Here is a 72,089-nt window from a genome sequence, read left to right on the forward strand (position 1 = left end):
CATCCAGCATCTTAGGGAGGTGGAGTCTCACTGCTGGGGTAATCCTGGGTTTTCATGTGCTATGGAGGCCTTTCCACATAGCGGGGTTAACCCTATCCCGTCAATCAGAAGCCTCACTACCAAAGATGTAAATAAAGCACTCTAAATTTCTAGGTTTTGTGTGTTTCCTCTCTGGTTAGAAACCCTTTTCAGAGCTCATTCACTAATTAAAGTAGTATTTGCTGAGTGCTGCCTTCCAGCCAACTACTAGAAATACACTGCACTAAACAAAGGAGGCAATGTGTCCATTCATACAGGGGCTCCATCCAAACTCTGGTAGGTATTGGATTTCCACTCTCTTCAACAGAGGCAGAATATACATCCTCTGTGGGTGGAAATCAGACTTTTCTTGTTTATCTCTTTTAATAAGGAAATCAGGAGATACAGTAAGTGTTGGAAATACAAACCAAAGCCAAATAATAAAATTCAATGCAAGGTTTAATAAAGAGTGTTTCATTTGTTTGTTTTGCACAAATCAAATAAGATAAAGATATAGTCCAGGATTTCAAAATCAGGCAAAATCATAGTCTTCATTGATCGTTTTTAATCCTCTCATCTCACTTGCCTTTTTAGGGTATTTTTTGTTTTAAGATCACACTTCATTTTATTTTCCATCCTGGTACATCTTTTCTTCCTTCATTCGACCAATTTTAGTTCATTTTTAGAGAGCTGTTTTCTCCACGGATCCAGCTGTTCCCATTTTTATTAAAATTTATATCAGAAGAATAAGCACAGGTCTCAAATCACAGCCTATTCTTACGGAGCCCGCAGATCTCAGGCACTGGGGAGCGGGGCTGGGCGCTGGGGAGCGGGGCTGGGCGGCTGGGCTGGGCCGGGGCCCTCTGCCACCCGCCACCCCCCCACGCTCCTTCTTCCTGCAAACCTGCAAACTGCTGGTTCTCTGCACATGCCCATGACTCAGGGAGAAACGGGTTGTTTTCTGGAGTTCACTGACAGCTACTAAATTATTCTTAAAAGAATCCACTGAATTCAGCTTAATTGTCTCCAATACAAAGAGGTCAGGGCAGGGTATCTACTAAGAGCCATTAAGTCGTCAACCATAAATGTCCAAATGAGTAAGGGTGAATAATTGGTCTGTTTTCCTGTTGTATTCAATACAATCCGAGATAATGGAACAGATGGGGAGGCAGGGATAAGAAAATGTAGACTATTTGGTACTGAGAGTTGGGTCCCTGTTTGAGCACGATTAAGCCCAGGGTTTGCTCTAACAAGTGGCCTGAAATAGCAGGATGCAGCGCTTCTGGCCGCCCGCAGCTGCTCTGAGTGACAAGGCGGTGCCCCAGGGCGGTACCGGGCCCTGGCTCCGGTGGGTGCGGACACACTGAGGGGCGCTCAGGTAAGTTCAGACCTCGCCCAGGAGAAGGAGGGATTTGGCACCAGAGGGAAGGACTGTCAAGACACAGAGGGCGACAGTGGTCTCCGGCCGGAGGTGGGACAGCAGTTCCCGTGGGCGGGAGACAACGCAGCCCTGACGGCAGAGTCCGACAGTGGCCACGCATCCCGGGCGGTGTCCGGTGTCCAGCGGGGTGTGGTGGCCGGAATCCGAAGAGCAGCCCCAGCTAAGGTCGGGGGAAGGGGGTCTGCGCAGGGCTCGTGTCCATGCCGAGCTGCGGCTCCCTCCAAGGAAGGGGCGCCCCTGAAGCTGGCAGGGAGGGCCGGGCCTGGTCAGGCCCCGGGGTGCCCTAGAAGGAGCCAGAGGCCACGTGCAGGCTGCTGCGGGGACAGGCCGGGGCTGCCTTCAGGCTCCTTCTCTGCCACCGGCTGGTGGAGTGGGAGAAGCCAGAGGAGGAGAGGAGTGCTGGTCTGGAGGGCCCCAGGAGACCTGGGAACAGAGGACAGGCAGGTGACACCTACACAGGTGCGACAGGGGACGGATCCGGTGACTCTAGGACACATGCTTTGTTTACATCCTAAAGGTCAAACTCTAACAAGAACCTTGAGGGGGCACCAAACTGTGGGTTCCGGAGAGAGGGGATCACTCGTTTACAAAGCTGAACCTCTGTTTCTTGGTTGAAGGACCTGACAACCTGCGTTACGATCCGCTAAAGGACAGTCGCACCCGGCCATCCCTGGGCCTAAGGTAACACAGAGCTCTATTTCAGACCTAGTAACACAATTTGGAAACAAGTCCAGTAAGTTGAACTTGAGGCTTGAGATGAAGTGCCCAGGAGGGTGAGTGGCAGAGCAGAGCCCTCTCACTGGTTCAACTGGAAAGGATATTTGGTTTTCTATTTCTATTTGATTTTTTTTTTTTTTTAAATCTTATCACAAAACAAAACTGTGCATCCTTCACTAACTTCCTGAGGAGGGGCCACAGCCTTGGGGGGACAGTCCCTGTGGGGCCTTCCTGCCTCTGTGCACAGCTGATCCGCCCACATAGCATGAGCCACAGTAGCCACATTGGGTTTCCTTAAAGGAGATGGAAACTGCTCATTCCCAGGAGCCGGGAAGACAGCTGGCTGGGTGTGTGGCTGTACTGAACTGACAGTGCTTTTAGAGTATGCGTGAAGAAAGGAAATTTTTTGGAGACAAAAGAAAATGCATCAGTCAACTTTCCCCATAGAAATTAATGAAGATTATATTAATCATCATTTAAATGTGTGTTTTGCATGTGCACACGTGTGTGTGTGTGTGTGTGTGCGTGTGTGCAGGCAGTCTATTGTTTCTTTTTCTACCTTCTGAAATATGTTTCACAAAAGACACAATAAATCAAATTAAAAATTCAGTGTATAACATTACCAATAAATTAGACTACTTTGAAGACAGATTTTCAGGCCCTGAAGACAAAGTATATAAGCTAGCCTCAGCAACATTAAAGAAAAGATGTTAAGAGACAATGATCAAAATACTCAAGAAATCTGGGATAACAATAAGAAATAAAATGTAAGAATCACTGGTCTAGACAAAGACTCTGAAATATGAATTAAAGAGATGCACAACATTTTCAATGAAACAATTTCAGAATTTCCAAACCTTAGGAATGAGATGAAATCCAAATACAAGATGCATGTAAACCCCACATGAGCCAAGATAAAAAAATATCTACTCTAAAGCACATTAAAATGAAAATGCCTAACATCTAGAATAAGGATAGAATTTTTAGAAGCTCCAAGGATTTCAACTGATTTCCCAACTCAGACTTTAAAAGCTACAAGGACTTAGAATAATATATACCCAGCCATGAAGAAAATAGGTGCCAACCAAGATGTTTATGTCCAGAAAAACTAACCTTCAGAATTGTGTATGAAATAAAGGCCTTCTGTGATAAGCAAAAACTAAAAGAATTCATGACCACTAAGCTTGCACCACAAAACATAATAAATAAAATGTTTCCAGTAGAAGAAATAAAAAGCAAAAATAAAAACCAGCAAATGGGTAATTTTGCATCAAAAGAATTGTCAACTAATTGTCAACCAAGACCAAAATCATACTGAATTAAGCATTAAAAATCTGAATTAAGCATTAAAAATAATCAATGTCATGAAATGAAAATGATCTCTATAATAACATCAAATATAAATGACCTAAATTCTCCAATCAATAGACAGATTCACTGATTTGGTTTAAAAACAAGGAGACCCAATTATATGTTGTTCACAAGAGACTCATGAGATGTGCAATGTTCTCCACAGACTGAAGGTGTAAGGATGGGAAACAATACACCGTGCAAATGGAAGTCACAAGCAAGCAGAGGTAGCTACTCTCATGTCAGAAAGTAGACTTCAAGCCAAATCAGAAGAGACAAAGAAAGTCATTTCATACTGGTTAATGGAACCATCCAACAACAAATACAATGTAAATATTTATGTCCCAAACAATGGTGCACCTATGCACATAAAGCAAAACCCTTGTCAATATAAAAAATAAAATAGAGCCAGGTGTGGTGGTGCATGCCAGTAATCCCAATGGCTAGAGAGGCTGAAGCAGGAGGACCACAAGTTCAAAGCTAGCCTCAGCAACTTAGTGAGGCCTTGTTAGCAAACTAAAAATTTTTTAAAAAATGGGCTGGGGATGAGGCTTAGTGAAATCCAAATACAAGATGCATGTAGAAATTCAGTGTATAACATTACCAATAAATTAGACCACAATAAGTGGTCTAATGGGTTAAAGTGTCCCTGGGTTAAAGACCACAATATAGTAATACGAGAAGATTTCAACACGTCTCTCTCAGCATTAGATAGGGCCCCTGGAAATAAACTAAGTAAAAACTCTTCAGATCTAAAAAGCATTATTAATCAAATGAACCTAACACATATCTATAGAATATTTCCTTCAATGACATCTAAATTCTTCTCGCTAGCAGTACATGGAGCTTTCTCTGAAATATGTGTGTGTGTATTTTTTTTTTTTTTGCATAAAGGAAATCTTAGTAAATACAAGAAAAAAAAGATAATTCTTTGCATCTTGTAAGATTATAATGAAATGAAATTAGGAATCAATAACAAGATAAAAAACAGAAAACATTTTAATACTTGGAGATTAAATAATACTTTTCAATGAGGAATGGATCACAGGAGCAATCAAAGAAGCAATGAAAATTCTTACAAGCAAATGAGAACAATGATACAACATATCAAAATCTTTAGGACAGTATGAAAGCAGTTCTACAAGAGAAGTTTACAGCACTGAGTTGCTACATTAAAAAAAAAAAAAAAGAAAGTTACCCATAAATAATCTAACACTACATCTCATGGACCTAGAAAAAGAACAAACTAATTCTAAAATCAGTAGAAGATAGGAAATAATTAAAGTCAGAGCTGAAATTAATAAAATTGAGAATAAAAAAATACAAAGGATCAATGAAACAGAGCTGGTTCTTTGAAAAGATAAACAGATAAAGTTGTAAGCCAAACAATGAAAATAAAGAGAAGACCCAAATTAACAAATTAGAGATGATATCTAGAAAATCAATAACAAGCAAAGAGATTGAAGCAGCAGATAAAAGCCTACTAACAAAGAAAAACCCAGGTCCAGATGGATTCTCATTAGGGTTCTACCAGAACTTTAAAGAAGAAATAATGTCAATCCTCCTCAATTTATTCCATGAAACAGAATAGGAGGAAACACTTCCAAATTCATTCTATAAATCTAGCATCGTCGTCTTCATACCCAAACCAGACAGACACATCAAGGAAAGAAAACTTCAGACTAATATCTATCATGAACAAAGACACAAAAACGTTAGCAAATCCCATTCAAAAACACATTGAGAAGATAGTACCCTATGATCAGGTAGGTTTTACCCCAGATACGAGATTGGCTCTATATATGCAAATCAGTAAATGTGACTCACCACATAGAGTTCAGGACAAGAACCACATGATTATCTCAATAGATGCAGAAAAGGGACTGGACACAGTCCAGCACCCACTTATGTTAAAAACATCAGAGAAACTAGGGATAGAAGTAATTTATCTTGACATGGTAAAGGTTATATATGACAAACCAAGACCAAAATCATACTGAATGAAAAAAACAATGAAAGGATTTCCTTAAAAATTAGGAACAAGACAAGAGTGTCCACTCTCACCACTTCTAGTCAATATGGTTCTCGAAACTTTGGCCAGAGCAATCAGGCAAGAGAAGGAAATTCAAGGGGTGAAAATAGAAAAAGAAGTCAATTTATGTGGGTCTGCTGATGACATGATTTTATATTTAGAAGATCCCTACTCCCCCCAAAAAAATTTCCACTAGAAGACTTCTAGAGCTGCTGAATTAATTCAGTCAAGTAGCAGGGTACAAAATCAACATTCATAAATCAATTGCTTTCCTATACTCCAAGAGTGATTCTGCAGAAAAATAAATCAGAAAAACTATCCCAATCACAATAACATAAAAAATAAAATAAAGTAAAATAATAAAACAACATATTTAGGAATTAATCTGACCAAGGAGGTCTCTACAATGAAAACTATAGGACACCACAGAAAAAATTCAAAGAAGACCTTAGAAGATGGAAATACCTCCCATTGTTCGAATAGGCAAGATTAATATTATCAAAATGTCCATACTACCAAAAGCAGGATACACATTCAGTGCAATCCCCATAAAATTAACAATGATATTTTTCATAGAACTAGAAAAAGTTTTAAAATCCATTTGGAAGAATAGGAGGCCCAGAATGGCCAAAGTAGTCCTGAGTAAGAAGAACAATGCTGGTGGTATCACAATATAGAACCTCAAATGAAACTACAGAGCCATAGTAACAAAAACAGCATGGTATTAGCATCAAAACAGAAATGAATGCCAATGAAATATAAGACACAGAAATAAGTCCACATAGATACAGTCACCTGCTACTCAACAAAAGTGCCAAAAATATATTTTGGAGAATAGGTAGCTTCAAACAAATGGTGCTAGAAAAACTGTATATCCATGTGTAGAACAATGAAACTAGATATCCTTCTCTCTCTTTCCCTCTTTCTCCCTCTCTCTGCACAAAAGTTAACTCAAAATGGATCAAAGACCTATGGATTAGATCAGAAACTCCATAACCACTAGAAGAAAACATAGGGCCAACACTCCAACATATTAGCATTGGCACTGTCTGCCTTAACAAGACTCTTAAAGCTTACAAAAGAAAACCAAGACTCAATAAGCTTCTGCTCAGAGCAGAGCCAACAGAAGGGGAGATTTTGCCACTTACTCCTTAGACAGGGGACTAATAGCCAGAATGTATAAAGAACTCAAAAACTGAACAATCAAATGAACAAGAAATCCTCAAATAATCCCAATAATAAACGGGCAAAAGAACTAAACAGAGACTTCTCAAAAGAAGAAATACAAATGACCAGCATTCAGGGAAATGCAAATCATAGAACTACATTGAGATTTCTTCTCACTCCAGTAAGAAAGGCAATTATCAAGAATACAAATAATAGTAAGTGCTGGTGAGGATGTGGGGGAAAGGCACACATTGTTGGTTGGACTGAAAATTAATATAAGCACTCTGGAAAGCAGTATGGAGAGTCTTCAAAAGACTAGGGATGGAACCACTATATGACCCAGCTGTGCCACTCCTCAGTATTTATCCAAAGGAATTAAAATCAGCATACTGCAGTGATATAGCCACATCAATGTTTACAGTAGCACAATTCCTGGGTGCTTGTCAACAGATGAATAGATTAAGAAAATGTGGTATATATACCCAATGGAGTTTTACTCAGCCATTAAGATGAATAAAATTAAGGCTTAGCTGGTAAATGGATGAACTGCAGAATATCATGCTAAATGAAAGAAGCCAGACTCAGAAAGCCAAAGGTCAAATGTTTTCTCTCATATGCAGAAGTTAGACCAAAATAAGGGGAGACTCCATGAAAACAGATCTGTAAAGTAGAGGAAGGGGCTTTACGGGGAGGGACAAGGAATGGGAAAATGGAGGAATAGTGGAATGGACCAAATTATGCAATGTACACATATGAATATACCAGAGTGAATTCCACCCTTTATGTGTATCTATAAAGCACTAATTTTTAAAAAACTACAAATAAATAAAAGGAACACCAGTAGAGTAGAGGAAAGGGAACAGAGTGGTGGAAAGATGGAGAGGAAAGGGTTAAGAACTGGGGGCTGAATTGGAACAAATTTTATTCCATGTATGATTATATCAAAATGAACCCCAATATTATGTATGGCTTTAATGTACTAATGAACTCTTCTATGTACACTGCCCATTTGTGTTTAGATGTTCTGTTTTTAAACACATTTGGATTAAGATTTTTATTAACCAAACAAGTTTATATAGAATGCAATTACAGGAATCATTGCAGAACACTAGAATTATAAAATTACTAAATAGAAAATGACGTTAGCCTTTTTTGAAGCCTTTCTTTTGAGGGCTACAAGATCTGTACAATCTGAAAAACTACACTGAGATTTCCTCTCATTCCAGTCAGAAAGGCAATTATCAAGCATACACATAATATGAAGTGTTGGTGAGGATGTGGGGAAAAGGTACTCTCACACACACAGGTGGAAATGTATACTTCCAGGAAGTGCAGACGGGTACGTTTGTGTCCTGGTAGGGGCAATAGGCTGGAACTCAAATTCTCCGAGTGACGAGCACGTAGATCCTATTTGTAAAATGGTCATTTTTGCAAAAAAACTTAAAAACTCTTCAGCGTAAGGTTGTTGTGATATTCTAACAACCAAGGAGTGCATGTGTACACAATTTATTTGACTATTGCAGTTCTCGAAGGTATCACATTTGACATGGTGAGATATAATGTCTCAGTGCGGGGAGGGGAAAGAAGAGTAAATTGTTATAGAAGCTCTGGGACAATATAAAGGTTAAATCTTTTTGTTTTTCTCTCTTTGGACAGTGTCCATTTCATTTTTTCTTTGAAAATATTCCCAAATTAATTCACTCAACATTTTAAAATATTAACTTTAAACAACTAAGGGTTCTTTTTATTACAATTACATTGTGGGTATTCTACTAGTTCAATAACAAAATTAAAACAAGATCTCTTCTGTAATGCAAATATATTTATTATGCACTTTCATATACATAGGGATTTTTGCATAATATAATACAAGGAATAAAATAAAACTTTTACAATGTGAAATTCAATGTACATTTTAGGCTATTTACATACCCCAAACCAAGGGAAAAATAAAAAGAAAGCATTTGTCTGCAACTACATCTGCAGAAAGTGTCAATGGAGGACGTCCAGCAGAATGAACACCTGCACAGCCAAAACACGGAGAGGCTCTGACTTCTGCTGTCAAAGGAGTGGTTTTTGGTGAGGATTCTGGTGGGGTTCGGACGAGACACTGGCTGTGCATTGTAGTAGACACTGATTTCTGGTCAATTTTCCTCCCCAAACCTTTCCTAGAAACATTAGGTTTTCATTTTTCTCACTTCCTGTACCATCACTCTGGCTTCAGGGATGGTGTGATGAAATGCAATAAAAATGTTTTAAGCACATGGCATCCTAAGTCATGGAGTAGCAACAGCTGATTTACAAAATTTAAACTTTTTAATTTCAAAAATAGCTATTTAGGACCTTCATATTTGCAGGACTGTTCCTACTTCTTAATGGAGCAGAGGCCATTTTTCACTTATGGTCTGAACTCCCCCACAGAAACAGATAAGCGAAGCAGGGCGCCTCCGGCACCCTTATCATTCTTACACCACTGAGTCCCTTTCATTCTATTCCAAAACATCATTTATATAAAAAAACATCCAGAGGAATTCTTAGGAAAATCACATTTTTCCAACTGGCTCCCTTCCTACCAACTGTTCCAAATGTATAAAGGATGGATGTGAAGACATTTAGCTCTTTGAAAAATCCCTAACACAATGAGCCATCTCTTTGCCCTTTGGCCACAAGGTGCAATTTTGTAAAAACAATAATATTAAATAAATACAATTTCAATAATTCAAGGTTAATAGAAAAACTGGCAGCTTTCAAGGTTCTCTTTCTGAAGAAAAATACACATAATAAGAAATGAGAGCTTTGTACTTTAAAGTGATGCAAATGTACTATATGAGACATGAGGAAAGTCGGTTCCAATAACAGCATGTTGGCATTAATAGCATCATTGACACTTTTAAGGCTACTTTGCAAGAGTCCTATTAAGTGTATTTAATATATGTCCCATAGGGACAAGAGTCTGATACTTGAAACATTCACATTCGAGTTATCAATATTGCCATGTCACCTTAATTTCGATTGAACTTCTCTTCTCCTTGCTCTGATTATGATTTATGAATGACACAGGCCAATGGGTCATACTGACTTTAAAAAGCAAGAAAGCCTTGCACAGAGATTCAAGTGGGAAACATTCATCGTCTGTTGTACATTTCTGTTCCCATGAACAAAGCATTACATGTGTCCTTCATCTACGATGACACCACTGATCTCTGTGATTCAAATGTTTGAAAGATTTTTTTCTTCAGTAGTAGCAATGGTTTTGTGCTGTCTCCAAATTCTCTTTCCTCATTCCTCTTTATCAAGAGAACAGAATTTCTGGGGTCTGTAGGACTAACAGGACTCACCCAGAGATCCAATCCACATCTGTGGTTGCCAAATCATTATGCTGACCTTCCCAGACAGCTGCACGGTCCCTCCACTTTGGCCCCACTGGTGTTGAGGGCCTCCAGGAGGCTAGGGCTGTGGGTCACATGCTCATCGGCACCAAATTTATTTTCCTTAGTCACAGACTTCTCCCTTCATCTTGCCACCTGGCCATCCTGAATGCAACTGCCCAAAGAACATAGGAAAGAGCACATGGATAGGAAAGTGCAGATCCAACAGTTCTGTTAAATAATAAGAAATATGCATGTGCTATGACAAGGTTACAGGCATCATCCATGAAGGAATGACAGAACACACCACAATCATCACCATCCAACTGAGCCAGGGCATGGACCCACTTGATTCTGAGAGGGGCTGTTGTGGTCATGCAGTGATTTAAAAGTAGAGAAGCTGAGAGAGAAGCCACATAAACCTTCACACGATAAATTACATTTTGTTTTGCTTCAAAGAAGAGATGAGGGTAGTCAATGAATTGTTCAGGGATCAAAAATTCTACCCTCAGAAGAGAGACAGGTGCACCTCCCTCTGTGCACACATGCGACTGAGGCATGGCTTTGTCCCTGAGAATTTTCATGCCTTGGGAATGAGTCTGTGGTCTTGGAGGTGGAAGGACAGCGAGCGGGAGGCAAACAGCATCCTGGAAGGAAATGGAACTCTGTTCTGCCGACTTGTTTGCTCGTTTGGACACTTTGGGCTAGACATAGGGAGCATCCTACTGGGACAATCCAGATTTAAACTACATGGAGCAGCTCCCTAAACTACTAGAAATTATATACTGTTTGAGAATCTGTCAAAAAAAATTTTTTTCACCTAGACGTGGCATTCATACAGAAACTCATTTTAGCCAATGCTGAAGGGGCAGTGAACATAAAACAGTTGCAAGATTCATTTTATTGAGTGACATTTTAAAAAATACAGGAAACAGGCCACGCACTACAATGCGAATGTGACCAGAACACTGCGCATAAGGTTCTTTTGCCACAAAAAAGAAAACAAATACAAAAAACACTGCCTTTCATATATATTTGACCATGGCACATGCACATTTATCAAATCTTAACTTAAAATACTTTATTCAAAATTGTTTTCAGCTTTATCAGGGAACTGTAGTATACATCTGCATCTTTTAAAAAAGTGCTTATTCTGTGTAGTGAATACAAAGCACACAAAATGAAAGTTCTTAAGCACAGAGGGTTACACTGAGAAGGCAGCCTTACTATTTAGGCACATTACAGTAATTAAGGTAACTGTACTGCAGATAGCACATTCTTCGTTCTCTCTCAGCACACCATTGGCGGTTTATGTTCTTATCCCGGAAGGTGAAGAGCCACTCCAACCACAAAGCCTCTGACTCTCAGAGCAGGAACTAGGCAAACATTAAATAAGAAAGAGTGAATGTCCACATTTACCATGAAACTACATATAGTTTTAAGACTCTACACAAGAATATGCACATCAATCTAACTATAACTATTTATCACATAAAGTACAAGTTTAATAATCTAAAGATTCATTATTTAATTTAAAAGGCTCCATAATACATCTACCTTAGTTCATGTGGTTTACTGTATTTAATATATGTTTATACTTGTGCCTTTACAAAAGACGTGAATGACAGCTGGAGGGCTGTACCTATTTTTAAAATAAGCTACAGTGGAGAATGAATTATCTATTTTATACAGATTATTTTTGAGTGACATTTGCCTGGTCGTCCATAAATTCAAACTGAAGGATGTTTATTATTGAAAGATAGTCCCAAAGACAAAAGAAGCAAGAAAGAGACTGCAATTTGCTAGAGTATAATTTTGCTAAAGGAAGAAAATCAGTTAAGCAAAGTAGGACCAATGTAGCTTAATATGAACCAGAAAAGATTCCTAATGAAATCTTCAGATTTATCTCCAACATGGGAAATAGGATTCTGAAAAAAATATCTGTAACATAAAAACTGTAGACCTATTTTCCCACCAACTTCCCCTATATAATCAGCAAAGTACCTTTTGTGGGAAGGGGAAAGGTTTTTACAATTAAAAAGTACTGTTCTACCTGAATACAACGGGCTCCACACACCCACCCTGCCAACCATCCACTTCCCGACTCTCAATTCTTTGCTCAGTATGTGAAAATATGACTTTGGGAGATTCTCAAGAGATCTGTCATAATAACAAACTACCTTTTACTGAGTAAACTTCTTTCTGAGTGAGGAACAGAGTTAGTATTGGCCAACTATCTACTACGCATTACAAACACTCTTCTTCCAAGCAGCAGGATGAATATACAGAACAGCCTCACCTATCAGCATCTCCCAAGAGGGAGATGAACACGCAGGGCATGTCCACTTCCTCCTGGAAACTAGACTGTTCAGGCACTACTCCAGGGACATAAGATAGCAGTGGGCAGAGCACTAACCCTCCCAGAGCCTACAATTCAGGTGGGGACACCAACCGAGAACACAGTGGGAGAATGAATGTGGCTGTACCAGGCCTATGTGCTGCGGGTCACCTGCAGGGAGAGGGGGCGGGGTGACATGTGGGGAGGACACCACTCCAGGGGGCAGGGCAGGTCTGGCTGGGAGACTGGAAGGTGGAGTGGCCCTGGGGAGGCAGGGGAGCACCCAGCCAAGGGAGCTAACTTTGGGGTGCAGATACTTTAGGCCGACCAGGTCCCACCTTTCACAACGGCGTTTCCTTCTTGTAGTTGAAGCTGGGGTCGGCACCCTCGATCTGAAGCTTCAGGGCTTGCTTAAGGCTGAGTTCCGTCTCCGAGGAGGGATAGCCCTCCAACACCTCGGGGTGCCCGCGGTCCTGCATTGTCCGTGGGACTGGCACCCTACCAAGAAACACCTGGTTGCTCTGGAGGTGGTAGTTGGGGTTGGTCAGGATCCCGTTTCTCCTCTTCTGCTCCCCACTCTGCTGGTGGAGCAGGAGCTGCTGCTGGGCGGAGGGCACCAGGCTTTTGCACTGGGCGTCCGCTGGTGTCTGTTTAGGGGGCACACTCGTCCCAGACTTGGCCGCGGGTCCTCTCTTATCAAACTGGGTCATTTCGTACTCTAAGACCTTTGGCTGTGAAGAATTGCTCTGCTTCGCCTTTTTCCCAGCTGACCCGGATTTGCTGGAATTTTCCGATTTCCCCCCCTTATTTGCCTTGGTGGACTTCAGGCTGGGCTTCACTTGACTCCACTCGAACTCACTGCTCGGGGAATTGTGACTCTGTCCCAGGGACTGCGTGGTGGAGGACGGGGACACGATGGACTGGCGGCTGCGGCTGCGCGGCAGCGAGTGCTGCTGGATCTGCTCCGTGAAGGACAGGCTGTGGAAGCTGTCCATCGGCACCGTCTGCGCCGTCGCCGTGGAGGAAGTCGTTCTCAAAGAGGAGTTTTTTGAGCTCTTCAGGGAATTGTTGGACAGGGAGGACTTCTGCCGGTCCACGGTGGAGTCGGGAGACTCCGACGGCGAGCTGAAGGCGTGTGCCGGCCCGTTGGGCAGGCCGCGCAGGGACGGCTGCGCATCCCCGCCGCCGGTGCTGCTGGAGCTGTTGGACTTGATTGTGAGCGACTGCATTTTCGAAGACACCGACTGGAGAGGTTTCTGCTCCATTGTGTGAACAGGAGATGGGGAACAGCCGTTCAGACTAGAGGCACCATATTTTTCTAATAATTTAATGATTTGAGAATGTCCGTTTTTGGCTGCCACACGCATAGCTGTGCGTCCAAACTGGTCGGCGTGGTTAGGATCAGCACCGTGCTCTAGTAAGACCTGGACCACATGGACGTGCCCCTCCTGCGCGGCGATGCAGAGAGCAGTGGCACCCTGGTTGCAGGTGTGGTCCACCACGGCCCCGTGCTCGATCAGCAGCTGCACGACTTTGACGTGGCCCTGCCAGGCTGCCGACTGCAGAGCCGAGCGCTTCTCGTTGTCCGCAGCGTTGACGTCGGCGTGGGAAGCAATGAGCACCTGCACCATTTCCATGTGGCCCTGCCAGCAGGAAACGTGGAGCGCTGTCCTGCCCTCAGCATCGCTCGCCTCCACGTTTGCACCATTTTCTAAAAAATACTCGGCCATCGTCAGTTGGTTTTCTAAGGCCAGGATATAAAGCGTGGGCCTGCCATCTGCGTCTTTGTAGTTCACATCAGCGCCGTGGCTGAACAGCAACTCGACAATGTCCCTGTGTCCCTCTAAGGCAGCGACCCGCAGTGCATTTCTTCCATCGTAACCTCTCTGATCAATGTTGGATTTATTCTCCAATAATATCTGAACACAGTCATAGTGACCCTCTTGTGAAGCCAGGATGAAGGGGATCCGGCCGTCGTTGTCGATCTCGTTTGTTCTAGCACCTTGTTCAATGAGCGCCTCACATATTAACCTGTGACCTTCAAAGGCTGCCATGTGCAAAGGGGTCCAGCCGGCATCGTCTCTGTGATTCTCATCCAGCCCTCTGTCCAGCAGAGTGCGTACCACCTCAACATTTCCTTGTGCTGAAGCTATGCTGAGGACCGTCCTGCCTTCACTATCAATGCTGTCCACAGCTGCACCCCAAAACAGAAGTGTGTTTACTACTGAAGCATGACCCATGGAAGCTGCTGCCAGCAGGGGTGTCCGGCCATTGTTGTCTGTGTGATCTACATCAGCCCCTCCCTCCAGAAGCAAGTCCACCACATCCACATGTCCTTCATAGGCAGCTACCAGCAGTGGAGTCATGCCGTCTTTGTCACAGTGATCCACTTCAGCACCTCGGTCAATCAAAAGGCTAACGACAGATGCGTGCCCTTTACTTGCAGGCACGCAAAGTGCAGCCACAGAGAGCGCGGTTCTGCCATCCACGTCCTCGTGATTGACTTCTGCTCCGTGGTCCAGCAGGTGTTCCACAATCTCTCTGTGTCCCATGTATGCTGCTGCGATCAAAGCAGTCCTACCTTCATTATCAGCTTTGTTAACCTCAGCACCGTGTTGTAGCAAGTTGAGAACAATATCCTCATGGCCTCCCCATGCTGCCGCTCTCAGCGCTGTTCGGCTGTCAGCATCGGCACAATCCACTTTTACACCAGCATAAAGCAGTGCAGACACGACCTCAGTATGGCCGCCCCAAGCTGCAGATCTTAATGCTGTCCAACCATCTTGATCAGTGTGATTGATATTTGCTCCACACCCAATCAAACAATTAACCACCTTGGTATGACCTTGTCTAGCAGCTAGGGTGAGAGATGTATGTCCATGAGCATCTTCTATCTCTAAGTCTGCTCCCCTAGAGACAAGCAAATTCACCACATCAAGGTTGCCACTGTAGGCGGCATTAGCCAATAACGTTCTCCCATTTGAATCGCACTGATTCACCGAAGCTCCATTATCTAATAGTGTCCTGATAGAATCCTCTCTTTCCAAGGCTTGTCGGACTATGCACGACGTGCGATCATCCTCACTGTTGACGTGAGCACCAGCTTTAACCAACAGCTGCAGCACTTCTTGTTCCTTGGGTATTGAAGTGGACAGAGAGTCTCGGACAGGCGTGCCATTCCATATCATCCACAGGGCTAATTCAGCTGTCTCCAACTGCAAATTTGAATTAATTAAATGTAGTGCGAATTCTTGTGCTTCCAATGGTGTCAAATTCTTGGCTTGACAGGTGTAGCTCATGGCCAGCATTCGGTGTCCTTCTGCCGCATTACATAAATACTTCTGAGTACAGTGCTTCACGTCCAGAAGCCACTCAGCAAAGCTATAGTGAAACAGGATCTTAGTATTTCCCAGTCCATCCACAAGAAGTTTGGAGAGGACATCTAGCTTGCGCTGAAAGTCCTCCAAGGTCAAGGACATATTTTTGGTCCATACTGCATGATATAACTCTGTGACAGTCAAAGGTCGACAGGCTGCAAGAATGACATTCAAAATTGGCTGAACCTTTGCAAACTGTTTTCTTACAAAAAGTCTCTGGCAAAGCCAGAGATACAGACCATTCAGAGTTCCTGGGATGTCACGAATCTCTCTTAACATAATAAAATTTTCCACAACTCCATCTAAAACTCGTTCTAGGTAAAGAAAACATCCACTGCTTTTAATGTGCAGTTGATTTAACATCTCGGCAGTTTCTTTCGTGAGGTGCTGCCGCAGAGCTTCCTCCTGGTCTAAACGATGAAGAATGTACTGCTGCACGTCCTTGACAATGTACGCCTTCCGAAGGTCATCCAAACTGATTTTTCGAAAACCTGGAAGAAGAACAAAAAAGCAGATGTCTTCAGTTGAGAAGTATTATGGAAGCAGCCTTATCTTTAAAGAGAATGTTTTCAGTTTACAACAAACTAATAAAAAAATCAACTAATTAATGCTAATAAATCTATTAATACATGGCAGTATGTAAATCAGTTTTCTTTTCTTTCTGCAAAAACATGGATGACAGAAAAATAACCTCATTTTCTCATCGGCAAGTGGCTTTTAGTGGCTTGAGGCCTCTGGACCCCACCACAGGAGCCTCACCAAGTGTCACAGCCTGACATGCTCGCATAGTGCCTTTTGAAGATGTTCTAAACTTACTTCCAAATGAGGAGGAGCAGACACACAAGTACAGTTTGTTTTTACATGATCTTTTTCATACAAATCACGGATATAGCTCCACCATATACCTGAAAATACATTAGCCTCAACTAAGGGGTTGAATATTTACACCCAATTAGAATATCACCTGCCACTGCCTCTGAATTACATTATTTTACACATTATCAAATTAAAATTTGGACTGCCAATAAACAGCTTGAACTAATTAAGATGCAAATTATGCTTACAAAACTTTGGTCAAATTATGCTTACAAAACTTTAGCTTTGTAGTAACAAAGCCACGTAATAAAGTTCAAATCAACCTAAAATTACACTAGTTTCAGCTATTTAAAACTTTAAGTTCTTTAAAGGGCACCATAATTTCATTTTGATCATGATTTTCATTCATGATCTACAGACATGAATTCCTTAGACAATTGTATATTTGCCTTCCAGAAGAAGCAGCTGCGGAGCACATGAACTTGGTGAAGCAGCAGTGTGATCAGGTCTGCATTGTGAAGGACCATCCCAACATCTACAGGGAGGAGCTGCATCCAGTCAAGAGTAGAGGCCACAGCTTTCAGAGAAGCTGGGATATTCCAGCTGAGAGGCCCAGGGGGTTTGACAATCGTGGTGGCAGCAGCAGCAGCAAACATAAAGAAGAAGGATGACCCTGGGACTACTAACAAGCCCCGATTATGGGGTTTGGGGGACTGTGGGGAAGGAGGAGCCCAAGCAGGCATTATGTCTGGCTTTGCCAACAGGACAGACAGAGAGATCATGGAAAGATTAAAAATTTGATTTTTAGAGAAAACTGTTAGACAATTCTGTGATACTAAGCTTTAAGTATTTAGATGAAATGGACATATTTATTGGAAAACATAACCTACCAAAATGAAACATGAGGAAATAACAAATTTGCACAGCCCTAAATCTATGTAAAAAAATAGAATCTATGATTTTATATACACACAAGTGATCATTAAATCCTCAACAAAAATAATCTCAAAACACAAATTTTACTTATGGAAAAAAAGACAACACTACTTAAACTGAGGAGGAGTTAAAACATGCCTAGAAATTTACAGCAACAGGCATTCACAGTGAAATGAGGTGACAGCCTCCAAACCCTGTCCTATGTGTCTGGGTGCTTTTGACTTCAGAAATTCATTAAAAACAATTTAAAATAAAAAAGAAAAACACCTGACACATCACTATTTAAAAATGTACTAAAATAGTATCCTACACAGTGTTTTAAATACAACGTGCTGAACCTATGGTCTGAGTCACAAGAACAATCATATCACCCATTATGAGTAAGTATCTCTAGTTCAAGCTAATTAAGATCTCAGGATTAAAATGTGACATAATTAAAACACCCAGGCTCAACCTCCACAGGAACAGGTTTGGCAGAATGGCGTGGAAGGAAACAGTGCTCTGTGAGAGTCCACTCTTCAAGGAAGCACTTGGAGCACTCACCACACACGCCTTCCCTGACAGCCCTGGGCCACCAGAGTGCTTATTTTAAAATGAGGAAGCTAAAGCACAGAATAAGTAGAGAACTCCCATTTTTACCCCAAATACAGATAGCAGAATCACATCTGTTACATACTCACATTTTTACATAATGGCATATTAGTGACTGTTGTATTCTGCTACCTTTCCTCTCCCCTACTATCCCCCCTCCCCTCCCCTCCCCTCCCCTCCCATCTTCCCTCTCTACCTCCTCTGCTGTTGTTCAATTCTCTCCCCTTTTTCCCCCTCCCCCTTGCCCCTCATAACCTCTTATAATTTAGTGTATCATTGAAGGTCTCCTACCATTTCCATATGCTTTCCCTTCTCTCTCCCTTTCTCTCCCCCCATTCGTCTTTGTTTACTGTTAGTCTTTTCCTCATGCTCTTCCTTCCTGTTCTGTTCTTAGTTGCTCTCTTTATATCAAAGAAGACATTTGGCATTTGTTTTTTAGGGCTTGGCTAGCTTCACTTAGCATAATCTGCTCTAATGCCATCCATTTCCCTGCAAATTCTATGATTTTGTCATTTCTTAGTGCTGCATAATACTCCATTGTGTATAGATGCCACATTTTTTTTATCCATTCATCTATTGAAGGGCATCTAGGTTGGTTCCACAGTCTAGCTATTGTGAATTGTGCCGCTATAATCATTGATGTGGCCGTATCCCTATAGTGCGCTCTTTTAAGGTCCTCAGGGAATAGTCCGAGAAGGGCGATAGCTGGGTCAAATGGTGGATCCATTCCCAGCTTTCCCAGGAATCTCCATACTGCTTTCCAAATTGGCCTCACCATTTTGTAGTCCCACCAGCAGTGTACAAGTGTACCCTTTTCCCCACATCCTCGCCAACACTTATTGTTGTTTGACTTCATAATGGCTGCCAATCTTACTGGAGTGAGATGGTATCTTAGGGTGGTTATGATTTGCATTTCTCTGATTGCTAGAGATGGTGAGCATTTTTTCATGTACTTGTTGATTGATTGTATGTCCTCCTCTGAGAAGTGTCTGTTCAGATCCTTGGCCCATTTGTTGATTGGGTTATTTGTTATCTTATTGTTTAATTTTTTGAGTTCTTTGTACATTCTGGATATTAGGGCTCTATCTGAAGTGTGAGGAGTAAAGATTTGTTCCCAGGATGTAGGCTCTCTATTTACCTCTTTTATTGTTTCTCTTGCTGAGAAAAAACTTTTTAGTTTAAGTAAGTCCCATTTGTTTATTCTTGTTGTTAACTCTTGGGCTATGGGCATCCTATTAAGGAATTTGGAGCCCGACCCCACTATATGTATCAGAGCCAACTTTTCCTTCTATCAGACGCAGTGTCTCTGATTTGATATCTAGCTCCTTGATCCATTTTGAGTTAACTTTTGTGGATGGCGAGAGAAAGGGATTCAATTAGACAGACAAAAGAAATTAAAGGCATAAAAATAGGAAAAGAAGAAATTAAATTATTGCTATTTGTGGATGACATGATAATATACTTAACAGACCCAAAAGGGTCTACAAAGAAGCTGCTAGAGTTAATAAATGGATTCAGCAAAGTGGCAGGTTATAAAATCAACACGCATAAATCAAAGGCATTCCTGTATATCAGCGACAAAACCTCTGAAATGGAAATAAGGAAAACCACTCCATTCACAATATCCTCAAAGAAAATAAGATACTTGGGAATCAACCTAACAAAAGAGGTGAAAGATTTATACAATGAAAACTACAGAACCCTAAAGAGAGACATAGAAGAAGATCTCAGAAGATGGAAAAATGTACCCTGTTCATGGATAGGCAGAACTAACATCATCAAAATGGTGATATTACTCAAAGTTCTCTACAGGTTTAATGCGATGCCAATCAAAATCCCAACGGCATTTCTTGTAGAAATAGATAAAGCAATCATGAAATTCATATGGAAAAACAAAAGACCCAGAATAGCAAAAGCAATTCTAAGCAGGAAGTGTGAATCTGGAGGTATAGCGATACCAGAGTTCAAACTGTACTACAAAGCAATAGTAACAAAAACAGCATGGTACTGGTACCAAAACAGGCAGGTGGACCAATGGTACAGAATAGAGGACATAGAGACTAATCCATAAAGTTACAACTATCTTATATTTGATAAAGGGGCTAAAAACATGCAATGGAGGAAGGATAGCATCTTCAACAAATGGTGCTGGGAAAACTGGAAATCCATATGCAACAAAATGAAATTGAATCCCTTTCTAGATTCCTATTTTGCACCACTTAGGACAAAATATCCATATGAATAACATAATCAAACATAAAAGAATATGTAATATAAAGGCTAATAATTAGCTTACATATAACAGATTTCAAAATAATTATTACAGTTTTTAAAAGCTGAGGAAAATAGTTACAAAGAATAAAAGCATATGAAATAAAAACCTTAAAAATAATCAATAACAAAATCACTACCTTCTTGATAGAAAGATTAACAAAAATGATAAAGAAAAAAAAGACAAACTGATAAATAAGTGAACAGTTAAACAGTAAACAAGAAGTCCAAATAAAATAACATTTTCACGTGGCAAATTAACAAATACTAAAAAAAAGATGTAACTCAATACTGGTGGAAATACAAAGAAAGCAACACACATACTTTCAGGAAGAAATATAATATGGTCTTTTCAGAAAGCAATTTTATGGTATTTATTAATAACCTCAGTAATGTTCTTAACTTTTACTCCCAAATTAAAAATTTACCAACAGCAGAGTGGTAAATGTCCACACAAAGCCCACCATTTTTAATAATTAGTATACTGGGGAGGAGAAGGGAGGATAGGTAGAATCTGACTATAATCTAGCTCCACCCGATTCCTAGTTCATTGCTTGTTCCACTAAACACAGTTGAAAGAAGATACTTATTTGCAAATCAAGGCATGGCAGTTTAGTCCCAAGCTCTGTTCTGGAGATTGGGGATCAAGGAAAAATTCCTGTTCTCATGTTGACTATATCTTAGTGGAGAAGACAGACTGCTTAGTAAACAAGTATAAAACATAGACAGATTTTAAACAGTAATCGGATATATTATTTCAAGCACACTAGCTATTATTTGATAAAATTAAGTAGCGTTCACAATGCATATGTTCTATGACCCAGCAATTCCAATTCTAACTTTGAATAGATTTAAATCTTTAGCACATGTGTACATGAAGCCATATACAAGCACATTCCTAAAGTAGTTTTTGCAATACAGGTTGAACATACCTTCTCTGAAATGCCTGGGACCAGAGTTTTTGAATTTTGAGTTTTTTCAGGTTTTGGACTATTTGAAGGTACATAATCAGATATTGTGGGGATTAGGACCCACATCTAAACACAAAATCCACTTATGTTTCATACTGCCTGAAAGTAATTTAATATGATATGCTTAATAATCTTGTTGATAAAATGGTTTCATGGTGTAGAAGTTTCCACTTGTGGCGTCATGTCCACATTTCAACAGCTTTTGGATTCTGGAGTATTTCTGATTAGGGATGCTCACTCAGTGACACTGGAAACAATCTAAATGTCCATGAATAGGATAATGGAAAAACAATAGAAGATTTATTTCCAGGAAGAGATACTAGGTACCAGTTGAAACCAATGACCTAGATTTATGAACAGTAATAATTAGAGTTCAAAAGTCACTGGCTAAATATGTGAATAAAATGGAAATAATAGCAACATTCATGAAGCACTTAGTATGTATTAGGTAGGCAATATCCTAAGTGCTTCACGCGTAATTTGTGATTTAACTTTATGTAATTTCCACTTTGTAGATGAGGAAACAGGCATACAGGGCATTAAGCAAGTTGTGCAAGATCACAGAGCTAGCACCTGGTAGAGCTGAGATGGTACATGGAGTGTCTTGTAGGTGTCAACTATGAAAACACATAGTATAGACATGTGGGCTACAGTACAAGAGGAGAGAAAGGCATGGGAATGTAGGCCAGGGGCCTTCAACTCCCGTGTACACGCTCGGCAGGTCGTGTGACATCAGGGTTAGCCATTCTCATTTTAACCCTCAATTCTTATCAACACCCCAAAATAATGGCTCCCCTGGAAGCCTGCAGTGCTGCACTGGCAGCAGGGACCTGAGGCAGGAGCTGAGGTGGAGCGAAGCTGGTGATAAAGCCACTGAACAGATGAAGGAGAGTCTGCCATGCTGCCAAATGCTCAGAACTGCTCAAAAATGACATGGCCCATTCGTCCTGACCCCAGTCAGTGTCTGCCCAGCTACACCCAAGTCCTGGGAGAGGTCCTTTGTTCACACTCCTTCACCTCCCAGAGGGCACAGGAAGCATGTCATATGATTTATTGGCATGATCGTGACTTTGTTAGGGTTGGTTTAAAAAGTACAAAGATCAAGAAAAAAGAATAGAAATGAAGAAAACCATCTTCATTATGCATTATATACTCTGTTTTCTCACTTATCAAAAAAGGTTAAGAGAAAGGAAATATTTCAAGTGACATCCTAAAGGGTTTTTAACTGTCTCTGTTTAGACACCATGGAAAACACTAGAGTGACTGGCACTGAGCCTTCACTACTCTTCAGACGCTAGTCTAGTTCAAAGGACGTCAGCAGGGAGGCAGCCCCACAGGGCAGGGGCAGTCAGCATGCAGGATGTGCCACCGTCCTTTACCAAGCAGTTAGGAAGAGGGTTCTGCAAAGAGTAATGCTTAAGCAGCTTTAAAACATGCTACGGACTGTCTTTAACACGCCTGTAGAAGGGTACAGTTAAGAACAGTGACAGAAGGAGCAGGGGCAACACCCAGATTCCCAACTGCCCACTTCACTCTAGGAAGAAAACAAGCGGTTGCTGGTCAGTGGAAGCATCGGATGGCAGTAAGTAAGTATGCTTACCAGTAAACATTTTAGTAACAGCCTTACTCTGTTTTCGGGCAGAACAGAGAAGCAGGAGCCACGGTGGGAAGAACTCATGGTGACCAGCAAGCAGTTCCGCGACAGTCCCAGATAAGCTGGTGGCAGTCTGTTCTCCTTCAGTGACATTGCACCCTTCATCCACAGAGTCCACCAGCAGGAATAGGCTCTGCTGAGGGGGCTCCATGCCCAGGAGCGGGAGCAGCACACACCTGCAAGACACCATAGCACATCCGGAACGTTACTGGTGACAATGTCACACTCAGTACTCAAACAGTAGTAGTACCAATTACAAATGTTTACAAAAGACTATAGGACAAAATGTTTAAACATGTTTAGGACAAAAATGTTATAAACATCAATTCCTTACTTTAAGTAGAATACAGGTCCTAAATAGCTGCCGTTTCCAGTGATGTCACCTTCCACAGCACAGTGTACTTACGTGTGAGAGTGAGACCCAGCATAACCCAGGAAGGCCTGGAGGGACGGGGAGCCTAGAGTTCAATATTCCCTTCTGGATTTTGAACTGGTGTTAAAGTTTGAATTATCTATGACAAGGGCATAAAACGTGTTGCAGAGGAAAACAAAACAAAGCAAAGCGAATATTCAGGCCACCATAGTAAGATCAGCATCAAGGCTTCCACAGAATTTACATGTGTTTCATTTCTCTCACCACAGTTATTTTAAAGGCCTGGAAGAAGATGACTATATTCTAGGTCCAATTTGATAGTTTCACATTGCAAAGTAAAGAAAAATGATTAAGTTTGATTCCACCGAGTAATGTATTTCCTGCTTCTGCAATTTATATTGCTGTTGAATGAAAGTTTTTCCTAAATAAAACAATGCTCATTTGCTTTCAGCAAATATTTACCTGATGTGTCTAAATGCCCAATGGGGTGCTAAGCAGGTAACACAGTGAAGGAGACATAACCCATCCAGTTACGAACAACAGAAATTTACAAATTGTATTTTCTACAATTCTCTTCTCAATCCTTCAATACCCTGGACACCAAGATCCAACTTTTCACCAGGCAAAAGTCAATGTTTCTAAAACCCCTAATCCATTGGAATAGCATCACTCAAGTCCAGACTCCTACTCTCTCTCCCCCGAGCTACCAGGTGGCCCACCTGCCTCTCTGGCCCCTCCAGGGAGTCTCTACTGTGCCACTCACCCTTCCCCAGGGACTCCAGCCATGCACGGCTTTCCCCGGTAACCCTCACCAGACAGCCGCCCCAGCCTCCTGTGCCTGGTCTGCACACCCCTCTCTCATGGACCTGGCTTCTCCTTGGTCTTCAAGGTTGAGCCACTTTCTATGGTCAAATCTTTATTAAATGCTGTCATGGCATTAGTGAGTCTTCTTCCATTGCACTTACTAATGTGTCAATAAGAAATGATCAACTCTAATTTTCTATGTTAGCAATTCTATCACTGTTTATCATATCAATGAGCACAGGGTATTGAAGTTAGGTGTCTTCCATCCCAAACTGCCAAAACATCATGACTTAGGACCTACTGTGAGCACCATGCCAAGCTCTGGGGGTGTGCTGAAGAGCAAAACTGCCTCGGTCCTGACCTGCTCTGTTGAATTTTTTGTGGTGCTGGGGATGGAGCCCAGGGCTTTGCGCATGCTAGGAAAGTGCTCTACCACTGAGCTCTAACCTTGATCTCCTGACCTTCCTACCTTGGCTCCCCAGGTAGCCTGAGTTACAGATGTGCTCTTTTGATGCTTATAGTTTAAAGAAAAAAAATGACATTAAGTTTCAAATTAAAAATCTGATAGGTGTGGGAAGGGGTCAGGGGAGCTGGGTGTGGAGGTTGAGGCTGGTGAGGTCAAAGCCAGGAGGGGGGTGAGGAGGAAGAGCAAGGGTCAAGGGTCGGGGGCACACAGGAAGGGAGAAGAAAACCTAGTTAAGGCCACAGCACCTGCATGGGCTTGGAGAAAGACCCTTGAGCAAAGTGTGAAGAAAGAATTGTGGAAAAGAGTGAGTGCTGGGCTCTGTAAGCTTTTCAATGAAGTGTGGACATGACCCTAAGGGTTCTAGAGAGCCAATGTTGTACACTGGCAGGTTCCCAGTGCTCCAGACCATCTTCACGAATCACTGACACCGTCACGAATGAAAGGCACTGAGTAGAGAAGATGCTACTTTAATATTTTAAAGCATTAGGTAAGTGCCAGGCGCGGTGGCGCACACCTATGATCCCAGCGGCTCAGAAGGTTGAAGCAGGAGGATCGTGAGTTCAGAGCCAGCCTCAACAACAGCCAAGCGCTTCTCAACTTGGTGAGACCCCTCCCTAAAAAAAATACAAAATAGGGCAGGGGGTGTGGTCCAGTGCCCCTGAGTTCAATCCCAGGTACCCCAAAAATAAAAAAAGTATTTGATAAAAACTTCAGTAAACTCAGAATTCCCATGTTCAGGTCCCTCTCATTATTTCAAAGTCATCTATTTGGGAAAACTTAGACCAAGTAAAACAAGATCCACAATTTTATTCAATTATATTTTATAATCTATAAAAAGAAAACTCCTCCAAAGTACACATTCATGAATAATGAATAACTTAGACAGTCTAGAACAGATTTTTACATGTTGATATGTGTTTGTATGTATACATATAATATTCCATTTGAAATAATGCAACAGCGTAGGTTATCAAACTCAGACAAAAATATCAATCAACATATTTAACAGCAGCAATATGTTAATGGGTCTGACATATATATATATATATATATATATATATATATATATATATATATAATTAAGTATCTTTTAATGGAGCTTATGAATTTGTATATATCTTATTAAATATCTTATTAAGAAGCTCATTACTTTGAATATATCTTATCTTTGAATATATCTTATTAAGTATCTTTCATTTCTTAGTTCCATTAATATTTAGCCAAATGCCTTATATTCTTCATATTTTCATTCATTCAATTTCAGGTGCTTGTGTTAGATGTCCCTGCCTGGAGTCTGAGTGCTGACCAGCCCACAGGTGCCTTGCGACTCCAGACCCAGGCAGCCCAAAGCACAGAGGGAGATTGTGAAAGGAAATGCATTCATTGCTGTTTTTTTCTTGATATGATGAATTTACTTACTGCCTTTTAAAGAGAGGCTAATTAGCTTTTTAAAAGCTGCTGGAAATAAATTATAAGGAATATACTAATAGATGATACATATCTAGGTTGACAGGACAATGATCTTCTCGGAGTCCAAACTGTCACTGCTGAACTGCAGGTTTCCACACACACTCTGGGTCACCTCCTCAGGTAGGGGGAACTAGAAAGACAATCCTCTTGGCTTCACAGCAAAGCAAGCTAGACAAGTCACAAGTTGAAGACTTTTTTGAATCTATCAGAAGGCTGTGGTCCCAGGGCCACCATGAAGCCCAAAACCCAGGGAGAAAAACCCAACTGCACAGAAGCCAGCCCTTGTCCTTGGGGCAGAGCCCACGGGGATCCTGGGGAGATGCAGACTGAGGAGGCAGAGCAGAGTGCAGCCCCAGGGGTCTCGGATCCTCCCTCTGACCTTCTCCACTGGCCCCGCGGGCTTCATCGATGTCTTCATTGGTTACACAGCAGCAGTGCTGGCTGGGAAGCTCTGGGAATGAGTTTCCTCCTCAGACTCTTCCCCACCCACACCCCATGGAAAAGCCTTAGGGGGAAGGGGAAGAAAACACTACTGCCCCAGGGAACCATCAAATAGGGGGCAGCCACAGCAAGGGAGTGGGCAGGACCCCAAGACCACCCACCCCCAAGAGCAAACGGTGCAATGTTGGCTTACTGGGAAAGAAGCCCCCATCCTCTCCACCACCCCACTGAGGGGAGGTGTGAGGAAAGAAGTGTTTGAGGGCAGCTAGGAGACAGAGATGGAGTAAAACCACCTGGAAATCCACCGCCTGCCAAGCACAAGGTCTCACCAGAGGGGGCGGCCGGCAACCGTACCAACCCTCAAATCGCCATCCTCCCCCTTCCTTCCCACACTGAAGGCCCCACAGGAAAACACTAGGGGCTCCTGCAGGTCCAAGAACGTTCCATAAGATATTCTGCTTTCAACAAGCCATCATAAAAATCTAAAATGATGAAAATCATTGCGAAAGAGGACCAAAGTTGACGAATGTCTACTACCCATTTTTGAGGTTTACGATAAAGCTAGTGTAATCAAGACAGCCTGGTATTTGCTATAGACACACACAGAGACTGTAAAAACAGGTCAGCATTAACACAGGAAGCTAATGTTATATGAAGCTGCAAAGGACGTCGACTGAGTAAGGAGAAGTTTTTTCTACAAATGATGCTGAACAAATGATAACAACTGGATGTCCAGATGCAAAAAAAAGATGAACCTGGATCCATATCTCACCCCTCATACAAAAATAAGCTCAAAATGGATCACAGGCTTCAGTGTTGAACTATAAAGCACCTAGGAAAAACTTTTTGTGATTTTGGGTTAGGTAAACAGTTTTTAGACCTTACCCCAAAAGTAGGATCCACAAAAGAAAAATAAACTGAAAACTTTTATCTGTATCAAAATTAACTTTCAGACACTGATACAAGAATAAAAAGTCAAACAAAAGACTGACAGAATATATTTCAGATTGAAGACTTATATTCAGAATACATGAAGAACCCTCAAACAATAATAAAAAAACTACTTTCTTTTTTTTTTAATAGGACGAAGACTGAAACAAACACTTCAGAAAAGATACAGGGGTGTCATAAAAACGCTCAGTGTTACACAAATTAAGGACAGTGTCACTCCCCTGAGTTCTGACGAGACTGATTCCTTGCTACACAGTAAGCTGAAGGTTTTGTTTTTCAGAGGCAGATTGGGTTTATTTTATACTTGATATCCTGAACAGTGCTCATTCATTCCAGTGTTACATCTTTAAACATAAAAATGTTCAACATTATTAATTAATTAGGGAAATTTATAATTAGGGAAATTCAAATCAAAACTACCAGGAGATACCAACAGACACTTAGTAGAATCTCTGAACTGAATGAATCCTGAAAACAGCAAGGGTCTGGGCCACTACAGAGCATGCACACAGCCACCTCCACCTGCACAATCACTTGTGAGGTTGGAGCTTCCTAACATGCACCTATCAGGGCTCAGCAATCCCCCTTCCTGGTATTACTAACTGAAACTCGCAGCCACACACACACACACACACACACACACACAATCACTTGTGAGGTTGGAGCTTCCTAACATGCACCTATAAGGGCTCAGCAATCCCCCTTCCTGGTATTACTAACTGAAACTTGCAGCCACACACACACACACACACACACACACACAAATGTACATAAATGTTAATAGTAGCTTTATTTATAATCCTCCAAACTAGGAACAACCCAGATTTTCTTCTGCTGGTGAATGGGTAAACAAACTAAGTATCCATACAAGAGAAGGCCACTCTGTCATTAAAGGAAAAAACTCAATGCCTCATACAACATGGATGAATCTTAAAATGCATTCTATAAATGAAAGGACCCAGATTCAGAAGACTGCATGTAAGACTGCATGTATATGACATGTAGACAAACAAAATTATCAGGACAGGTCAGTGGTTACAAAGGTTGGCATGAGGACAGGGTTCTACAAAAGAGAAGCAAATGGGAATGTGGGGGTGACAGCTGCTCTGTATCATCACTGGGGAGGATTCATGACTCTATGTATCTGTCAAACTTACAGAACTGTGTTCCACAAAGAGTCAGTTTCACTGAATGCAAATAAAACTAATAAATTACTACTGTTAATCTGTCTCTGAAGAAACAAAACCTGCAGCTTTCTGCGTAGCAGCAAGAAGTCAGCCTAGTCAGAACTCAGGGGACTGACGCTATCCTTAATTTGTATAACACTGAGCAATTCATTTAGAAAAGAATCTTTTTTTTTCTTTTTTTTTTTTTAGAGAGAGGGAGAGAAAAATTTTTTAAATATTTTTATTTTTTAGTTCTTGGTGGACACAACATCTTTGTTTATATGTGGTGCTGAGGATCGAACCTGGCCGCACGCGTGCCAGGCGAGCGCGCCACCGCTTGAGCCACATCCCCAGCCTGAAAAAAGAAACTTGTTAATGGGATGTCTCCTTCCCAGTTGGTACCTGGAGGTTCCAATGCTTAGATCAGCTCATTTCCATGGAAGGTGCCAGCTGCTCCTAGTAGCACACTGAGTCAAAACCCTGCGTTTCTGTTTTCTAGGACAGGAGCAGCCATCGGCTCTTGGTGACTGCACTGACCTCCTTGGAGAGCTCCTGGCTCTGTGCACAGAGCCCTTCACATGTAGGACCTGCCCAGCTGTCTGCTCCCTGCTACAGTGTTCACCCCTCTTCTCCACTCCCTGGAGCTCAACCCAGGTTTCACTTACCAGGCAGGTCTTTGCGACACACTGCTCTAAAGCTACCAGGTAAGGATCTCAACATCTATACTGCTAGAACAGGCATCAGAGTCCACCACGACTGTAATTATCTAAGGAACCAAGGAACTGGAGAAGAAGGAACCACCTACATACCATTCACCATTATATTTTTAGCAGTTAGCAAAGGACCCTGCAAAAAGTGAGGATCGATAAATACTGACTGAATGAATGAACAAGTAGGTTTATTTTAGTGTTGATATCCACAACAGTGCTCATTCATTCCAGTGTCACATCTTTAAAAGTAAATCCAACAGTTCATTGCTGGCTCACACTCAGCTCCAAGGGAGCTGTTTTAGTTAATTTCATGTGTTAAACTGGCTGGGCCAGGGGGTGCTCAGGCACTGGTCAAACATTGCTCTGGGCATGTCAGTGAGGGTGGTTCTGAATCGGTGGACCAGTGAGCAGACTGCTCCCCTCCTGTGGGGGGGAGTTGAAGGCCTGACTAGAAGAGAGAGCTGATGTGGCCACCTGATGCCTGAGATGGGATACCAGCCTTTCCTGTCTTCAGACTCAAAAAACTCAGTCCTTCTTGGGTTTAGAGAATGTCGACTTTCAGACTAACACTTCAACTACCAGCTCTGTTGATTCTCAGGCCTCTGAATCCAGATTGGAACTATCTATTGGTTTTTAGGTCTGTAGCCTGCTAATTACAGAAGCTGGAACTTCTAACCCACCATAACTGTCAGCTAATTCCTTATAATAAATCTATTTGTTAGTGGTTTCTCTGGAGAACTCTAATATAGGACTTCCTATAAATTTTTTCCCTTACATTAGTTACTTTCTTAAATTCCTGACATACTTGGACTTTTTTATGCACACTCTGTATCTTGTACCCACGACACATCCATTTTGCCTTGCTACCATCTTTGCAGTGTTGCCCCCACTTCACTGTGTCCAAGTACTGAATATGGCCCACTGTGTGACTTTTTGGTTTGGGTTCTAGGAAGAAACAAACTAAACTGCTCTCCAGGGACCTGCTAAACCTACACAAAAACAAACAAAACAAAAAATGTGTCATCATTAGGAAAAGGGTACTTTCAAATATGGCAAAACCTAGTGTGGTCACTTCAGAGGAATAGTGGGGACTCGATATTTTCTTTAGACTTCAGAGGTGCTCTAGAGAAACAACCCTGTACCGACCGGGTATTCCAATTCCGAGTGCAGGGGTCACACAGTTCCTTAGCTGCCATGCTCCTGGTGAGTACGTCAGCGTGTCACCACACAAAGCTCAAAGGCAAAGCTCCCTCAACACACCACCTCACCGTCACTGGCTGTGGCCCACTGTAGTGTCCAGGGAAGTGCACCTGCTGAGAAAAGTCTGGTTTCTTAATATTCATAACAGTTCTATTTCATGCCAGCAAGAGCATTTCCCCAAACCATGTATTTCCAACTAAAAAGTTAAAAATAATATATATTGATAACTAAAACTTGAACAAAATGTGGCTCAGTACAGCCCTGGCCTACCATGTGAGGCCCTGGGTTTGTTCCCTAACAACACAAAATAAATGATTTAAAAATTTTTAAAAAGTTGGACAATACAAAAAAAAAAAAACAACTAAAATAAAATACTTGCAGCTATTTGAAATAAACAGCATTACTTCTTTAAACATTTTTTTAATTGAAGGTCACGGTTTACTCCAACTAACCGCCAGAGGCTCCCAAAACTTCCCCAATCCTCGAATGCTGTTAGGTCCACTATTTTTGTTCAAATAATAGTACCAGAGAACTCATTTTCAATCGGAGGCAAAGTTGTATTTCATTAAATTCACTGATCTGTGAGAGAGAATGTGAAAGCAATAAAGAAACAAGGATAGAAAGAATTCACTAAAGACCACACACCCTAAGCAAATGTGTGTCTCCAGCATGTTTTCTGAGATAAACTGTTCAATCATGTTTGTTATTAAATAGCACCAACATGCACTGACTCAACACAAGGCATCTCTTTGTTATGGACTTGGGAGAACACGGTGGGTGTAGGAATGCGAGGAGGAGCAACCAGACAGGACTCAGACAGGAGGACAAGCCAGGTGGAAAGGAGCAGAGAAAGGTTCTGGGACTCACACTCTGAACAGGAAGGCAACTCTCCCACTGCACTGCACTCGGGACTCAGAACGTCCTCAAGTTTCCTGCACGCACGCATGCACGCACGCAAACACTGTGCTTTCCAGTGATTCTAAAAGTGAGAATAATACTTAAATCTTTAACTCCCTGAATGGTAAAATTCCAGTTATTTCCCTGGCCTATGAGCAATGCAATATTGCTGCAATAATCATGGAATGTTACTGAAACACAGTTTTTAGGAGCGATTTCTCATTCTGCTCTAAATATACAAAGATTTTGATTTGTCATGCAATTGTTTACCCCTTCCTAAGTCTCCTAAATAGCGCAGTAAGAAGGAAAAATAGTTTTTCTCTGAAAAACTGTGTGCATCTGGTGAAATAAAATGGGGGCAGAAGAGAAAATTTTGAATACAATAATAGCAAACCAAAATTACTGATCTACTTGAAACCAGTGTATCAATTCAAGCTGCTCTACTTCCAAAAGTGGATAAAGAACCAAAATTCTCAAGTAATAAACACAGGGAATCATATGCGAACCCTGAAAAGTATGTCTAAGGAGTGATATAACTGGTAGCTGTTTTTAATCAGTGGCTTTCTCCTGGGATGTGATGGTTACAGGATGTAAGGTATTTGTCTCATAAATCAAATATAAGTGGTGTATATACTAATTCATTTTCTCCTTCAAACACACCTAAAAATTGAACATAAACAATCATCTAGCTATGGCCAAATGTCTGCATTCCTCCCAAGATTCACAGATTAAATCCTAGCCTTCAACGTGTCAGGGGTGGCCTCTAGGCAGTGAGTGGGTAGAGGGGCAGAGCCCTTAGGAATGGGATATTAGTGCCCTTGTAAAGGAGATCTCAGAAGCTGGATCATCCATTTGCTACCTTGTGAGGACAGAGCAAGAAGGTGTCAGCAATGATCTTCTGTGATTTATCAGAATGTGCCTTCAATACACAAAGACTGCTGTTGCAGGTTTCATCTTGTTACTGCATGATCCATGCTAGCTACTGCAAAGTCACCAAGGTGCACCCACCCAAAGTACCCTCAGATAAGACACTGTTTAAAGGATCTATACTTTTTTCTACATTCATCATCAATTACCTTGATTTTAAGAAGTTTTAAAAATTAGATTACACTTAGGCTATGTTTGGGATAAATGTCCCATAAAGGCCCATGTGATAAAGGTCAGGTCCCCAACTTGTTGTTACTGGGAAGTCACAGAACCTTAAAAGGTGGGACCTACTTGGAGGTCTTCAGGTCACGAAGGGGGCCTTTGAAGGAGACAGTGGGACCCTTGCCCCTTCCCCGTCCTCTTTCACCACCAGGCCATGAGGAGAGTTCTTCTACCAGTCCCACCAGAGGCCTGAAGGCAATGGGTTCACCTCATCAGGGACTGGAGCCTCTACAACTGTGTGCTAAAGTAAATCTTTTCAAAGTTGATTAGCTCAGACATTTGTTATAGTGACAGTTGACTGACACCAAGTAGCATTACCAGATTATCTATTTTGAATATTGGAGCCTGAAATGTCATTACCATCTGGTGAAATTTAGCATCAAAACAGTATAAATCTAGGGGCTGTGCAGGTGGCTCAGTGGCAGAGTATTGCCCAGAGCATGAGGTTCGCTTGCTCTAAAGAGCAGTTCTGAGCACTGAGCACTTTCTGAAATCATTGAGAGTGCATGCTGACCATCTCTTCATTAACAAATTGTTACATTCTCTAAAAAACCCAGACTTTAAAAATTACGTTCCTACAGAAGATGAGAGTCAAGCAGAAAAATTAAAGCACTAGTAATTTTTAATCAATATATCATGTATTCTCTTGGAAAACAAACTTAGATTCTATCTTCTTTTCTTAGAAACAAAATTAACCCAATCATTACCTAAAGCATGTGGAAAAAGAAGAAGAAGAAGTATCATTAGTACTTTCAACCAGTTTGGGATGAAATATTACCTATTAGTTTAAATTACTTGAAAATTAAAATCAGGAAAAAGTTTGCCCAAAATGTGGGATAATATGTGTCCCTGAATTTTTGCCTAGTGACTGTAATACTTTCACATTTTTATGAACTGTCTAGCCCTTGCTAAAACATAGCCCAGAGATATGGAACATGAAAACAAAAAGAAAAACATATCCAAAGAGAAGAAGCATTTCAAAGAGTCAGAAACAGAGAGGCCACACTGTTGAGCCTTGCTTGTCCCAGAGCGTGCGGTGGCACCTGGGCACTTGCTGGTGGGAGTGAAGGGACGAGGAGTCCCCTGCCGCCAGTACCAGGACTCACTGTCTGAAACCAGAGCTGGGACAGGGGCTGGGCCAATACGACAATAAAAAAAGATGAAATTAAAAACATGGGGAGTATGCTCAGTGGAGCACACAGAGCTAGCCGCGGTGGAGACAGCAACTGACCACTTCAAGTCAATATTGAATCTGAAAGTCAGCAGCTTGCAGGAGGAACTTTATCTTTCCATTTGCAGCCCTCATAGTCGGTCACACTGGGGACAGAATGGTAAGGTGGTCAATAACTCCTGGAGTAAGAATAACAGAGTTCCAAAGCGGGGGAATAAAACTCAGCGCTCAGCAAGAAGGCAGCAAACCCAGAAGTGGAGTGTGTACTCGTCTAAGCTACAGTAACTCACCAAATGGCTAAGGGCTTAAAACATGCATTTGTATTGTTCAGAGAAATAAGGGCAGGGGCAAAATTGACTTTTTGAAATGGAAATAACTTAATGAGCAAAGGCATAAATCCAGTAAAACAAGAAAAGTCAAGGGCCTTCTGCAGGGTGAAGCACAGTAGGCCCCAGCACCAACCTCCCCTGTGGCAACTGGCCCCTGAGAGAGGAAAATGACAACTGGATTTTTACAGACACGAGGGGGCTGCTAAAGCAAGAAAATGAGATGAACTGGAACTCCAGAGCAGGAGCTCTTTCAAAGTGAGGAACCAAGTGACTGCTGGTTTCTTCTCAGGGGTCATTTGTTGATTTGGGGACACAGGCTAATTCTACAGGTGCAGACTAAGAATTGGGACTGGGCTACCTTAAGGCACTCTACCAAGGGAGCAAAGCAGCAAGGTTTGTAGGAGTCAGTGTGTCCCTTTTAAGGAGCAGAGTGCAGGTGTGAAGAGTCCTGAACACAAGGTTCCTTTTCCCTAAGGGACTTTGCTAAACTGTGGGCTGGGCTTAGAAGCCTGAGAGACCAGGCCAGGTGTGTCTAAAGCCACCTTGAGGGCTCCACTGGCGGCACGTGAGAGAAAAATTCTGCTAAGCCAGAATGCTTGCTTTAAACTCAAAACTCCAGGATGTGTAAGGAATCCAGACCAAAAGCACCACACATTAACATCTCCCAGGGAAGTGAATTAGCAAGTCAGAGCTGAGCAGAGCTGAGCAGACCAACCACGCCAAGCAGACAGGAAGCAGAGGCCTTCCCAAGACCAGCAAGGACCCCAGCCCAGCTTGCTCTCACCTGCACCAGTTCCTCACCAGCCTGGCCAAGCAGGGAGGCGGAAAGCCTTCTCTGCCACCGTGATCATCTATCACCATCTGACATACCATTAAAAAAGTGTTAGATAGGCAAAGGCAAAGAATAGGAGATTAGTAATCTATAGAAAAAAGATAGTTAACATAGGCTGAGAAATTACCCAGAGGTTAAAATAACTGTGATTAAAATATTGGAGAAAATAGATGTATACAAATGGGTGAAAGATGGAGAATCCCAACAACAAATGGAAGCTATAGAAATCAGCAATGAAAATTCCATAAGAGAACAAAAACACATAATTATTAGATATGAGGGATTCTGGATGCATTCACTACTATCCTGATTACAACACAGACAGAACAGAAATTCACAACACACAGAACCTGACCACAAAGCAAAAGCTGGTGGCCTAGTGGGAAAATGAAAATTCAAATACACACTACTACAAGACCATAAACGGACAGAAGTTCCAAGGGCAGTTGGAGGCATGTCGCAGAGTGGAAGATGAAAACGCACACCCCACAGCCCAGCCACCTGGCCCCCAGCAAGCGGGCTGCAGCTCCTCTCCCTACTTTACTCCTAGTACAGGTTCAAAAGGATGCTTGAGAATGTTCTCAGCAGCACAGCACTGCTTCATGAAGTAAGACAGCTGCGCACATTTCCAAATGAGTCACAACAAGACAACAGAGAACTGAATGATGGCTCACAGAATAGAATTCTGCCCTTACACTAGTGAATGTGAATCATTAGCCCCATGCAACAGGACACACCTAAAGGGCAGTGTTACACAGAAGGTGCTGCAGGGGTGCGCCACCATCCACCCACAAGGGCAGTTTGCTAAGTGTAAGCTGGATAGGCCTGGGGAACCTAGGCCTCAGATCATTTCAGAAAAGTCACTCTCTCCCAAGGTCGAGGTGGGGTTTTCCAGAGGCCACATGTAGAAGCAGAGCTGGAAATGCAGCTGGCCTTTAAGTCCAATATTTAAAACCATTTGCAAAGAATAAAAAAGCCACTGTTTTAAGTGCTGGTTTTGGTTTTTCATTCCTGCTTATTTCTGGCTTGGATAATATAGGTATTCTTTCATCAAAATTTTATTTATGTTTGCATGTATAGTTTTATTATTATCATTACATTAAAACATTATATAAAATTATCAATTTAAGTTTCAAATACAGCTAATGATGATAGATATAACCTACATAAAAAACCAGCTCTTTGGATCCTCAATAAATTTTGAGTTTAAAGGGTACCTAGGATGAAGGTGCTTGAAAAGCAAGGCTAGAGAACAAACCCTGACCAGCCGATCTGCACAGCTCCTATGTGCTCAAGCCACAGGGCTGAAGAGCAGATTCACAGGGTGCTCACCTATGCTGGCCGGATTTAGGAGGTTAGGAGGGACACACAGGGTTCCTAAAAGTGTAGATTGTTTTCTTTAAAACAAAATCAAATACAGATTTGAAGCAAATATGGCAAAAAGTGGGTGGGTACGTGTATTTGCTTTTCTACCTATTTCACTATATAACTGAACACTTGCGGGTAGGGAATCTATCACTTGCCCCACAAATTCCTTTTCTCTGACTGTATATTTCCTTTGGTGCCATTAATTTTCCCTGTGAATCCCACTAGGTCCACTGGGTGACATCTATTTCTCTCAGCAACTTCACACACACACTGACTAAGAGTAGACCTAAAAAGTTTTTCCCCATTTTCCAAATGAATATGAATTTTTTACTGATAATCTTTCAGAAATAGAAACCCCACAGATGAAATTATATATTTATGGACAGGTAAAAGGGACCTCAGAGACTCCATCACATGACACAGTCTGATGCAATGTCCTTAAAAAAAAAAGAGTCAATAAAAGGGAATGTCAATAGTTTTTGAAAAGATAGAAATAAAATAATCAAAAGTACTGGTTTAAAACAGATCCTTTTCATCTATAACTATCTTTCGTGTATATTTAAATTTTTCTACGCACACATACACACACACACACACACACACACACACACACACACAAAACCACAGATGAAAAAGGCTGACATGGTTAAAGCAATACAACTTACCAACTGACCAAAATGACAATGTTTTAAATTAAAATAAGTAGTCATCCATTAATGCAAGCAATAGTTATTGAGTCCCTAAGGCCTAAGAACACAGGAGGATAAAACAGGCGTTCACTCTGTTCATTCCAACAGGCAGGCAGGACGTCAAGGAAAAGAGAATGCACACAGAAATGTTCCAGATCATGACAGATATTAAAATTCAGAAAGAAGACGAAGTAGGGTGATGTGGTTTTGACTGGACAGGGAGACTCCACAGGGCTCATGGAGAGTGCAGAGGCAGCCCTGAAGAGGGCACTTCAGCCGCGACAGGCTGGCAGCCAGCCAGACACCTGCTGGCTGGACTCACCTCCTTCAGAAGGTAATGGGGCCGTGAGGGAGGAGCACGGAGCAGGGGCACGAGAGGGAGATGGCAAGCTGAAGGGCGGGCAGGGAGCAGACCAGAGGAACCAGGGGGGGTTAGCAGGGCAGCAACATGATCTGAGGCTTGGACTGTCTGAAGACAGAGGGACCCAGCATCAGGAAGGCAGGCGAGGAGGCCACGACTGTGGTCCTTCTGCCAAGAAACAGTGGCCGAGGAGCAACCATGGAGGGGAGGCAGGAGGAGGGGGACAGAAGGAGCCCTGGGCTCAGGAAAGGGCTGAGTACAGCTTAGCAATCAACAGCGAAGCCCAGATTTTTAACAAAAAAAATGATGACTTCCCCTTTGGACTATTATTTTCTTAGTCTGTGTTTTAGCTATTTTCTTACAATGGTACAGCAAAATACCAAAACTCAAAATAACAACGATTTCTCCTTTGTTCTGTGGGTGTGTTTTGATCTGCTCTATCCTGGACAAAAGGTGCAGACGGGTCTGTCCCTCCTCACCTCTGTCCTCACCCTGGACCATCTCCAAGTCCTGGGTAGGTTCTTGTGGAAATGATGGTAGAAACACAGGAGGACAAATCCCACTTTGGGTGACACAGGTCACTTTTGCCAATGTCCCACTGACCACAGTAAACCTCAGGGCTGAGCCAAGATCACATGGCGTGAGATACTCACTTCTCCATATGATGAAGACCATGGGTACTCAGAGGGACACAGAACACAGCCCAACACAGGGTCAGTGTGGTCAAATCAAGACATAGTGCACTAGAAAGGCAATGACATTTAGGATCTTTATGAGATTAGGATCACGGGATAGAGAAATTGGTTTGAAATTTAAAAGAAAATGATAAAGTCTGAAGACACCAATGAGATCAATAGAGACTAAAGATCACAACCAACCAGGACACAGTTCAAAGAGATTTGTAAGAAAAGACAATAAGTATTCACTTATTTTAATTCATAAAATTAAGCGATTTTATTTCATAAAATTAAAAAATAGCAAAATCACTCAACAAAGTAAGAGGCTAAATAAACTTTTAAAAAGTTTCATAGTTTCACCAAGTATATAATACTCTTACTAAATATTAAGAAACATAAGAATACGCTCACTTGTCCATATCGCTAAAAGCTTTACCACTGTTTGCTATGCTTAGAAAATATTTCTTAAAAGAATGAATGTGCTACATATGCTCTGCTGAGGTCATAGAAACACGCGTGCACCTGAGAGGAGGCAGAACTGAGTCATGAAGAGTTTTCAACGCTAAGCAGAGAACTCTGCCTTGGTTATGCAGCTTACCACAGGCAAGAGGAAGGACCTGCAGAAGGCACTGGGCAACTGTGCACAAAGGAATCCAACAGACCGACCAGGAACAGGTGGATACAAATTCTAAATTAGTAAAAGAACACAAGAACTAACCCAAGAAACAGGTGAAATATCTTAGACAAGAGTAATATAATAGGAGAGAGTCAAAGAAAATGCTAGAATCCAGCCTAGGGCAGTGCTTGTCAATCTCAAGGACACTAGGGTCCAGTTACAAGGCAGATTCTGAGTCAGGAACCAGAGATTCTGCCTCTTCATTGACCTCCAAGGTGGGGCCAGCACTGCTAACCTCAGATCACTTCTGAGTAGAAAGGACCCAGAGAATGGAGCCATTATGGAGAACTTCCTCGGCAGCAGCTTTCCCAGCACTCCAGACACTGCAGGAGCATCTCATCACATGCTCTCCCAGCATGCCATGGCCTCCTTCATGGCACGCACCAAACACGACTTGTGTGTCCAGTTTTGGTGTTCTGTCCAGTGTACCTCCTCCCACTTAACTCAGTGCCTTACTTGGCGCACCACTTGAGCCCTGATGCTTAACTTAGCATGCATCTGGCACATGGCCTGCACCGAGGATTTAAGAAATGAATGAACAGAAATACTGGTAAAGAAACAGGTCTGAACACACCAGGGTTAGAAAGGGCAGCTGCGTGCAAAGAGATGTTCCTGAGAACAGACAGAGGCTCTGGGTGCAGATCTGATGGCTGTATTAATGTGCACATTGGAGCCATGAAAGAAAATAATGTAGGGGACACACAAAGAAAGAACATCCAATGAAGCTCTCGGGGTACTCTTGAGAGAACCTAGGGGAGGGGACAGCAAGGAACACAGTCAGCAGGAGGTTTGCAAAGGAAGAACACTCAAATAATGAAAAAACAAGTTTTAAAACACAGCCTCTGGGCCAAGCGGATGCAGCACTGAGAAGAGCAACAGGCTAAGCCTCCGGCTGGAAATGGGAGATTCTAGGAGGTTCAGGAGGAGCAGGAGGCAGGGAGGAAGGGAGGAGACGGCACTCCCTGTGCACACCCAAGGCTACCTGCTACCCATCTGAAGGAAGAAGCAGCCTGGTGTGTTTGAAAATGCCTCCAAGAGCCAGGCTGACATACAGAATTAAATGAAATAAATGAAATGGTCTCTTATAAAGCAGGGACGGGGCTTGGCTCAGATCAGAGCAGGCAGCATGTGCCCCTCCCCCACACAAACAGCAGCTGACCCACTTCAGGGGAGTAGGAATCCAATACTGTCAAAATGGACATTTTTATTTTTTGTCCCAGGAACACACAAAAATCGGAATATGTGTGTGAACCTTCCTGAATTGGGCAGAGAATATATTGAATTTGTAGTGTACCACTGGATTCTCTCTGGCCTACACAAACAAGCAAAAACCTGACTTATCCAAAGTGAATGAAAGCACAAGACTGCAGAGCAGAACGGAGAGTGTGGCTGGCTTTGAGCAGACCAACATGCAAACAGGGCTGATGTGTTGGGCCACCAAAGCACAGGTGGCCGAGGCCGAGGACAACAGGATCAGCAAGTGGCCCAGAGCACACAACAAAGCAGGAGGCCTTCTCTGTGAGGCCCCGGAACCCACCCAGCATGGAGAGAAAGGGTGGAGGAGGGGTGGGAGGCTTGGGATGAATGGAAGTCCACCCTGAAGTCCACCCGACACAGCTCCAAGTCCAAAGCAAGAGGACCACAGAGGGAAATGGCCTCAGACTGGGAAAACTGTGTCTGAAAATACACTGATTTGTTTTATTTTAAATTTGGACAGTCCCCACACTTTTCAGTGATCTTTTCATCTGACAATATGTGAGCATGGACAGCGATGGCTATCTGAAATGGTACCAGGTGTACCAGATGGATTGCGGAAGTAGAATATTCTGTGGAGAAAACACTCCACAAGCAAGGGCAAGAAGGCAGCAGCCCTCCTGCTCTGACCCCTTTGTTGAGTGTGCCAAAAACACTTGGAGCCAGTTGAGACAGGAGATAGCTATCTGGCCACTTAAAACTACCTGGACTGATGCCATATTCATACATGCTCAACAGCAGACAGCAGGTTAATAAATTAATCACCATACCCGCCTGGTCTGCAATTAAAACTGACCTAAATAATCAACTATCTCTGTTTTTGTTAGGTCCGTGGTGGTGACTTGGTGGTGACTTAGTGGCAACTTAGAACAAAGCAGCCCGCGCTGGAAAAGAACATTAATCAGGTGCCGGCAGAAATGCCTGTCAATCAGCCAGATCTCCTGACTAACGCCTGTCAATCAGCAGGACCCCCTGGCCAATCGTGGAGTTCAGCCAACTCCCCTGACCAACTCCAAGGGGGCAAGGGACCCTAGAGACACCTTTCCCTGCCCCAAGCCCTTCCCTTCCTGCTGTAAGCCCCATAAAAGTCCAGTCCAGTCGAGCTTCCACTCGGTTTCTCCTCAGACCCTTCCCCTGTCCCCTCTGTGGGTCTGATGAGTTCCGCCAGGGAGTGATGTCTCAATAAAGCCTGTTGGTCGCAGCCTGCCCCTCCTGATCTGACATCTTGGTGCGGACACCCGGGAAGGGATTTTTGGGCTTCTCCCTCAGGGGATTGAAGCCCATCCCTTCCCCCTTGAAAAGAACTGGGAACTTTCTAAGCAGCTCTTTCCCTCTCCCTTCATCCTGGCCGACAGGAGTGGGGTAAGTTCCTCCTTTCCCCTGACCTTCCAGACCATTTCTTTCTGTCTGTCCGCGCGGTCTATCCGTAAGTCACGCGTGTGCCATAGGCCCTGCCCGTTCTGTTCAGGGCTCTGGGGACTGTGGAGACATCCCAGTCCTCCTGAGAGCCCCGCACCAACCGCTGGAGCCCACGGAGGCTGTAGGGACGCCTCAACCTCCGCCCTGGCCCGTATCTGTCCCTAGGTGAGTGCACACAGAACTTGGGACGCCTTCTTCTGCTCCCACTCACCCGGAGGGTGCCGGAAGGTCATGGGAAACGCAGAGTCCTCCCCTTAGACCCCAAAGTCCTTTGGGTTCTATATTCAACTTCTGCCAAGTTAGGGCTCATTCAAGAACCGCCTGGTATTCTACTGCACTGAGACAATGGGTCACAATGGCCCCCAGAAGGAACTGTTGATTTTAAACCCTCACTGAATTGGACAATTTCTGTCGCCAGACAAGGAAGTGGAAAACAACGCTCAGGCTTTTTGAGATTCGCTCCCGTCCTGCCCTCTGCCCTCTGCTCTCAACCTTCTCTCTGTTCTTTGCTCCTGTCCTGTCTGCTCTCCCTCCCAGTGGTACCGGTACCGCGTCCCCTCCCACTCCCTGCTGCAGCTGCTGCCCACAGCCCAGTCTGCGAGCTCACAGTCTGCCTGGCCACCAGACACGTGCGCCCTTCCTCCCTCCCTCTCTGGCTCCCCACGCATGCCTCCCTTGGCCACCCTGGTTCTGACGGGCAGGCAGAATGGGTCTCACCTGGCTACAGTAGGTGGGATCTGCGGATCCCTCTGAGCCTCCTCCCCCACTCTGCTCACCTCTTCTACTGATAAGACCCTTCCCCTCCACCTCCCCCACTCTCTTCTTCCTCTCCTGCTACCTTGATTTCTCCGCCCACCTCTTCCACTGGTACCACCCTTCCCCCTCCCCTCCACCCCTCTCCCCTTCCTCCTCTCCTACAGCCCTGATCACCTCCACCCACTCACCCCTCTCTTCTCCCATCAGTGCCCACACCCGGTCCCACCAATCCCTCTTATCAGATTACCCACAGTTCCTTTGTCCTCTCAGGGAAGCAGCTGCTTTAAGATCTTTCCCAGATTGAAAAACCTCTTGGGTCCTTCTCTGCTGACTCTTCTGTTATATGAAGGAATTCCGATATCTCTCCCAGACCTATGATCTTACCTGGCACGACGTCTATGTTGTTCTGTCCTCTACTCTGACCCCAGATGAGCGAGCCCGCATTCAGCAGGCTGCTGGAGATCATGCTGACCAAATTCGCTTAACGGATATGACTCTCCCCACAGGTGAAGCAGCTGTTCCTCTAACTGGACCTAACTGGGACTCTATCAAGATGGCCCACAAGGTCACTGTCACTGTGCTCGCATGGTCCAATATCTTACAGCAGGCATGCAAGCAGTTTCTAATAAGGTAGTTAACTTCCATAAACTAAGGGAAATTACCCAGAATCCTGAAGAAAATCCAGCCTTATTTCCCAACCGCCTTACAGAGGCCCTAACCAAATACACTAAGCTGGATCCTGAGTCTCCCATCAGGGCTACAGTGTTAGCAACCCATTTCATTACTCAGTCGGCTCATGATATTAGAAAAAGCTCAAATGAGCTGAGGAGGGCCCTCAGACCCCCATCTGAGACCTGGTGAAAATGGCCTTTGAAGCAGGCTCCATTGCAGAAAAAGGTAACGCCCAAGCCCAGGCCTTGGCAGCGGCCCTGAGGCCTACGTCTCCAGCGGAAGTTTCAGAGGGGACCCAGCATCCCTCTCCACCAGGGGCCTGCCTCAAATGTGGATGTGAAGGTCACTGGGCTTGCCAGTGCCCAGACCCATGGCTTACTCCCAGGCCATGCCCCACCTGTAAGCAGACAGGACATTGGAAGATTGACTGCCCCATGGCTGGCCTTCCTCGGGGCCTCTATGCAGGGGTATGACCAGTCAGGCGGTCCCTTCTCCTGAACTTTTGGGGTTCGCAGAAGACTGAAGAAGCCCAGACTCGAAGACCCCCATCACCCCCGCCAAGCCCAGGGTAACGCTCCAGGCAGCGGGTAAGTCCATAACCTTATTTGTGGACATGGGGGCTGCCTATTCTGTCTTTCCTGCCCATGCTAGGCCTCTGTTTCCTTCCCATGTCTCAGTTATGGGGATTGATGACAAACCCTCCTCCCCAAACTAAACTGCTAAGCTGGCCTGTGCCCTGGAGGGACACCCATTCACTCACTCTTTTTTGGTCATTCCATCCTGTCTAGTTCCTCTCCTAGGCAGAGATGTTCTCCAACTACTAGGAGCCACCCTCCAACTACACCCCAAAAACACTACCACCCACTTCCTTCTTCCTCTAATTCTTACCCTCTCTAATAACCTGACAGTACCTACTGTGCCACTGCCCCCTGACCTAGTCAATCCCCAGGTCTGGGACATCTCCATGCAGGTCATAGCCTCCCACCACAAGCCAGTCTGTATCCAGCTGAAACCCCAAACTAAATTTCCTTCGTGTCCCCAATTTCCCATCTCCAAAACCCGCAGGGAGGGACTTAAACCCATTATAGACTGGTTACTGGCCCAGGGACTCCTAATCCTTACTGACTCCCCCTGTAACACTCCCATATCTCTGCTACGCAAACCCGCAGGAGCCTATCACTTAGTCCAGGACCTTTGCCTAATTAACGAGGCCATTATCCCATCCATCCAGTGGTTTCCAACCCTCATGCTTTTCTTTCTCATATCCCCCTTTGACCACTCACTTTACTGTCCTGGATCTTAAAGCTGCCTTCTTTACTGTGCCCCTCCATCCTGACTTCTTTGCCTTTACATGGGAAGACCCTACATCCTTTAGGTCTCAACAGCTGACATGGACAGGCCTACCCCAGGGCTTCAGGGACAGTCCCTACCACTTTGGTCAGGCCTTGACACAGGATCTAACTGTTTGTGACTTGGGGATCGCACTCTCTTACAGTTGGATGGAACATCCTCCATCCTCATTGAGCAGATCATTGCCAGGTTTGGACTTCCTACCCCCATCCAGTCAGACAATGGTCCAGCCCTCACTTCTCAGGTTGCTCAACTAGGTCTCCAAAGGCCTCAACATCACTTGGAGGCTCCCCATCCCCCAACGACCCCATACAGTCATACTTCCATGCTGGGGCCCACCAAATTCAAGATTTCTTGCCAACCCTCTCCTTTTGTTACTAATCATTAATCTCTCTCAAGCTTCTATCCCAACCCACAGATGGTGCTTCTACATCTAAGCGACATGGCAACAGGATGGCACCACCTGCTCTCAGTTTATGGGCCAAGGCGATTGCCCTTTCATTGGCTGTAATCGGGCCGTCACCCTTAATGTTACTGGATTCAACAGGGCCACCTCATCCCTCGTATGTTTAGCAATGCTACACTTCATATCAGACCAAACTGAGGAATCTTGTAAGCGCTGGCCTGACACCTATGGCGGGTGCCCTTATAATTCATGCAAAAAACATTTTCTAGATAAGCCTTGCTATGAGAATCGAGCGACACCAAATTAACTTTTTGGGACCCATGGAACCCAAAATGGGCCTCTGGTGTTGATGGTAAATTTTATTCATGGGGTTTTGCTAAACACCCCTCAGCCTCTATCGGAATATGGACAACTTACATACAAGAGCTCCCTCAAGTTCACATGACCATCCAGGAGCAAGAGAGGGGACTCCAACACCAGCTGGATGCAGCTGCCCATCCTGAAGCTGAGCCTTTCTCATGGGTGGCCCTAATACGTCAGGGCCTTCAGCTTCCCAATTTGTCCAAAGTGAATCACATTTCAGACGGTCTCCTCTGCGCAGGTTTGGATCGTACTCCATTAACTGTGAATCCCATTGATTTTCTGCTCAATACCTCAACTAGACCCCAAGGACCCCCTCTCCAGCCTTTAAGGAAGTACCTCTTTTTTATAACTCATCAGGGAACTTCTCTTGCTGCTACACTTCCTCAGGTTCTGCACCCTGTGACCAGATTGTTCGAATTTCTTCCTTAACCTTTGCTCCGCCTGGGTTCTTTTTCTGGTGCAATGGTACCCTGACAAAAAATCTAAGCCTCAACATGCCGTTTGCTTTGTGTGTTCCTTCCACCTTGGTCCCCCAAATAACTCTGTACAGTGAGGCTGTATTAACACGGCTTGTCACCACCTCCATTTCCAGGACAAGAAGGGCCGTCTTTCTACCAGTAGTAGTTGGCCTCTCCCTGGCCTCCTCCCGCGCTGGACTCGGGGCAGGAGGACTTGGTTATGCAGTAACCGCTACTCAGAAGCTTCAACAACAACTTCAGGAAGCAGTAGAGGCATCAGCCGCCTCTCTCGCTTCCCTACAAAGGCAAATAACATCTCTTGCCCAAGTCTCATTGCAGAACCATCGAGCTCTAGATCTTTTGACGCAGATAAAGGAGGAACCTGTCTGTTCCTGAAAGAAGAATGCTGCTATTATATCAACCAAATTGGATTGGTCGAAGAGAATGTTGACACCCTCCATCGTTTGGGTGAAAGGCTTAAACATCAAATGACCCCTGGCCAGGCTGGCTAAACTCAACCCTCATTGCATGGCTGACTCCCATTCTCACTCCTATATTAGTAACAGGGCTTCTATTAATGATTGCTCCCTGCCTCCTCAGGTTCGCTCGAAAGCACGTGAGTGAAATTGCCAGAGTGACCTACAACCAGATGCTCCTATACCCCTACAGTCGCCTCCCCACCGAACCTACACCCGATCCACTCCCCCCTACGACGCCCCTAAACAAGCAGGAAGTAGCTAAACCGAAATTCGCAGCCCTATATCACCAAAAAGGCTGGAATGTTAGGTCGGTGGTGGTGACTTGGTGGTGACTTAGTGGCAACTTAGAACAAAGCAGCCTGCGCTGGAAAAGAATATCAATCAGGTGCCAGCAGAAATGCCTGTCAATCAGCCAGATCTCCTGACTAACGCCTGTCAATCAGCAGGACCCCCTGGCCAATCGTGGAGTTCAGCCAACTCCCCTGACCAACTCCAAGGGGGCAAGGGACCCTAGAGACACCTTTTCCTGTCCCAAGCCCTTCCCTTCCTGCTGTAAGCCCCAGAAAAGTCCAGTCCAGTCGAGCTTCCACTCGGTTTCTCCTCAGACCCTTCCCCTGTCCCCTCTGTGGGTCTGATGAGTTCCACCAGGGAGTGATGTCTCAATAAAGCCTGTTAAGTGGCCCTTTTAAATCTGCCTCCTTTGGTCGCAGCCTGCCCCGCCTGATCTGACAGTTTTCTCTTATGAAGAGCTTGGCGTTCTTTCAGCTAGGCTGTGACAGTCTAGATGGGCAGCAGCATTGTGTGCTGCTCTCCCTCAGAGGACAGCTGGCATTATGGTATGTAAAGTGCCACACAAAGCACTAGGGTCCATATAAAAAAGTTCATCAGAAATGATGTCATAAAGAAGCATATGCCTAACAAAAGAGGTATGAGATACAACATATGCCAACAGAAGAGGTGCGAGGACAACTCAAGGTAGAAGTCGAGAGAGAGTGAAGTGAAGAACCATCAATGCTACAGAAACAGACAAAAAGCTGGGAAAGAATAGTCTATCATTGAGGGACTCTTATTTGACACAACAAGTGTCAGGGTTGGTCTCCCAGTTCGCCATCTTATCCTACCAAGCCACGCTGCCTTCCACCATGGACTCAAGTTTCCTGCTGAACTCTCAATATCTAGACAACTGATCTTAAATTGTCATCACAGTTTCATTCTGTCTATGCTTCATCTGGGGCGCCCTGAAGACACTCTTTCTTCCTACTGCACAGGGCGACACAGGAAGCCATGCCACACACAGAAGACTCACTCCTGGTCCTGCAGATGTTGGCTGAAATAAACACAGGCTCTGACATGACCAGGACGAGGGTCGGGAGTTCCAGCTCTGTGCCAGCCACCTCCCACAAAGACCCCAGGGTTCAAGGCCTGAGAGTAGGTTCACCCGGAGCTCCAACCAGACCCAACCTGCAGCCACCCTCCAGCCCCTCCCCAGATCCTGGATCCTGGAAGGCATCTTGCAGTCCCAGGTCTGCCAGGGAGCTCCACTCTAAGCCAACTCCAGACAAGGGCCGTCCAACAAGACACACAAGGACGGTAACAGAAGCAGAAGGGGCAGGAATGGAAGAAACCAGTCTAAGAACATAATCATTTCAACTTAGTTCCACTGATAACGGAACTGTAAAAATCATAAAACTCCAAAATTAGTTAAAAATACAATGAAAAAGCAACAACAGAAATTAATGTGTCTTATTTACCTCAGTTATTCTCGAATTCAAGCTCCATGAAGGCAGGACTCTGCCTACTCTGCTCACTGCTTTATCTCCCACAGAAATCAACCTAACACAGCTAGCCAGATTTAGTAATAGATGCTTTTTTAGCCGCTTACTTTTTCTTCAGTTTTTCTTTCTATTTTTCCCTATATTTTACTCTTAATACTAGGTGAAACACATAATATTGTATGCTGACTTCTTACATGCAATGATATTACTGAGTTCCATTTTCCTGAATAACAAAGAGAGGTAGAAGGAGTTTCATATTAATCTAGTTCCATACTGTAATGTTCCCTTCTGACTTGGCACAGTATGTCATTTCTTAGATTTCGTCGTCATGAAATTTTTTTTATGAACTGTTCTCAAAAACACACAGTGTTTGTTCTCGATATTTGCGGTTAAGAATTAATGATATTAGGGCTAGAGTTGTGGCTCAGTGGTAGAGCACGTGCCTAGCATGTATGAGGCCCTGGGTTCTATTCTCAGCATTGCATATAAATAAATAAAGGTCCATCAACAACTAAAAGGATATTTGGGCTGGGGCTCAGTGGTAGAGCGCTCACCTAGCACATATGAGGGACTGGGTTTGATCCACAGCACCACAAAACGGTAAATAAATAAAATAAAAGTATTGTGTCCATCTACAACTAAAAAATATTTTAAAAAATAATAATTGATATTAAAAAAATTTTATGACAACTAAATCTAAGAAATGACATACTGTGCCAAGTCAGAAGGGAACATGACAGTATGGAACTAGATTAATATGAAATTCCTTCTACCTCTCTTTGTTATTCAGGAAAATGGAACTCAGTAATATCATTGCATGTAAGAAGTCAGCATACAATATGATGTGTTTCACCTAGTATTAAGAGTAAAATATAGGGAAAAATAGAAAGAAAAACTGAAGAAAAATTAAGTGGTAAAAAAAAAGCATCTACTACTAAATCACTTCTCTGAAAGTTCCCCAGCTTAGTGGATCTGAGAATAAGGGTTTTTTCTTTATCAATTTCTCACTACTAACAAATTGTTTCACATGACTATGTGGAACTATCAACATTATCAAATTTTAAATGTTAAGAAAATAACAATATAAAAGCTGGTTTTGGATTTTGTTTCTGTTTAAAGTGAAAAATAGATTTTGCATATCTTTGCTTATATTTATATTTCATCTCATCACATAGCTACTTCTATCTCCCTCAAAATACCACAACTCCTTGAAAACAATGGTCCTCTGTCCCACTGTCTGGCTGTTAAATTACAACTATACATGCCCTGATAGAATATGTTCCTATTAAAATTCCTTGAAGGACCTATTTAAGAAGTCAGTTGACTTAGTCAATTTTCTGCTTCTGCAACAAAATACCACAGAATGGGGAATTTATAAACAAGAGAGGTTTATTCAGTCCTCCATTCTGGAGGGTGAGAAATCCAGGATGGAGGGGCAGCATCTGGTGAGGGATTTCTTACTGGTTAATGTGGTAAAAGGGCAAGCAAGTGTAGACACAGAAAATATAGGATGGAAAGACAAAGTGATTAGCACCCACTATCAAGAATAGCACCTACTGTCAATCAGAAAAACAGTGCTGGTGCGGTTTTCACACACAGCTCTAAATGCTTCTTCCCTTCGATTAGATAATAACTGTAAATTACACAAGAAAAAGAAAATATGAGCAACAACTGAGTAAGAGAAAAATTTCTTTTAGAAAAATCAATGATACTATAGTGAGAGGTATGCTTAAGTATTAGGACATCAAAAATATATAGTTATCAGGATCTTAAACATTTAGGTATTAGAAATTTATATATGCATTCCAATAAATTACAAAATTATATAATTTTAATTAATTAGGGTATTCTTGAATTCTTTGAAAGTAATTGTTTTAGGTGTCATCCAAATAGTTTATGAACTTACTGATGACAAAGAGATTAAAACTCAGGTCTTCACTATTGATGGTTATCTTGAGAAAAAGTAATAAAAGATGTTTTTGTGTAGAGACCATAGTCTCCTAAAAGGGAAAGTTTCATTTTCAAGACTACCTCACTGGCTCAATCCCAGTGACTGCACAGTGGATCCGCTCGATCACACCTGCCATCTCCTGTCCGTGCCACAAGCATTAACTCAGACATCCTCATAGACTGGTGAATGATGTAACAGTTTTAAGCCTGATTTGGATGACCAAAAGACGCACCCTGACTTCTACTGGACTGCACTAACAGATTAAAAGGCCCCAAGAGTCCTATACTTCTCAAAAGCAAGACTCTGTGAGTTTAATAACCCCTCCCAAGTTTAAGTTCTACACTATCATTCCTAACTCTTAGCCACACCGTGAACCAGCCCTCACTCTCCAACTTCACTGCACACCAACTTCTACATCACTCCTATTTTCATCAAGTCCTTAAAAGAAACCTATATTACAAATATGGAGAGAGATCCTTCAAATGCCACTTAACCAGCTTGGACAGTTTACTTCCCTTTGCACCCCTCAGTTTCCTCATACGTAAATGGGGATGACCTCACAGAATATTATGAAGATGAAATGGTTTAATATTTATAAAACTCTTGGAACAATGACTAACACACTGTTTGCTATAATTACTAAATATTATCAATATACCTTCAAACTTTATAGATTTCATGACACTAGATTTGAGGAGACCATAAAAACAAGCATCCCCTTTTCAGAGCTACTCAAAACTGTTCCAAGTCCTCCTGGAGACACACTCATACAAACCTCCAGTGCAGTGTTCCATAATCCTTGGGGCACAAACTTTTACCTGCTAAAGCCCTGTTAATATGGGGAGAAAAAGGTGTGTGGCACAATGAGTCACTCAAGTAGAAGGGAGGCAACAGCCAGCACACAATAACCAATTGCCACTTTCACAATGACCAAGGAAGTCACAGGCAAAAATCATATTTTCAAGAAATTATGTTTTCTTGAGCAAATTTTGAATCTGCAGCCACTTCAAAAAGCAACTTGCTTAGATCAGTCCACTCACCATGAACAAATGCTTAACTAAAATTAGGGGGGAAAATGTTCTCTGCACCACTCACTAAAAGCACTAAAATCATCCCAAATTTTCACTATGTCACATAAACTTATAATTCAACTTTTCAATAAGTTAATATGGGAATAATCCCAAAACCACATTAGCAAATTTTCTTCAGACTCTCAATGCCTATGACGCCTTTTAAGGAGAAATTTTCATGTAAAAAATAATATGCTATAAAAAAAAAGGTACTGGCTTCTACACTGAGAGTTCTTCTACTTCAGCTCATGGTATAGATAGTTCATCCTCCCTGAAAATGAGGCCTGGTTTCCAGGCAGCTAACTGTTCTTCTTTATCGTAAGAACAGACTCCCCTTACCACTGACAGTTACTGTTAGAAACGGAACATTCTGTTACTTAACAAGAACAGTTAAGACTTACTTTTAATCTATATACTGTGCAATACAAAGTTCTGTTTCTTCCCATACTAAAATAAACAGTTGTACTCACAACCACCGATTAAGCCCAACTGCACAGCACTAGTAAAAGTACCTCAAAAAAAAAAAAAAAAAAAACCTAGCTAAAAATCACTAATTGTTGCACAGAAACCTAAGCACTATGACATTTTTTGCTGTTACCTTTTGAATGCTTCTGCTGGGTTCCTCTCACATTCCCCAGGCTGTAAGAGGCTTTGAACGGCTGGATCTCGTAGCTTGTCCTCATATCCTTGGAGTAGTCCACTGCGGCATATCTGGGCAACCAAACCTCTAACGAACCCTCCAACACACAAAGTATCAGAGTCCTGGGCTTTGCAGAAATGAAAGGCCAAAGCCTGGCGATGTAAACCTCTCTGCAAGCTTGTAGGTGAACTTGGCCATAAGAGTTCAGTACACAGGGCTGTCTTGCCACTACCAGGCCCTCCTACCAACAACACACCCCAGGCAGCTGCCTTTCCTGAGACAGCACCAGCATTATTCCCAGAATTCATCACAAGGGACGGTGTGTTGACAGCACTATTGCAGCAGCTGGTTTTCTCCTGGAGGCAATGCTGAAGCTTGTGGAAAACCCACTCCCTACAGTAAAACTGCTTCCCTTGCAGTAAACTCGTTTGGGCCATTTTGCAGACTTTTTCTTCCCAAGGATTAGTCATAATAGGTTTTCTATCTTCAACACTGGCTAGGAGCTAGGTACACCAATATAGTCTTTATATCCATTTGGACATAACTTGCATTTGAATGACAAAAGTAACCAGTTACAGAAAAATTCAACAGTCACAATTTATCAATACAATGTGCATGACTATATTTGCTTCCATATTCTTGATTAGCAGAGAATATATTAATTGTTGAACAGATGCAAAAACAACTGGTTCCAAAGCTTGCCAATAGTTTTTGTATATCTTGATGGGTCATATAGCTCCATCGTTATGTCTGGAGTTTATGTGACTGTAGAGATTTCAAACATACAGATGAAATAATAAATCTGGAAAACTCAAAAAGAGAAAACTCAGTCTTTCAATACATAACAAATGCTTCTCCAGACTCCAAGTGTTAATTGTGTGTATGAAAATTAGATGTAGAAAAGCAGTCCATTATCTTAAATGTTATCAAAGAGATAACATTTATATAGTACATAGGTAGCTCTGTATTTCTTGTTGAAGGATGATCACTCCAAGTACTAGTTCTTGCCAGTTTTAGGCATCTGGGCAACTGCGAGGGAAGATTCAGATTATCTCTTATGTGGCAGAAATGACAAACCACTGTTTACACCTTCTTAATTCAAAGCATTCATAAAATGCATTTTTCAAGACAGCAGATTCTTAATAAACGGGTTCCTGGGTCTTAAGATGTCCAGGTAATCCACAATTTCCATAAGTAACTAAAACGAAACAAACAAAAATATCTTAGTGCAAAATACCATATATTAATAGCTTATTTACAATTCACCCATTAATCTCAAAAATCCATACACCTCATCTCTGGCACTTTCAAGAAGTTGGGACACTTACCCCTCAAAGATACTGGTTCTATTTCCCTTTTGCATTATTTTCTTCTCTGGTTGCAATTCCCAATCAGCCGATTTTAATAATTTAATATCGATTTTTGGAACCTTTTCACCCTAGAAAGGGAGAAAAAGAGACTTGCTGCACATGGAGTGACACCCTTCATTTTGGCCAGAAGGCTCTGAGGCTAGCTTGGTGGAACAGCGCCTCCAAGGAAGCGCTCTCAGCTCGCCCTGCAAGGCCATCAGGGGCTGTCTACTGGACTCTCCGCACTTCTTTGTTGGCAGTTTGCAAAATCGAGGAAAAGAACACCAGGGTTGCGGCGGGATGGGAACTGGTTCACAGAAAAGGGAAGGCGACGGTCCCTTCCACGAATGATAAATCAAACACTACAGCGTGACTCCTTCCCCGCGCTGCACCAAGGGCGACGCGCAGGACGGGGTCGGACGCCACCTCCCGCTCCGCGCAGCGGCGAACTCCTCCCGAGCACGGGCGCGGGGCAGCGGCGCCGGCGGGGCAGCCCGAGTCCAGCTCGGCCGGGAGACAAAAGGGTCCGGGTCCGGCGCCCGGGCCGCCGCGGCTGGCCGCCTGGCAGAGGCCGCGCCCCGCACCGCGGTCCCCCGGCCCGGCACGCCCGCCGCCGCCCGCCCCGCCCCTGGGGTGTGTCCGCGGGAGGGTGCGGGGTCCTCGGAGCCCCCGCGAGGGCCGCGGCCGGCGTCCAGCGCGGCGCCCCCAACCCTCCTGGCCCGCGGCGCCGGGCGCGCCGGAGCGGGGGTGGCGCGGCGGGGAGGCGGGTCTCCGCCAGCCCCGCCGCAGCCGCGCGCTGCCCACCGAGGGAGGGCCTCGCTCCCGTCGCCGCCGCCCCGGGGCACCGCGGCCCTGCCACCGCCGCCCCTCGGTACCTCGGGCCCCGCCGCCGCCTCAGGCACTGGCTGCGCGAGACGCCGCCACCAGCAGCGCTCCCGGATCCGGCTGCAGCCGCCTCCTCTGCCGGCCTGGGGTGCGCTCCCAGCTGCAGATCCGCCTCTTGGCTCCCGGCGACGGCCAGCTCCAGCTGCCCCAGCAGCCCGGGCCGTGCCGCTCCCCACCCCCACCGGCCAGCGGCCGCCACCGCCGCCGTCAGGGCAGTGACTGTCTCGGGCAGCCGGGACCCGCCGGCTCCGCCCCGCCGCCGAAGCTCCGCCCCCAGGCCCCGCCCCGCCCTTTCTTCGCCCGCCCAGGCCCCGCCCGCTCTCGAGGCCCCGCCCGCTCTCGAGGCCCCGCCTCCGCCGTCCGACCTGCCTCACCCGTCCGACCAGGCCACGCCCCCGGCGTCCGCCCTTCTTCACTCGCCGGCGAGCGCCCCGCCCCCGGCCCTGCTGGCTTCGCTCGCCCGGGCAGGTCCCGTGGGGCTGAGCAGGCCCCGCCCCTGAGGCCTGCCCCCGCTTCCCTGGTGGCCCGTGCTCCGGCGTGCGCGGCCCCTGGGGACCCGCTGCCGCTCGGCGGGGGCGCCTTTCGGGGCGGGCGTCGGGGCTCCGCCTTTCCACGGGGGGCGGAGGACAGGGCGGTGGTGCGTTCTCGCGACCTGAGCTCTCGGTAGTCGCCGCCTCCCTCGGCCGCGAGCCTGCCTTTGTCCTGCGGGCCGCGTCCCTCCCTCGCGGCGCGCCTCCGAGGCCACTGGGCTCGCAGCCCCGCGCGGGCCTGGTCGCCTTTCCGTCCACTGAATTGCGGGGATGCTTTCCCAGCCCAGAACTCCACGAGGGATGGGCAGAGGAGGGGACGCTGCCGGCCGCCGCCGCCCGCCCGTTGGGGACGCTCCGCTGCAGCGCCGCCCGCCACCTCGCTGCGTGCAGGAGGCGCCCGCTGTTGGCTCGCCCTGCGCCCTCCCGAGGACTAGATCCCGGGTTCCTGCTGGGAAAATAGGTGTGTTGTCAATCCACGGAGTGGGAAACTAGTGCAGTTATTATTCTTATTGTTTTTGCTAAAGTGAAAAGTTCTCCCAAAATATGTTTCCCAAAATACCAAGCCAATCTCCCTGGTTTTAGGAATTTCAAAGTGTAACAAGCATACATTAGTAGAAACACAACCAAGTAGACCTGCTTGTGCTTACTCTCCCATATTGCTTATTCATGGCATGAGGCTTAATTTTTAGCTTTAACTTATGTACCCTTAATTTGGTGGTTCTTTTTCCAGAACACAACCAAAATGACAGTAAAGTTTAATTTTTGCATAATTAGATGAAAGTTGATTTTTATGAAACTATGAATTATGATTTAAACAGCTTATTTGTTTTAATAGTTTTACTGGCACATTATAGTTGTACATAATGGGGGATTTGTTGTAACATATTCGTACATGAACACAATGTAACAATTTGGCCAGTAGCATTAACCAGTATTTGTCCTTTTTATCGCTTGCTCCCTCCCCCTGGTCCCTCCCCTCAACTGATATCTTATCTCCATTAATAGATTTACATGAGATTCCCCCACACACACAGACACCTTTATTTCCTTTTTCCTCTCTAGCTTTCACATATCTGAGAAAACATACCACCTTTGACCTTCTGAGTTTGGCTTATTTCACTTAACCTAAGTTCTCAAGTTCCATTCATTTTCTTATACATGCCATAATTTCATTTTTCTTCCTGGCTGAATAAAACTCCTTTGTGATTACATACCACATTTTCTTTATCCATTCATTCACTGATGGAGGCCTTGGCTGGTTCCATGGTTTGGCAATTGTGAATTTAGCAGTTATAAACATGGGTATGCATCTATAGCTGTAGTATGACTAATTCTTAAGGATAAATACTATGCAGTGGTTTAGCTGGGTCATATGGTGGTTCCATGCCAAGTCTTTTGAGGAACCTCCATACTAATTTTCCAAACTGGTTGTGCTAATTTACAATCCCATCAACAGTATAAAAGTGTTCCTTTTTCTCCACATCCTGTCCACCATTTATTATTGTTTTTATTCTTAATGGCTGATGTTCTAACTGGAGTAAAGTGAAATTTCACTGTAGTTTTGCTTGCTTAAGCAGTTTTTAAAAATATATTATTTGTTCTAATTAGTTATACATGATAGCAGGATGCATTTTGGCACCTCATATGTAAATGGAGCAGTTTTAATCATGACTTAGTTTGCCATGCAACACTGATTGACTCCAGTTTCACAGTTGTCACTTTATATATGTTTACTGAAAATTTTAAATGAGAAATATGTATATCACATTTCATTTCCATTAAGCCACTTGCTAGTGTGATAATTAAGATAGTTTCTACCTGACGGGGAAATTCCAGAAACTTGGTTTGGTGGGCCTTTCTAATGATAACTATCCCCCAGCACGGAATACAGTTTATAGTAACATCAGCTACATCTAAGCAGTTAATAATCTTCAGCCCATCTAGAATTTTAATTTTTTACTTTAAATAAATTTTATTTCAGGGCTGGGGTTGTGGCTCAGTGGTAGAACACTCACCTCGCATGTGTGAAGCCCTGGGTTCAATCCTTAGCACCACATAAAAATAAATAAATAAATAAAGGTATCCTGTCCATCTACAGCTAAAAAAATGTATATATCAAAAAATAGGGGCTGGGATTGTGGCTCAGCGGTAGAGTGCTCGCCTAGCACGGGCAGGACCTGGGTTCGATCCTCAGCACCACATAAAAATAAAGGCATTGTGTTGTGTCCATCTACACCTAAAAAATAAATATTTTTTAAAAATAAAAATAAATAAAGTTTATTTCATTTTTTATTGCTTTTTGCTTTCCTCAATAGAAAAGCTTTAATAATAACAATTTTATAATACTTCTTTTTGTTAATTACCCGCATGTTAAAAATAGCATGAACAGAGTTCTTACTCCTGCTACTATTCACATTGTTTAATCAGTTTCTTAGCCATCATTTTCTCCAATAATAGGTACTGGCATTTTCTGAAAAATGCCTTTTTTTTTCATATGGCTTTCCTTATTTTTCATTATAAGATTTCCTGAAATTATCTTCACAACTGCATAAATTTGAAGTTACTGACACCTTCAATTACTGCTTGTCTATAGAATCTTAAATCAAAAATCTCCCTGTTTGTAGGAAGGTATCTACTATGTTCAAAGCAAACTCTGCTTAATATATTCTCAATTCTGGTTTCTTTATACTAAGAAGAACAAAATGTTCAGCTTAAATCTTTCCCTAGAAATTGTCTTTTAAAAATCCACTTAGAGCTATACATGTCAACATATATTTTTAAAGAGGAAGCTCAACATATATTTTAAATTTGTTTGCTTTGATGATCTTAAGCAAATTTGTAGACTGCACAGATTGACGTCTCAATTTTAGCACATTTGTGTACAAAATACCGTTTGTTGTTGTTGTTGTTGTTGTTGAGGTGCTAGGGATGGAAGCTGTAGCCTCCTGTGTGCTAGTACTCGTCCTACACTAAGCCACATCCCCAGCCCCAAATACAGTTTTATCCAATTAGAAGCAGTAGCTCCATCAAAAGATTCTCCCCACAAGTTCAAGTATCCCAAAGCACAATTATACATTTCAAAATTAGGTCTTTTATAAAGTTTATGCTCTTTTCATAGAGTACATTGATTTTCTTTTTTCTTTTTTTTTTTTGGCAGAGATAAATTTCAATTTATTTGTAAGCTCATTTTTCCATCATTATAATACTTTAAAGCTGCTGAAGGTGAATAATCTGATTTTAGAGTGCCAATGATTTTGAATGAAATGCATGAAAATGTAGAGGCTTTGTGTGAGTCCTCCAGTTTAACTAGTAGGTCCACAGGTTTACTCACTACAGAGTGCTTTCAGGAGCCTTCCCGGCAGGCTTTCCGACTGGGCCACAGTGTGGAGAACTCTGTTCACCGTACAAAAGCATTCAGCATACTTGCTTCCCGCTCCACGGTGGGCAAACCATCTCTATTTCACATGTTCCAGACAAACCTCACCAGATTTTCCACATGTACCAGTGGATCTCAGAGGTAGCAGCCCAGTAGGGCTCGTGTGTGGAAAGTGGCAGCAGCAGGCCACAGCACTCTCGGCACTAGGCTGACACACACAGTTCCAGCAGCGTCAGCAGCCTCCCAAGCTTCTCTGATTATGACCAGGCCCAGGACTGCTTGGAGGTGCAAATGTACCACCTCCCATATCACGCCATATGTACTTACTTATTTTCAGATAGCACCCTGCACCGTTTTCTAGTTACTTTGAATCTGGAAAGGTTCAGGATAAAAGTTCTCACCGGCCATCTTCCATATTTCCCCACAAATTTAAATTCTATCCTATCACACACTATTAAACATGGCAGTCGCTGGAACTAAGATAAGGAAGGTCTATCAAACTCATCCCAGATGATTTTAATGCTAATATTAATAAGAGCCTTATCTAGCCTTATCTTATGTTAGTTATGTTGATTGGTCTTGAGGGAGACCTAGACCATGCAAAAGATTTGATTGGCATGACAAGTGTATTGATAGGGATAGCCAGCTGTGTTGCTCTCTTAAATACTCTTTTAAAAGAATCCTTATTTAAATTTCACATTTTTAAAAAAATTAGGTGCCAGCTTTATTCAGTGCTGTTCTTGAAAGCATGTCTTAAAATAGTTTTTACTTATAAAATGTGAAAGAAAAAAGCCTCTCCTTCAAAAAATTAAAAGAACCCCCAAATAAGATTCATTTTGCAGAATTACCAGCTAAGCAAGATGAAGACTTGCTAGCTATGATTATCAAGTAGCTGATTACAACGCTTTACCTGTGTTCCTTAGACCCCTAAGCTAGAGCAAAAACTCAGTCAAACCCCCAAATTACACCTAGAGTACACATGATAACATGAATTCACATTCTTGTCCATTCCTTGAATAGAGCAAGGGATTTTAAAAAGGAAATTAGAATCCTCTAATGTATGTCTATTCACTGGATTCTCAGAACTGATTTTCCCACCTCTTCTACTACAGGTTTCTGTGTAGCTTAAATGACCTTTTAATGCCAGCCGTCTCCCTCAGCCTGTCATCAGGCGCCCCATCCTGATAAATGTCACTCGTGAGTATGTGGGAGGGGCCCAGCCAGCCCACATCCCAGGGGGCAGTGGGTCCTGGGATGAGTACCCTCTGAACTATATTTGAAGTATCTGAGACTAGCAGAAACGGACTTAGTAACAAGTTGCTTTCCTGACTCCCGTGTCCTGTGGTCATTAATAATAGTAGCAATAATTGCATATAATTACACTACTTTGAACCTAATGGTAAATGTCATTGGTTAAGGTGACATTCATAATTTAATATGTCCACTCTGCATTCTCTGATGAGGTTTCTGTGAATCAGATAAATTACTTACTTGTTGTGCATAATTTATTAACTTGACAAGTTCCCAAGAAAATAAAAGGGATCATTTCTTGTCCTCAGTCTCTGCTCTTCTAAAACCGTATCTCCTTCTTTCCTTTCCCCAAGTCTCCGTAACTTGCTCAACAGGCATGCCTTAGCACTGGTGACCTCGGGAAGGTAGAGCAGATTCATTTGGAAATTATTAAAATGTTATGGAAAACACAAAAATAAGTTGGAAGGCAGCGTCTGTGGGGTGAGATATTTTCCTAAGGTCACAGAGGCTCCTGGGAGACCATGTTTTCCACCCCACAGAGGTGGCAGGGTACTGTCACATTTCCCTGTGGAGATGGCTGAGATGGGCCTAGGACCCAGCAGCACCAAGAGTCACATGCAGGGTCCTCAGTTTCTCTGAAAGTTTCCTTTCACCTTGTCTGAGTTAGGCTGGACGTTACATGGCCCCCTGGTGTGACGTGTCCATTTTTACTGGTCAATGTCTTCTAGGTTCCTATATTTCTTAGCACTGTCAGTTGGCCTAATTCATAATCCTTCCTTTGGGGAGTTAAAATGTCTTTTTCTTTTTATTTAATTTTGACTAAGCCCTTTCTGGAAAGAAAGAGAAAGAGAGAGAGAGAGAGAGAGAGAGAGAGAGAGAGAGAGAGAGAGAGAGTTATTCTGACAGAAGGGTGTAAGCAAATCACAAGTCTGGACCAAGTCGGTTGAAGAGCTCACTGTACTCTCCGCCCGGTGCCTTAACTGAGCAGCACAGTGCCTGGTCAGAATGGATGGCTGCGCCAGGAACACTGGAAATGCCACCCTGCAATTATTCTCTGAGAAGCACGTGTGTAGATTCCTACACTCCTGAAAAAGGAAGCAGTATTTCCATGCCCCCCTCCCCCAGCTACATGTGGTAGCTAGACTCCAAAATGCTTCCAGTGAACTGTGCCTCCTGCAGTTTATGTCCCCAAGTGGTCCCCTCCTGCTGTAGCTTGTGGCCTGTGCCAGGGCATCAACTCTGGCTTCCAGGAGAGGAGGAGAGCAGCTTCAGGCCCTGCCTTGGGCTGCACCCTCTTAGAACCATCAACCAACGGTCTGCCCCGCCCCCTCCAGAAGCAGTGCAGAGTGGCCCCAAAAGGCCATCCCAGGGACAGGGAGAGGCCCAGCCAGCCCACACCCCAGGGGGCAGTGGGTCCTGGGATGATTCCAGCCTCCACCACCATGAGCAGCAACTTTATGAAGAACCCCAAGAGAGACCAGGGAAAAAACTGTCCAGCCGAGCCCCGGGGAACCCCAGAAACATAGGGGCTGACAAGGCCAGCGGTGTGCTGAGGCTCTGGGGGCGGGGCTTGTGAAATAGTAGTAAGTAAGTTAAACACTGTCAGATGGAAACAATAAACAGCTTCACGGTCCACACATAGGCTGAGCATACTGAATCCAGAAATCTGAAATCCAAAATGTTCCACATCTGAAATTTTTCAGTGTTCCCATGACACTACAACTGCAAACTTCCATGCCCAGCCTCATGGAATGGTCACACAAGACTCCCACCGCATTCATTGTTGCAATCTCAAAAAAATAATAAAACATTTTTTTCAATCAAATCAAGTACATTAAAAGCCTAGAGTAAATGAAAGGGAGGGAATCAAGTTTACGCTTAGAGACCTACAATCTAAAATAAAGAAGGAAGCCAGGTGCAGGGCACACGCCTGTCATCCCAGTGGCTCAGGAGGCTGAGGCAGGAGGATTGTGAGTTCAAAGCCAGACTCAACAACTTAGTGAGGCCCTAAGAAACTCAGTGAGATCCCCAGTACCAATAAAGAAAGAAAGAAAGAAAGAAAGAAAGAAAGAAAGAAAGAAAGAAAGAAAGAAAGAAAGAAGCAATCCTTTTGTCTAAGAGAACACATGAAATATGAAATGATAGTAATGAAAAAGGAGCTATGCTGTGCATACTTCAGGAGGCAGTATGTCTTTGAATTTACTTTAAGGTGAATTCACATTTGAATGTTAGGAGCTTCATGGTTTGAGGACAGTGTAGGGTCACCACAGATAACTGCACAGGCTGGGTGCTGCACACTTCAGGTGACATTATTCAAATGACTGTGATGCACTTCTCAGGGACTAGAGGGCATCAGGTTGGGAACCTAGTTAGAGGCTATGTTGAGTATGGGTAACAAAGCCCCCAAACAATGGTTTGATCCTGAGGGGGAGTTTCTCTTGGGCAACAAGAAGTTAGGGAGGCCTAGTTTATATGGTGTACAAAGCCATCAGAAGCCACCCTTGATGTCTCTCTTCTGCCATTCTATGTAGCTTTTATCTTCATTGTGACATCTTATAAAATGAAAAACTTGTTCCAGGTTGTCTGTGGCTGCTGCCCGTTTCAAGTAAAAGTCCTAAATCTGGGGAATGTCCGCGGTTTAACAGGAGAGTTGGTCTCAAAGCGTTTCTTACCCACTAGAAGCAGGACGGAGAGAGGGAACAGTAGAAGGTGAGTGGCGGCGGGGATACTGAATTCAGCAGAGGAAACCTGTCCCTGGACTCTCAGCACATTTCCACTTGCGTCAAATTCACCAGAACCATCCAACGTAGGCAGGGAAGTCAATGGCATATTCTGGACACATGTCGCTTTGAAAAGAATCAGGGTCCTGGTGGTCAGAAGCAAAAGAAGCTTCTTAGGAAGGCAATTAGGAAGTGTGACTCCCCAAACCGCTCAGAATGGTGGAGCAGAAATAGGGAAGGGAGAGCCAAGGAAGGACAGCGGGAGGCCGAGGAACGGGATTGTGGTGCATGCATATGATTCCCCAAATGTTAGGGTCTGTAAACAAGTCAGGATGGAGCCTGGCATTTTGCCAGAGGGAGTGGTTTGTGAAGTAACGCCAGGGAGCATTAAGTGTGGAGATTCCTTATTGGTTGACTGCTGTATCTAGTTTATGTTAATTAATATAAGCTGTGTGGAATGTATAAATACCCCTCCTGTCCTACAATAAACGGCTCCCACTCCTGCTGTATCAATCTACACAAGTTGCTCATCACCCGCCGGCTATTTTGCCCAGCCAGCCAGACTGCGGCACCCAAATTGTCCATCCTGAAGTGCATCCTGGGGAGGGATGCCAGACAGCCAGGTGGGGCTCTGCTAGTGAGACAGGCGGTAGGACAGGTAGCAAGGTTCCATTTGGACTTTCAGATACCTGAGAAAATCAATGATCTCAAAGAGGTAAATGAATGTTACTTCGTTTTGGCCCATGGCAAGAATGTTTGCCTTTAATTTGAAATTTGTCAAGTAATTCTGCTTTGCTCATTGAAAAATTCTAAACTTTAGGGGTTGGGGTGGCAGCTCAGTGGTAGAGCATTTGCCTAGCACATGTGGAGTACTGGGTTTGATCCTCTGCACCTCATTAAAATATATATATATACACACAAATAAAATAAAGTGAAAAAAATCTAAACTTTAAGGATGAAATTTTTGTGCTAAAATGAAACGATTTCTGTCACAATAATTTTGTGTCTCAAGCTAGAGCCTAGATTTCCACTCGTGGGCTCCATTTCTCACATTGGTCTAGGTGAGTTTTACCCCAATAGATTTTCTCACTCCTCTAAGCCAAGGAGAAAAAAGTTCTCAAGAAAAAGGAGAAATCAATAACAATACAATGGAGGAAATATTACCTGCAGAATTGGCTGCCTGTCCCTGAGAAATTGAAGATGGGTTGAAGCCTGTGAGCTCTTACACTGATAAAATGATACTGTAAATTTTAATTTATTTAAAGATTACACTAAGTGTAATTTTTGAATAGGAGAAATTAATTACAAATTTTCAAAGTATAAACAATAATCTTTTCTATTAATATTATTCTCTAATGCACTTTTCTGAAAATGATGAACATGATATTACCTCCTTTTAACTCATTGAATAGAAAAAGATCATTAAAATGTTGGTACAGAATCTCTTTGTATACAGCAAAGAAGGCTGTGGTACAGTGGAGCTTTTGAAAGGGGACTCATTTTTTGTACCAGCTTTTGGTGGAGGATTAGATTTTTGGGCTCTGTGGCTGCACTGAACCCCTGAACCTGAAGCCTAGTGGCTGAAAACAACCCTTTCCTATACTTCTCACCATGCTGTGTCCATCTGGTTACTCTGACGACTGTTGGGCCCCCTCATGCAGCTGCCCTGGGGCGGGGGAGGTCACTGCATGTGTAGTTTAGCAGCTGAGAGACCCTAAAATCCGGTACTGGGTCTTCTTCTCTTCCTGGGGGTCCAGAGTTCCTCAAGGGCTGGGGGCAGTGGGGGAGGAGGTGGTGAAAAGCTGTGAAAGCTGGTGAGGTCTAGATTCTGGAACTGCCCCATCTAGCTTCCTGTCCCATCTTATAAAAGTCAGGGCAGTTGACCAGGACAGCTCAGCATCAGAGGTGGGGGCACATCCCATGCTATTGGCATAAGGTTCACAAAATTACAGCTATGTTTTTTTTTAAAGACCACAAATGGAAAGAAACCTTTGAAAACTTGATATTTCATATTAATTCCCCACCAGAGAAAAACAAAAAGCACCATATACCAGTTCTCTGTCCATTTTAAAGAAAGCTGACCTTCTGTGTCACCTTAGAGTCAGGATGGTCTGATTCAAACAGCTTCCATTTTCATGGGTTTAATTCTACGTACTGTTTAACATGAATAAACAGGAAAACCACAAGATAAAAACATTTGTCCATCTCTACTTTTTTCAGTGTTAGATTCTGTATTTATTAAAAATTGCATTTTTATTCAATATAACATGATTTTTACAGAAGTTAAGGCTGAGAAACTTGAAATATAGTAGTTCAACAGAAACTTATAACTTTTGGAAAATATTTTGTTTGACCTCAAATGAAACATTACTCATATGAATGAATACATAACAAGATGATAGTACTTTTCAAGTTTTATAAAAACCTTTTTATTTTAATCAATTTGTCATTCTGTCTCTGATTACATTCTTTTAATCGGAGGAGGTTAAAAGCAAATAGTTTTTCATCTTCTGCAATCATAGGTAGAAGGAGCTTCCCTCAAAGAAGAAAGCAGATATTATTTTTGCTTAATGAATGTGCTTTAAAAATATGAAGCCTATGAGCATTTTGCAAAAATAATTTATTAATTACTGTAACTTAATAATTGGCATCAGTTAAATCTTCTCAAGATACATTTCTTATTTGACAGAATTTTTGTAGTGAAATGATTTTATAGTCCATGATAGTTTAATTGAGCTAACTTTAAAGTGAAATCAATGAAGAATATTTTATTACTTTTATTTTTATGTGCATTCATTATTTGCTTCTGGAAGAATTTAGAAATGCCAATTACATAAGTGTCTAGCACTTCAGTCTGTAATTTGTGATGGATAAGATAAAAGCAAGACTTTCAGATATGTACACAAGTTACATAAAAGAAACCCTGGCACTGTTCCTGAACTTCAGGAGAACCAAGGTGCTGCCATTGGATGCCACACAGGAACCTGTAGAGAGAAATACATAATCAAAGTATGCTCAGATGGGAGCAGGGACCGTCATGGTAAAGTTCATGGTAGGGGGTTCTATCAGGAGCTCACTTATCACACACTAAAGTAGATGAAGAAAAGTCCCAGTTGAAGCAAGGTTATAGGACTAAGCCCCACCTTGGGGGTGACTGTCGGGGAGAATCTTTGTTCAACTGTAGTTTGCCCTGCTGTTGCTGGCCTTTGGAGATGGAGAGGACCGTAAGCAGGAATTGGAGAATGGCTGCAAGGAGCCAAGAGTGATCGCTGTCCAAATACCCAGGAGGATGCGGGAACCTTAGTCTGCAACTGCAAGGAACTGTGTTCCGCCAGCCCCAAGAATGGGCCTGGAAGAGGACCTGGTGTTCCTGAGGGAAACAGGCAGCAGGACCTCAGTTGGTCCTGCTGTGACTCCTTGAGTCCTGCTAGACGTCTGTGCACAGAAACTGGGAGGTAACGAGTGGGTCCCTTTTAAGTTTCTAAGTTTGTGGTCATAGGTATGGAAGCAACAGAACACTGATATACATTCTCGTACCAGCCATGCTACCGTAACAGAACCTCAAATATGTGCAAAGTGTTTTGGAATCTGGTGGTAAACTAAGCTGCTGGAATTTTGAGGAGAATAATAATAATTTTAAAAGCCTTGATTGCTTTAAAGACTGCTTTAACTATGGACCCTAAAAGGACTGCAGGGGAGTGCTCAGAAGAAAGAAAGCCTCCTGTTATTGGAACAGCAGGAAGGGAGCCCCTTGTTCCACCGTGGCCGGAAGCTTAGGAAAATGGTTCCCTGCAGTCCTCTAGGAGGTAGGACCTGTCCATGGTGAGTTTACAAGTTGGGTGGAGGAGATGTCTAAGCAAAGTGTTGAAGTGAAAGCTGTTTTCTTCTTTATGTTTATAGTAAAATTTGGGGTGGGGAGAGAGAGGGAGAAACTGAGGAAAGAGCTGTCGACGTGGGAAGTCCTCATCCTCCACAGATGGCAAAAGGTGCTAAAGATAAGAGACAGCTGCTCTGGAGGTTAGCACAGAGCCGAAGGAGTCAGCAGTACAGCCCTTTGCTGCCATCTCAGGAAGACAGAAAGGTCCCAGCACTCCACACCAGGGGTTCAAGGGATGCCCGTGGGTCTCCTCAGGCCTTTCAGGGCCACCAGGGAGCTTCTTGGAGTGATCCTTCAGCCACCCCAGAAGAAGCCGAAAATGGAAAAGGAATGACCTCAGCAAGACGGGAGCACATGTTCTGTCTCATGAGGCATCCAAGGGGCCCGCCAGGAGCTGGGCTGTCTCATCAGCAGGAGAGCGGCCTGTGGGAACGGACAGGGACAGACCTCAGGACAGGGGAGATGCCCAGAACTATCAAGAGCTCCTGGCAGGAGGGGGCTGGGCAAGCCCCGCGGCTACTAACACAAGCTCCTTCCATGCAGAAGCAAGAAGACACAGTGGAGCTCCCAGAGGGCAGAGATAATCCAGGTGGGATCTTCCCGGCCTGGGGACCTGACGGAGAGAAATCCCCCCTGGATTCAATTTTCCCCATGTTTAAAGAAGAATGCCAGTGACTGTCAGTTTTCAACCCCCATGTAACAAATTAGCACAAAGGTAGTGACTGAAAACAGCACAAATTTGTTGTCTCTCAGTTCTCTATGTCCGAAGTTTGACGTGGCTCAAGGTGTTCTGCCAGGGTCTCAGAGAATCAAGATGTCAGCTGGGCTCTTACCTGGAGGCCCTTCTGGGCTTGCCCGGGTTACAGGCGGAACTCAGCCTTGCAGGCCCATTTCTTTGCATGTCTCCTTTAAAGTCCTCTTTTCCTGTCAGCAGAGGCCAGTGTCAATTTCTGGAGACCACTCACACTCCTTCGCACACGTGTCCCTCCTTCATCAGAGCCAGCAAAGGCGACAGAAAAATCCTCGTGCTTGGATTCCCTCTGACTCCTCCCTGGTTTCAAATCTTGTTCTGGTATTTGAGTTTGCGAGAACATTTTAATTGTTAACTTTATTTATTTATTTATTTATTTATTTATTTATTTTTTAAAGAGAGAGTGAAGAGAGAGAGAGAGAGAGAGAGAGAGAGAGAGAGAGAGAATTTTTCAATATTTATTTTTTAGTTCTCGGCAGACACAACATCTTCGTTGCTGAGGATCGAACCCGGGCCGCACGCATGCCAGGCGAGCACGCTACCGCTTGAGCCACATCCCCAGCCCCAACAAGAAGTACTTTAATACCTCAGTGGTGCACACGAAATCTGTCCCCTCAGTTGAGATCCAGAGCATAAACCCATGCTTCTTTGCTGAAACCACCTGGACTTTATAGCTCCCTTTCTGAAGACACACCATCTTTACGATGTTAATACTGGATGTTATCTGAAAAGTACTGATGAAATAAAATGGCGAGTCGTAAGACCCTGGAATGAAGCTCTGCTAGATTCTTCAGGAGAGCAAGGCCCATCAGAGAAGAAGGCTGGAGACCTAGACCTTAGGCTTCTTATTCTTATGTACAAAGCATTGTGTCACTGATGATTTCTGTAACACTGCTGGGGCTGTCCCTGATATAACAGCATCACGTGTTTAGGGTGATGTGACTTTTGGATTTCCCTTTCAAGACTAGCCCTCTTCCTTCTCTGCCTATTTAGCTCATGCCACGGGTGACCTCCCAATGCCCCGAGCTTTCTCAGGCTCTTCAACTTCTGCTTTGTCCTAACATGCAGTGTCATCTGTTGGTTTTTCATATGCACTTACATCAAGAAGCCCCGGACCCTCCAATTAGAATTAGGTAACCTTCTGATTTGTGTCCTCTCCCCCACCCCCCAAATGCATATATTGAAGCTCTGATCCCCAAGGCAGCAGTATTCAGGAGGAGGCCTTTAAGTCAGTAATTAAAGGTAAATGAGTTCATAGTGCAGGGACCTAATCCAATAGCACTGGTGACCTTGAAAAGAAGAGCTGGAAGGGAGGGCGGGGGCTTGTGGCTGCACAGGGAAAGGCCAAGTGCAGACTCAGTGAGGAGGCGGCCGTCTGCAGGCCTGGGGGAGCGGCCTCACCAGGCACCACCCTGCTGGTGCCAGACCTTGGACTTCTGGCCAAATAGCTTTCTGTGGCTCACACACGGGGCGGTGGCAGTCTATCATGGCAGCCCCAGCCCAGTGCCTGCCTGGCTCCCCATCCACAGCTCATCAGTCTTTGTTTCTTTCTTTCTTTCTTTTTTTTTTTTCTCAAAAGACAAACAAAAACAGAAGGACATCAAGTAGGTTCATACGCAGAACAAGAAATGGGAGTGTGGAATTGTTGGCTTCTGCCCTTCAAACTTCTGGACATACTCGGCCACGGCCAACGCTTCCTCCTCCTCCTTCCTCTTCCTCTTCTCTTTCTCCTCCTTCCTTCCTGCTCCTTCTCCTTCCTTCTTCTTTTTGGTACCAGGGGTTGAGCCCAGGGGGGCTTACCCCTGAGCCACATCCCGGGTCCTTTTCATTTATATTTTGTTTAGAGACAGGGTCTCACTCGGGTGCTTTAGGGGCTTGCTCAGTTGCTGAGGTGGCCTCAGCCTCCCTAGTCGCTGGGGTCGGAGGCCTGTGTCGCCGCACCTGGCAGCGTCCACCTTCTTGCCATCTGGCTTTCGCCCTCACAGCCCCATCAAACCCTGTTTTCACTGGTCACCAAGGACCTTCAAATGTGCCCGTCCTGGTCCTCACCTGTCGTCTGTCTCGGTGCGTCAGACAACACCATAGCCCTTTCTCCCCGGTTGCAGCGCCTCTTGTCCTCAGAACCTTTGGTCATCTCTTGTTTTGCGGGTTGGTTCCCGTCCATGTGTCCCTTAAAGGTGGATGTCCCCCGGGGTTCACTTCCTCTCCTCTCCTCTCTTGGCACATTCTCACGAAAACCCTCCGCTGCTGCGGTACTGGGAGGCACAGCTCAGTGGACAGGCCTGCTGCCCCGCTCTCCTGCCCGCGCCTTCTACTGTGCACTTTCACTTGAGTTCCACCCAGCACTTCAAACTGGGAACGTTTGAAACCGAAAGCCAATGAGAATTGGAAATAGCAAAAAACGTGCAGTGGGAAAATAGAAGGGAAATAATGTCGTTCTTACTGCTAGAGTCCATGTTTCTGCAGTTGTAACCTTGTTAAAGAAAGCTAAAGGGACATGCAGAAGCCCTCCAGTCGGAATGTCTGAGGGAGAAGCTGGGGGGCTGGATGATCTCCAATCCAAGTGTCCTTGAGGCCTTGTGCCCTTCGCTTGAAGTTCTCAGGAACAGAACTGAGGGTGGGGGGAACTCCAGAATGTCGAAGAGACACCCTTAGGTGTTCTCCGAAAACTATAAGGAGTAGGTTGTCAATGTTAGTCACCTACTTTGTTCCTCTAAATTGTCACGTCAGGTTCTCCAGTTGTTTGTCTAGACACCTCCACACTCTTTAATAGTTACTGAATAATCAGAAGAAGGGACTTATGGAGCTCAGAGCTGAGATTATGTAGTAATATGTTCACTACATTGAGATTAAGACAAACTGCAAATAGTGTCTAACATCAGCCCAGTGCATGTCAATGGGAATAATGTGATTTTAAAAACAACTTTCATTTCCAAAGCAAAAAACTCTGAGAAGACTTAAATGTTTACATTCTGCAAATCTCATTAATGATTGAACCAAGACAACTGGATCTCCTGTTTGCCTGTGGGTGCTCTCTGATGCAGTGCTATCCTGGTTGACGTATGCAAAAACAAAAAGTCTAGCCTACACAAATAGTTGGAAAAGGAGCAGTATGTTAATAGCTTTTCAAGATCATTGTTAACATTTATCCTTATACTACACCCAAACTTGGCAAATGGTGTATCTTAAAGCCTAAGTTTCAATGTGGAATCTGAATTCATGTCAGTGAACTCTTACAATAAATGTCGTTAATGGTCACAATAAATTTATTTGATCTGTTTGAAAAAATTTAATTGGTATATCATAATAAATTTATTTGTTCTATCTTCAACTTTGAATGGAACTTTTATCCATGCATGATTTTGCAACTATATAAATCTATTATTTGGAAAATATTAATTAGTTCACTGAGCTGTGCAGATATATTTCATTATTTAATATCAGAAAAACAATAATTGTTAATGTCACCACCAATCTCGTTAGAAAAGTTGGCCAAGTACACAGAAGTGGAACCAAGTATCTCAGCGGTTTAATTTCAATTTGAAAGCTTACATTTTGTCATGAAAATACTCCGGGTTTTTCCCTCTAACAGGACAGTTTCATTGCATTTCTGGGGAAACAGGTGTCAGATATCCAAATGTGAATAACCAAAGTCTTTCTGTTATTGTCTTTCAATTAAACGTGGTGTTCCAGGAGAAACAGGGGCTTTACCTACCTACAGCTTGTGCACACACCCACCTTTTTCACAGAGTCATCATGCTCCAGCATGCAGCTGAAAATGTGCTCAACCATGAGATTTTAACAAAAATCATACTTCTCGCTGTTCAAGCATAAGGTTCCCAGGTCAGGCTGGCTCTGTTAGATATCATGGAGTGAGTGGAGGTGGGAAATGCGGTGACTGCAGTGCAGGTTGGTGCCTTTGAATCACTTAAGGCACAATAGTTTGGCCCAGGGATTGAGCCCAGGGACCTCCTACCACTAAGATACATCCCCAGTCTTTTTATATTTTATCTTGATAAAAGGTCTTGCTAAGTTGTCAAGGCTGGCCTCAAACTGGTGATCCTCCTGCCTCAGCCTCTCAAGTTGCTAGAATGTGCTATTTTGCTCGGCCCCGCTATTGATTTTGTACCATCATTACAAATGTCGTCACAGTCAAAAAAAAAAAAACAAACCACATTTTAGCATTGATATATAGATACCCTTTGACCTCTTGAACATCTACAAGTGTCTTAGGAACACTTAGTGGTCTGTGGGTCATGTTTGACAACCTCTGATCAATATAATTGTGTGTCTCCAGAGATAGGATCACACTAGAAAGTAGAAATGGAAGTTATATTTGCCATATTTGTCTTTAAAGTAGCTCCTCTGCCTATAATCTCTATTTTATTTGACATTTTATTTAATATTATCATTTATCAATTGAGGCCCTTGCAGAAGAAAAATTAGCATACTCAAATTAGTTCATCTAAAGAGCATAATAAATGGGCTCTGTTGATTCATTTTATGTGCCAACTTGGCTAGATTAAGTGATGCCCACATAGTGGGGAAACCATCATTTGGGGGTGTCTGTGAGGGTGTATCAGGAGATTGGCATGTCAGTTGATGGACCAACAAGGAAGACCTGCCCTCCATGCGGGTGGTCACCACCTGCAGAGCCCAACCACGTAGAGCAAAATGGCAGAGCAAATTCATGCCTCCCCACTCTCTCTCCTTCTCCCTCTCCCTCTCCCTCTCTCTCCCTCCTCCCTTTCCCTCTTTCCCCATCCCTCCCTCTCTCCTTTTTCCTTGCCCTCTCTCTCCCTGTCTCTCTTCCATCCCTCCCTCCCTCCCTCTCTCTCCTCTCTCCCCCTCTCCCCACCCCTCCTTCTTTCCTATCTACCCCCTCCCCCTCTTCCTCTCCCTCTCTTCCCCTCTTCCTCTCTCTCTCCATTCCCCTCCCTCTCCCTCTCTCTCCCTGTCTCTCTCCCTCTCTCTGTCCCTTTCTCTCCCTCCCCCCTCCCTCTCCCTCTCTTTCTCTTCCTCCCTCTCTCCCCCTCCCTCTCCCTCTCTCTCACCCTCCCTCTCTCCCCCTCCCTCTCCCCCTCCCTCTCCCTCCCTCTCTCCCCCTCCCCCTCCCTCTCTCCTTCTCCCTCTCTCTCTCCCTCCCTCTCTCTCTCCCCTCCCTCTCCCTCTCTCCTTCTCCCTCTCTCTCTCCCTCCCTCTCTCTCTCCCCCTCCCTCTCTCCCCCTCCCCTCCCTCTCTCTCCCCCTTCCTCTCTCCCCCTCCCTCTCCCTCTCTCTTTCTCCCTCTCTCTCTCCCTCCCTCTCTCTCTCTCCCCCTCCCTCTCCCTCTCTCCTTCTCCCTCTCTCTCTCCCTCCCTCTCTGTCTCTCCCCCCTCCCTCTCTCCCCCCTCCCTTTCCCTCTCTCTCTCCCCCTTCCTCTCTCCCCCTCCCTCTCCCTCTCTCCTTCTCCCTCTCTCTCTCCCTCCCTCTCTCTCTCTCCCCCTCCCTCTCTCCCCCCTCCATTTCCCTCTCTCTCTCCCCCTTCCTCTCTCCCCCTCCCTCTCCCTCTCTCCTTCTCCCTCTCTCTCTCCCTCCCTCTCTGTCTCTCCCCCTCCCTCTCTCTCCCCTCCCTCTCCCTCTCTCTCTCCCCTTCCTCTCTCCCCCTCCCTCTCCCTCTCTCCTTCTCCCTCTCTCTCTCCCTCCCTCTCTCTCTCTCCCCCTCCCTCTCTCCCCCTCCCTCTCCCTCTCTCTCTCCCCCTTCCTCTCTCCCCCTCCCTCTCCCTCTCTCCTTCTCCCTCTCTCTCCCTCCCTCTCTCTCTCTCCCCCTCCCTCTCTCCCCCTCCCTCTCCCTCTCTCTCTCCCCCTTCCTCTCTCCCCCTCCCTCTCCCTCTCTCCTTCTCCCTCTCTCTCTCCCTCCTCTCTGTCTCTCCCCCTCCCTCTCTCCCCCCTCCCTTTCCCTCTCTCTCTCCCCCTTCCTCTCTCCCCCCTCCCTCTCCCTC

General features: G+C 43.9%; 1 protein-coding gene across 2 annotated transcripts; it reads right to left on the reverse strand.

Annotated features, from left to right (window-relative positions):
* Nucleotides 1-8,577: 8,577 nt before the first annotated feature.
* Ankrd50 (ankyrin repeat domain 50) lies at nt 8,578-53,789 on the reverse strand. 2 transcript variants are annotated; one of them, XM_077803450.1, is made up of 6 exons: nt 53,595-53,650; nt 52,699-52,808; nt 51,329-52,568; nt 22,994-23,223; nt 12,770-16,299; nt 8,578-11,469 (listed from the first exon to the last, which is right to left on the reverse strand). In XM_077803450.1, the coding sequence occupies exons 3-5, from the start codon at nt 51,838-51,840 to the stop codon at nt 12,773-12,775; spliced, it is 4,269 nt and encodes a 1,422-aa protein (XP_077659576.1). In that variant the 5' UTR covers nt 51,841-52,568; nt 52,699-52,808; nt 53,595-53,650; the 3' UTR covers nt 8,578-11,469; nt 12,770-12,772. The 2 variants fall into 2 exon arrangements, with proteins under 2 accessions (XP_077659576.1, XP_077659577.1); XM_077803451.1 differs by lacking the exon at nt 52,699-52,808 and having other exon boundaries at nt 53,595-53,789.
* Nucleotides 53,790-72,089: the final 18,300 nt, after the last annotated feature.

The sequence above is a fragment of the Urocitellus parryii genome, chromosome 10 (genome assembly GCF_045843805.1).
Source record: "Urocitellus parryii isolate mUroPar1 chromosome 10, mUroPar1.hap1, whole genome shotgun sequence".
NCBI classification, from domain to species: domain Eukaryota; kingdom Metazoa; phylum Chordata; class Mammalia; order Rodentia; family Sciuridae; genus Urocitellus; species Urocitellus parryii.

What these genes read in the sequence shown, in the direction of transcription:
- Ankrd50 (XM_077803451.1), bottom strand. Translation starts at nt 51,840, where the DNA reads ATGACTAATCCTTGGGAAGAAAAAGTCTGCAAAATGGCCCAAACGAGT. An exon ending in CCAGCAGAAGCATTCAAAAG is followed by an intron (nt 23,224 to 51,328) that starts GTAACAGCAAAA and finishes GGTGTCTTGCAG; the next exon opens with GTGTGTGCTGCTCCCGCTCC. An exon ending in TGTTACTAAAATGTTTACTG is followed by an intron (nt 16,300 to 22,993) that starts GTAAGCATACTT and finishes TTCTTCTTCCAG; the next exon opens with GTTTTCGAAAAATCAGTTTG.